This window comes from Aphelocoma coerulescens, chromosome 1, assembly GCF_041296385.1.
Source record: "Aphelocoma coerulescens isolate FSJ_1873_10779 chromosome 1, UR_Acoe_1.0, whole genome shotgun sequence".
NCBI lineage: Eukaryota > Metazoa > Chordata > Aves > Passeriformes > Corvidae > Aphelocoma > Aphelocoma coerulescens.
This window is the reverse complement of record NC_091013.1, coordinates 5,914,227-5,969,009: the sequence shown is the minus strand read 5'-3', so window position 1 is coordinate 5,969,009 and position 54,783 is coordinate 5,914,227. Positions and strand designations below refer to the sequence as shown.

The 54,783-nt window shown below is 42.3% G+C and overlaps 1 protein-coding gene and 2 long non-coding RNA genes across 4 annotated transcripts; 2 read left to right on the top strand and 1 right to left on the bottom strand.

Moving 5' to 3' along the window:
• Positions 1-1,328: 1,328 nt before the first annotated feature.
• Positions 1,329-11,701, bottom strand: LOC138114332 (uncharacterized). The gene is made up of 3 exons (XR_011152596.1): positions 11,486-11,701; positions 6,783-6,857; positions 1,329-2,539 (listed from the first exon to the last, which is right to left on the bottom strand). It is a non-coding gene; the product is annotated as an uncharacterized lncRNA (long non-coding RNA).
• Positions 11,702-12,983: 1,282 nt separating this feature from the next.
• Positions 12,984-22,344, top strand: LOC138117734 (uncharacterized). Of its 2 annotated transcripts, none has more exons than XR_011154834.1 (3): positions 12,984-13,053; positions 18,198-18,352; positions 18,782-22,344. It is a non-coding gene; the product is annotated as an uncharacterized lncRNA (long non-coding RNA). The 2 variants fall into 2 exon arrangements; XR_011154833.1 differs by lacking the exon at positions 12,984-13,053 and adding an exon at positions 13,067-13,203.
• Positions 22,345-34,954: 12,610 nt separating this feature from the next.
• On the top strand, positions 34,955-49,093 carry ICOSLG (inducible T cell costimulator ligand). The gene is made up of 7 exons (XM_069023368.1): positions 34,955-35,007; positions 38,211-38,251; positions 40,201-40,566; positions 41,052-41,336; positions 42,753-42,929; positions 43,978-44,013; positions 46,276-49,093. Coding segments are annotated over exons 1-7 (921 nt in total). The 5' UTR covers positions 34,955-34,993; the 3' UTR covers positions 46,278-49,093.
• Positions 49,094-54,783: the final 5,690 nt, after the last annotated feature.

Below are 54,783 nucleotides of genomic sequence, written 5' to 3'. Positions count from 1 at the left end.
CTGGCCTTCAAAACACTGTCAGTTCTCAGGGGAAAGCAGAGCCCTCAGGCTGCTGAAAGTGCAGCCAGTGGTCAGGTCTCTGTCACCTGGTACCAAAAACTCATGTTAAATCCAGAGAAGACACCCAATTCCTTAAGTCTTCCAGCTATTGGCACCATGGGATCAAGCTCACAATCAGAACATTGTTTTAAAAGAATAAACTCCCCAGGGAAATGCACAGGACCCACAGCTATCCCATTGAATATGCAGAGTTGAAGAGGGTACAAATATTCTCACCATATCTGGCTTTGGCTTCTTTTGCTTTCTCTGGTGTCTCATTTCCACAAGCCTTTCCCTGCAAGGTAGAAGATTATCCCAATAGTCCGCTCATTCCACTGCTGGCTTTAGGTGGACAGATAGCAATACAAAAATCCTTAAGGAGAATTTTAGGTCATCCATAGGCCCCATTTTAGAGGTCTGGTACAGCTGCCTAACTGTGTGTTAGATTGTCATACATTTACATACATTTACAAAGTACATGTGGCTTTCTCACCAATGCAGCTAGAAAAGCACTAATCTCCAATTTTAACTCAGCAAAACCTTTTCTTTTTTTCCATAGGAAAATGCCAGTTCCCAAAAAATATGCATATATATTCTGCAGGAACAGATTGATTGAATCAAATCTTCTAACAGTGAGCAAACACACTTCCTAGGGAAACCTGGCTGGTTTCCTGCTAGCTCCTGGACTCCCTGGGAGCCTCCCTGGTGAGCAGCATGTCTGGGCTCACAGGCTCCCTGCTGCAATCATCATGGGGACCTCTGTCCTTTCCTGTTTAAAAATAAAAATCTTTCTTTTATTAATTAAATGAAATTTCATATTCCTGTTCTGTGGGAAGTGAAAAATTCCGAGATACTTAGTTTTAATACAGAAAGGATGTGAGGGTGGTGATAAACTTGCCCATTTCTCCCTCTACAGGAATTTGAGGTTCTGATAAGCCCTTCTTACACATCATTGCTTATTCCACTGCCCACCTCTGGCTGGGTAAAGACAACTGGTAGAAATCCAAACCTGACAAATTAAAATTTGAAAAAAAATTAAACTAACCAACTGCTATGAGTTTAACAACAGGAGCCTACATTCCCCAGAGACCCGACCATGGCGAGCAGCTGGCAATAAAACCTGATTGCATGTGGAAGTGGTTAGGAAAAAAAACCAAAACAATAATACACATTTGGCACGTAAACTCAAACTTCTAATCTCACCCAGGCCTTGGGAAAGAAAAATAATCAAGTAGCAGAAAGAACAACTCATTTTTTAAGCAGCACTTTCTGAGTGTGATTCTCAAAAAGTTTAATGTAGTTAAAAGTTTTACAAATAGAAAAACACGCATAAAAAGTAAAAAATAAGGAAGATGAGCATGCCAGTGTTAGGTGAGCAGAGCATGTTTCACAGCCACAGCCCAGCACCCAACCTTCAAGAATTTATCAAGGTGAGTTAAAGTCTCAGTTTCTCAGTGCATAAACCTTGTGGTCTTCAAAATTGCTGCCAGTGAGTCCTGGACTGCTCTGCTCCCACTGCCAACAGGTGAAGGTGGCAGGATTTCCAAACAGCAAGTTTTTCAGCTGGGCTGATACCAATATGATCATCTTCTCCCTCCTAAAATCCACTTACATGAAGTCTTCTTCTTTAGGGACATCCTCTGTGGCTGGTATCTGCATCCCTCTGGGTGAAGGTACAACCAAGAAATATATTTTTGATCTTATGGTAGCCTGCGTTCCAACAACACATTTCCTCCATGAGGAAATGACAGAGCCTTGCCTTTGCCCATCCTAGAGAACAACCAAAAAGCCCAGAGACATCTGCCCAGGATCCTGAGGGAGCATTTTAGCTGCAAGCATTGTAACATCTAGGCCAGCATGAGATAATGTTTTGGCTATCTGCTTGAGGTAATTTGCACGACAAGCATATGATCCTTTTGTGGCTGGTGTTAACATTTCAGATTAGGGCTGTAAAGGGTGTTGAGAGAAATGAAGTAGACATCTGGTCATACTGTTGGAATTTATGTGGGAAGAAAGAGAAGTATCTGCAAACCACCAAAAAACAAGATTTAAACTTAGAAAAGGGGAAAAAAATCGTAGTTCAGCTGACCAGGATGGCAGGTAAGAGGAGGCTGCTCCTCTTGCTGCATTTTCCTCCATGCACTACACCATTGCTAGGCAGTGTAAGTGCAAGGAGCATTTCCATGTTGAAAGATACAGAGGGATTCTCTAAACCACTCGTGCAAAGAACAGTGTGATTAGATTTTCTGTGGCAGAAAACAGACTTCCAGAAGAGATTAAAACAGCTCTTAAAAAACCACAAAGCTCTGCCTTGACACAGCCTTGCTACAAGTATGACACATCCACCCCTCCTTGCAGCAAAGGCATTAGGGTAGGTGTTGAAGAAAAACTTGGTATCAAAGATGAGCAAATTAATTTCTATCCTGATTTTTTTCTGCATTTTGAGTCATCACTTTTTGGTGTTTTTGCTGCCATTTCTTTGATGCAATAGCTGGGAAACCTGTGGGAGGAGAACCCAGGTTATCTTGGAACCAAGTCAGCATTCAAGCCATCAGATCATGGCATCTTTCTGCACATAAAGGGCAGTTACAGGCACCAGAAATATCCCATATTTTAAAAAAATCAGAGAAGAAACTTAACATTTATTACCTCTTTTGATAGAATTTTTTTATTTGTTAGTAACAGATTTTTGAAGGGAGGAAAATTTAGCTGATTACAATGAAAGCATTCTCTCTTTTTTTAATAATCCTCAGTTTATTTAAAACCTTGGAATTCACACTGCTCAGAAAACTGGCAGCTCCAGCAACTAAGGCATTCTCCAAATCTAGATATTTATTATAAATGTTATTTGCTGTTTTAAAAGGAAAATATCTTCCAGTAGAGGACATGCTGCCTCTTAATGGGAAGGAGAAGTTTTCCCATAGTCTTAAAAAAAAAAAATCTTACTTTTTAAATTGGTAGTGCTACACATATTTGAGGCAGAGCAAATGTACTCACTCATTAAGACCTGTGTTTTGAATGATGCATTATTTTCATCTGTGAGGAAACATCTCCAAACTTTGGGAGTCACAGATCCAAATCCTTATTTTTAAAGTTAATACCTGATATAGCCACCTTTCTCACAAAATGGACTTGCAGATTAGATAGGCACTACTGATAATTCTCAATTAGAGAAAGGAACTGAACCTAAAATTTCTAGAACTTAGAGAGCTCTTAGAGTGTTTTCAGAATTGAATGATCAGCTCAAGCAGAAGCAGTCAGCACCCATGGACTCATAAAGCCCAGTCAAACTGAAGACCAAAACGAAAAAAAATAGGCTTGTCTTGCACTTTCAAGTGCAATTCCAATGTCCCCAATGCTGAAAGTGAGTGCTTGCAAAACTTAATATAGGAATCCTTTGCACCTTCATATTTTATGTTCCTGAGTTCGGAGCAGATGGGTTTTGCAGATTTAAATCTTTGGGGTTTGACTGCTTGAGGTGCACTTAAATACTTCTCATTGCTACTATTATAATGAACATATTTCACCAGTTAATAAGGTAGCAAACTTTGAAATGCAGGCATATGGGCAGCGTGGGAATTCAAGCGAACTCGTGTTTCTGTGGGATGGAACAGCCTTGTGCCATCAAAGGTGAAAATTGTTAATGGCTGGAAGTCCAACATCTGCTACACCACCTTTACACGGTTTCATGTGAAAACAAAATCCATATGAAACACTGGTAGGAAGCAGGGCCTCGTGAGCTCCCTTCAGGCTCACAGGATGCCCTGACCATCCTTGCCTGGCACATGCCCAGCCTCCAATTTCACCTGTCACATGAAGCAGGGCTGCATAGCACTTCAGTAAAATACCAACCTTATACTTTTTCTGCTTTTAAACTACATCATTATTTAATATTTTAGGGAGATAATATTTTTTAAATTAATATTGATTGCTATTTTACACTTTTTCCTGTAACACTAGAAAGCTTCAAAAATGAGACTGTCACGGAGACTGGTTTTGCCTTACCACCACTTGCTTTATCACCATTCTGCTTCATAAAAGACACTTCTTAAGAAAAAATTAGGCTGGTTTTAATTTTATCAGTGTTCACCCTGAAAACAATACTCAAAAACTTCAACAACAAGCAGAAACTGAAAATCCCTCCCACCCTGAAAAATTGGTATTTGATTTGCAACAATTTTTCTTCCAAGACTCCTAAACTTTTTAATACAAAAAGCAAACATTACAAACCCATTCTCCTTTGTTAGAAAGGACCCTGCCTCACATCCCTTCATATTTTAGGAATAGAAATTGTTGAAACTTGCACATTCTGGTGCCCTAATGAGGCTTAAGGCAGAGGTCATTCCTCCAGCTAAGGTTGATTAGGGTGTGTAGGTACTTGCACAGATGAGTTGTTTGAAAAACTTCTGTGATTTTTTAACAGCTATAATTAGAAACACTGGCACAGTTGAGTGAATCAGTGCAGCCACACCAGTGCTGGACAGTGGTACAAATGTGCCTCCCTCCCTTAAGGAAGAAGAAACCTCACATACGTTACTCTGCTGGTTAAAAAAAGAATTACCATATCCCTAGTTAATTAAAAAATATGCAAAGGCCAAGCCCTGGGAGAGAGTTGTGGTAACTGAGTTAACTGACATTTCCATGGATAAATTTCATCTTGAGAGTGTATTTAAGTGAATGTGGGTGTTGGTCACCTGACTCAGTACAGACTCTTCATGAGCTATTTTAGAAATTACTGAAACAGGTACCTCCAGGACACAACTTCTTCATCCTAAGGAGGAAAGACAAAGCATGTCACATGTGATTTACATATAAATCACACCCAGCAATGCCTGCTCCCTCCACTGACTGTAACTGGAGCCCAAGAGAGATCAGGTCTGATAAAGATACCTTCTTCAAATGTCTGTAGACATGAAGAGCATGCAAGATGATTCCTGCTCTAGCTAAGGCTCCAAGAGACCAAAACAACAAGTGTTGGTTTAGAACAGAAATATCCCACTTTAGGGCAAGAGCTGCACCAATAATCAATGGAAGCAGAGGTACCACTCACTACGTGCATGGGCTTCACAGCTCCAGCGGCTCCACAAGCAATTCCAAAGGCTTTTGGCTAGACTGCCTGTGTGGCAAAAGGTTGGATGACTCCTAGTGGATAAACCACATCCTGCCACTGGTCAGGAGGAAACCTGAGGGCTTCCAAGTCCCTTGAGGACAAATTACTCAGAGAAAGATCTATAAGGGTTTTAGTAGTAGCAGTAGTAGTATTAGTAGTAGTATTCAAAATACAAGTGCCTTAAATAGCATGACCAGGAAGGGTGGATTCAGGGAGTTGACATCTGACAGATGTTGGTAGTTAAGAAAAACTCTGGAACTCAGCCCAAAGACTCACTGACTGAAATAGACTTGACACCCAGATCTAACCAGGGAAACAAATGCCCAGATCCCTCCATCCTCTGGTGCCTGGGTGCCAGATGTGTCAGCGTCTAGTCCACACAGAGAGGCCACAAAGTACTTCCTCGCTGTTACAAACAAAACCCAGTCTTGGCATGTGCCATTTAATAAATGTGCCTTTCAGTGCTTAATGTTGTGGTTCCCAAACCAGCCCAAGCAGCAGGAAAGGAGGATTAGTGTCTTTCCAGAGAGGATGCAGCAGTGAGTCATGATCTCAGCACTGCTGTGAGTCACTTCGGCAGTGCTGCTGAATGGCTCCGCTATGAACATAAAGTGACAAAACATTCCCTTTGCGCTAGAGATCACGGGCAAATCCCCAGATCCAGACTGGGAGATGTCTGTGATCCAACCCTGTATCCGGATAAGAGCTTCCCCTCTGCTTCTGCTCATTTTCATGATTACAGGAAGCAGAGAGGAGCTGATACGTGAGGCAACTGGATTGTAGCTGTGTTTGCAACTCTGCCCCATCACCCACTGGAGAAATGAGCTGCACCAGAGTCCTGACTTTTCACTTACTGTGTAGGTGCTGCTTCCCAAGAGTCTGTGGCAGTCCTTGACAGTCATCCCTGCACCTCACTGGGAGGAGCACAGTGTCTGTGGCTTGGAGCAGGACAACTCCCCCAAGGCACAGGGTCACAGGGAACAGGCAGGGGATTTTCCTTGCCTTCCAGTGGGGAGAAAAAAGCATCCTCATTGGGACAAATCTCTAATAAATATCTCTTTTCCTAATCTAGGCCCAAACATTATGCCTGGATTTGAGTCAACATCTTTCCTGTAGACAAGTGACTTCCCTGATCAAGGCTGGACCTTCACTGGAAAGCCTTCACGTTTTCTGGTAGCAATGTCACATAATTTAAGCCCTCAGTTTAAGCTCAGCTCAGCTCATAAAATGATCCCAGAAAAAGGTGATTCTAAAGACATTGCCTGCTGAGCCAACGAGATTATTCACCCCCAGCCCTTCTTCTCATGTGCATCAGAGTGAAGGGAAACTAAGTAGATAAACCTAGAGGTTTCCAGGGAATGAATCCTGTAGGCAAATCTAAGCCCTTGCATCCTCTGTTGTTTCTGAGAGGATTTTGCATATAGACAAAGCAGCAGCTAACAGCTTAAAGAAATCACAGCAGTTCATGGCAGGATATAATAGAATACCTGGCATTTAGATGGAGACCAAAAAAACCTTTCATTATATAAAAACTCCAGGCCACAAATGCTACTTCACACTTTCAGATTACATATTTTAGTGAGTAAATAAAACTGAGCAGGCAACAAACCATTGTCATTAGTGAGAGACTTACCTGGATGCATTACCCAGTTACTTCTGGATGACTGCAATTTGAGAGTTGCTTCACTGCATCTCAAGTTTGAATTCTCTTGGAAAAGGAAGAAAAAGCTTGCATGAAAGAAAAAAAAAACATATCTAGAAAACAAAGGTTTGAATTCAGATTGTGCATGAGTTGCATTTTACAGCTGTTTCTGTCAGTATTTTGCTGCCAGAAAGCCATAACTCTTTGTCTCCACTTCTGAAAGTCTTATGTAATAGAGAGTTTATGGAAAAGACAAAGGAAAGCGCTGCTAAAACCTTGTCTTTACTATTTAATTTTCAGCAAGGTACATAATAGTTCAAAGAAAGTGGTATCCAAGCAACAGGTTTGAAAGGGGCAAAGACTGTTCAGTCAATTAACATAGCCTGAACATGCTGTTAACTGGCATAATTGCCTTTGATGAAAAACACACTTTTTATAGTTATATATAATCACAGAATATCCAAAAGATATATTAATAATGAAGAAAACCATCTCTTGGAGTATTCTTGTCACATCCAGCTCACAGTTGTATACATTTTCTCCTCTAGCCAGAACATCATATCTCACAGGAACTAAAAGCTGACACCTTAAAACAATATATTATTTTGATTTTCAGTTAACTATAGCCAGAAAAGTGAGATTTCTTCAAAACATACTTATATATATCTGCATTCAAAACATACTTAATGTCAAATCTCCCTCTCTGAAGGGACTAAAAATAATCTTCCACTGTTTTATTCCCTTAGCTCCATTGAACTATCATGGCTGAAAGATTATGGGTAGGATTCTATACAGGCATTTTTAAAGAAATAATAAATAACATAGCACCATAGAGAATCTTTTTGATCAGAAGAATATATGTCAACCATGGCCTAAGCGTTCCCCTGTGATAGCTGAGTCAAGGTCACAGGTGATGATTCACAAGCCAGAAAGAGCATAGCTTGACTTTCAGAGTTTCCGTGGCTGGCAGATAGATACTCTCTATTCCTGCAATGAACACAGCTGATGCAAAGACAGCAAATGGATAATCTTAGAATGCTGTATCTGCAGAACTGGGCAGCAGTCCTGGAAATATTCATATTTAACAAGTACAGTGCTGTTCAGACATGTAATATGGTGTGTATGTGCTTGGAACATTAGGCTTTGGTTCAAGAGCCAGAACTGCACCTTATGATGTGACAACGCTCCCTCAAAACTGCCACAGACCGGGCTGTTTCCTGCACAGATTTAAAAATGAAAAGAATTCTCCCAAAGCAATGTATCTGGTAGTGTAGAAATGAGAAGAAGACAGGTTACCAGGCAGCAAAAGAGCATCAGCAAGGAGATACAGCCATCAAGCTTCCCTCCCTGATCCAGAGCTGCTCTGGCAGAACCTAAGCCATCCCTGTGGCAAACCAACTACTTGGGCACAGTTGATGAAAGCACAGAAAGGAAGGAAGGCATATGGCATCTGTCTGGTTCTTAGCAGAACTTTTTGTCTCAAATCTCTTCCTGTTTGCACTCCCCTGTGCCAGAGAGATCCTGGGTACAAGGATGGGGAGACTCTTCTCCGTTGCTCCCAGCCTGCAGACCAGCCCCTCCCTCTCAATCCTCCTCCACTTGGTGCCAAGGGATCCTATACACCTCCACGCTGGTTTCACCAATCCCTTATGAAGGGGGCAGTTGAAAAATCGCCTTTTGTCTCAAATAGGAGACAAAACTTTGTCTTTTCTGTCATGCATCAATGTGCAAAGTATAAGGCATGAATTACACTTGGAGATGAATACAGAGACATTAACTGATTGTGGGCCAGCCTCACGGGTACCAGCTTTGGCTCCAAGGTGATGTCTGTTCTCCACTCAGCTGCTTCAAGTCAACCTAAGCCTTGGGATAATTCATGGTAATCAATTTGTGTGGCAAGCCACTTTTTTTTGGAAGAAGCTTTCCAGAAAAGGCTCTTTAATGTGGTATAAGGTCTTTCCAATAACTGTCAAATCTGGTACCACTTGATATAAAGAAGAAAACACCTTAAAATGTTCCCCATGTAAAAACTCTGTGACAGTTTTGATCATTGTTGGGTAAAGACGTTTCCAAAATGCAAATTCACAAACAGAAGATCCAGCAAATCTGGCATCACCTCAACTGCAAAAAAACAAAGCAAACTTCTTTTCTGGCAGGGAAGGTAGACAAGGAAATGTTGCATTACTTGTGGGATGTACATTAACACCAACCTCCCAAGGCATACCAAATACCCCTTAGACAGATGTATCAATAAGAAGAGGGATGATGGTTCTTGATAGGGATGAACACAATGTTCAAAACAAAGCTGGGAGCAATAGTGACTGTGCAGAAGGTGACTGCAAAGTGCACATCAGCAACAGAGTCTGAGGAGAGGGACCCGTTGGTCAGAACTCACATAAATAAAACTATAAAGGAATCATAAGCTAATTTCACATGTGGTACCAAAAGTGGCAAGAACGAGGAAAGTGTTATCAGCTAACAGATTCATTTTTGCAGCTATCAGCTAAGACACACTCTCTAAAAATGTCACAGAAAACCTATCATTATTGTAGGCTTCTGTGCTCATACCCCTTGAAGCATAAGGGGGTGAACACTCTGATGAGAGTTCAGGTCTCAACAATTACCTTGGGGGTACAACCCAAGTTGTTAAACCCTTCTTCTAAAAGCCAGTCTGAAAAATGTTAATATAACTCTTTAGTCACTCCTATACACTCAATGGCTGATACACTGCATATCTTAAATATAGTCTTGCCACCAAGATGTGCATTGGTAACTGATTTCAGACCAATTTTCCTTTGTTTATTACAAAGTGGTTTTAAATTAGAACTCCTGCTTTGAGACTGTGTACTTTGTTGAATCTAAAATTTGATGATTTAAAGTACAATTCTGAAAGCAGATACAAAGTAGTACACAAATGGAAGCCTCAAAACTAAATGTAAACCAAGCCAATACCAATAAGTAGTTGGCAGGTGCTGCTTGAGCTTGCCACCTACGCACAAAATTTGACAAAGCATGAAAGACAAGTACTGTACTTGTGTTCCACCTCAAGCCCTCTGAATTAACTGTTGGGACTGACATTTGGGAACATATTTCTGCAAAAATACAGTACAATGAAGTATTTGAACTTCACTCAGCTGAAGTGGCGCACCAAACTCTCTGTACTAAGACATGGAGGTTGTAGCAAAGGATTTCTTGTGCAGCTGGGATGTAGATGATACCAATTCCATTCTCTTCTGCATTTTAGATATCCTACTTGAATGCAGAAGCACCTCTGTCCTTGAAACAGAGAGATCCCATCCTTAAAACAGTACCACCACCTCACAGCAGTGTTGTAAAATAAAGATATACAATGTAACGTGCAGCTGTGAAAACTGCGGCACCTGACTCAGTAACAGGATTTTATGTGGATTCCCAACCTGACCTTCCATAGTCATCTTCCCAACAGATTCTCTGTTTAAACTTTCAGATTTCTTCTTCTTCTTTCTCGTTTTAGGTGCCTGCAGCTGGTAAAGCTTCCTGGAGGTGCAAGATCCCACATCTTTCTGTTTAGGCCTAATTCTCCTAGGACTCCTGGCCTGTGAGAACCATCCAGCCCCACAGGATGGGCCTTTGTACCAGGCCAAACCTCTGTACAAAGATGATGAGTTTAAGTCCATTCTTGCCGCTCTGCTGGAACAGCAGCAAGGCTGAGTTAGGGAAGGAGTGCCATGGGAAATGGGACCTATAGGATTTACCAATCCCTTTTGGGGCTCTTTGGGCAGAGATTCAGAGGAGCAAGTGAACCAGGGCATGGGGCTCCAATGCACCACTGGCTTAGAGACTTCACTGGTTCAGACAGCATTCACACCATCTTCTTCCAGAGAGAATTAACATTTTGCTTACAAAATGGTTATTTCAAAAGCCTCTTTTACTTCATAGCTCTACATAATCCTACACTCTTAATTGTACTTCATTTCTTTAATGCAGTGTTAAGTCTTCAGGCACATTTAAATGCTAGAAAGAACATTAACTGCTTTATAGGTATTTTTAGGAGACATTTTGATGACTTTGTATCACAGAGTTCAGTTAGAGTTTTCTTTCTAAAAACAACTAAGTCATGAACATGATTAAAATATGAGTATTAAATCCTTTAAAGCATTTAAATAAGCTTGTGGTTAGAAATAGTAGAGTTCTTCAGTTTTTTGGAGACACAGGGCATCCAAAACTGTGCTATGGTTTAAAAGCTAAAGATAACTTTGACTGAGACAAGGTCACTGGACCTTCATAAACCCATCTACAGGTTCAAGGCTAGAACCCACATAAATATTCTTTGACAATCTCAACACAATTCAGACCTAAAATTATCTCATATATACGAATTCTTAAAATTTCATCAGTCATCACTGATTTCCCTCAAATGTGGCAAATTCATTCACATTTATGAAAGAAATAAATTGTATTTGAGCAGGGAGGAGAGGCAGTAAAGCATTAAACAAAAGACATAATCGAAAATCTGACAAGTTCGACACAGAGCCTGTTTAACACATTTGCTCCCATTTGGTAAAGCACAGCCTCTTTCCCTGCAGAGCCACAGAGCTATGGATTTACACAAAACTTAACGAGGCTGAGCCCACAAATCATCACTCAAGCATTATCCCCATAATGCAAACATGCCTGCTCCTTTTAAAGGTTTTCATAACGTGAACAAGAATTACCTTCAGAAAGCAGACTCTGGCAGGACGAATGGATACCGAACAGAAGTTTAGCTACAGAAATATTGCTATGGTTCACAACACAACCGAGCTGCAGTGAACATCACCAGGCCCTTCCACTCCTCTGGAGAATGAAGAGGAATACAGCTCTCCAGCAGCAGCCACGGGACCCAGGAAGCACCAGCAGATGGTGCTGTGAAAGAAGGCAGGTTTCTAAGAAAAACCAGCTTTTATGAATCAAAATTTGACAAGCACTGACGAGAAAATATCTTCAGTAAAGATACCACAGTAATATAATAATTATTCCTTCCTTCAGAGAAAAATACAGCAAAAAAGAGCAATTTCCCCCTTAACACATCTGCTTTCAGGTGATTCTGCTTTCATTATAATAGCACTGCTTTGTTTCCAGAGCACAAGTGCCAGTCATCATGCAGCAATATCCTCCTTACCCATCAGTGTATCTTCAAGGCATCATTCCTTCTTGATACTTCACAGATTTGCCTTGGAGGCAAGAACAGTTCAAGTCATTCATTTATGAAACCAAAGACATTCTCAGTGTTGTCAGAAATTGTGAAAAATTTGGGTACATGATTCCAGTGCTTTCTTTTTTCCTTTTGCTTGGCAGCATAAAGTAGCGCTGATTAAATAGATCTCACACTTGAATTTTTATTTCATATATTCTCTATTTAACAGCTTCCAGAGTAGGACTGGCTTTCAGCACATACAGGTGCAGTCACACAGCTGCAGAGGGATGGAGCACCACCTAAAATGGACTGCAACACTGGAGAGCCAGAGTGGGATCACTGAAGGAAGAAACTGGTGATAAACCAAATCAAGATATTTAATTTCAGTTTTAGAAAGTGATCACGGATCCAAACCTGACAGAAGTCAAGAAGTGTTTGGACAACACTCTCAGGCATGTGGTGGGATTCTTGGGGTGTCCTTGATGACCCTGATGGGTCCCTTCCAACTCAGCATGTTCTGTAATTCTATGAAAAAGGACCATGAGAAATGTGACCTGAAGTGCCCAAACAGGCAAATGTCCTCACTGGGAGCAGGGAAGGGATCCCCACCATGTGAGCTGTGCATAAATGCACAACAGGAACATGCCAGAGCCAACCAATGTGCTCTGGTCAGCCTGGGCAAGACTTACTGATGTAATGCAGGAAAAAAAACAACCAACCAAAAAACCCTCCAAACCCCATGTATAGTTAAAGTGTAGGTATTTGATATACATTTCTACATTTATTTATTTGTAGAAGTTCATTTTATGTTCGCTAAACCAGGAGCCAAATCTTTCTAACAACATAAAGTAAGGGATGAGGTATGTGCTTCTCTCTTTGGCTTAGGAATCATGTTATCTTTATTTAAATATTTAATCATTAGGTGCCTCTCTGGGGACTCAGAAGACCTGAGTTTCCTGGCCCAACTCAGGATTTTGGTCTGTGATTAAGACATCCCAGCTGCCAGTGGGGAGACAAATCAGCAGCAGAGGGGAGGGAAGGGCAGCACTGAGTCCTGGAAGGAGCAGAAGCAGCTTTGCTGGGCTGGAGCAGCAGGGACAAACAGGGGTGAGCTGAAAGAGGAGTGGGGCAGGTCTCAGGTGCTGACACCCAAGGCAGAGCTGCTGGGAAGAGGTGTGGAGGAAGGGGAGAAGGGTGGGAAAGAGAAGGGGAATGCAGTATCCTGGATGGATGCAGTCTGGGAACAGCTGTAAACAGGTAACTTACTATACCACACCACTAATCCTAATTAACAGCCTTGGATATCAAGGACCTAATTTGTGTAGAGTCTGAGCTTGAGACTTTTGGCTGGTTTGGGTAAGCTCAGCCCACCACTGCCTGCACACAGGAGTGGGATTTCAGCCTCAAGGACTGCCAACCCATGGAGTTCATCAGAACCAGGTCTTTTTAAGGTGGTCTGTGTACATATGGGGGGGAGTGGGCAACATTTTTCCTCTCTAATTGAAGAGTCCATTCTTTTCCTGTCCATTTTGCAACACAGGTTACGATAGCTTTGATGACATATTTTACAAAGCTGTTCACCTGCAGGGACGGATTTCCCCTGCACATTTCTATGTCAGTTGCTAGCCAGCTATTTTACATCAAGGTTTGTCTTTGGCAACCAGTTTCACAATGAGAATATTCACACCTGGCTTCTCCCACCACAGCATTTAGCTCCAGGCAGAGAAAGAACAGTGGCAAAGTGGGCACTCTTCACTAGGGATGCACCACTTGCCTCCCACACTGGGTCACACTAAACACTTACAAATTCTCTTTTTATTTACTTATGTTTAATACAAGAAAAGCAGAGAACACACCTCACTCACTGCACCAGAACACACATTAATTTGCTGTATCAGTAGAACAATTCATGTGTTGATTTAGTACTCATTAGTTCCTGTGGTCTCTCCCTCATCATTAAACTTCTCTCTGATGCCCTGCTTGATTTTAATGGGAGCTTAAATTAGTGAAGGACTGGGCACTCTGAGCCACACCTGTTTCCCCTAAGATTTTTTTATGCTATTGCCTGTAAAATATTTCTATATGTTTCAAAGTGAAAGGTCAAAAATTATCATGAGGTTGCTTCCTCCAACTGAAGCACTGTTTTCCCACCAAGTCATTGATTTGCATGCAATCAGAAAGTTCCCCTTGCTTAATATCTTTGTCAACCCTAAATCTTTCATTACCTTGATGGAGAAAACACATGATCTATTATTTTTCACTCTTCCTGGATTAATATATATATCATCTCCACTGGAGTTAATTGTCTACATTTTTTTCTCTTGGAGTAGTGGTAGAGATAACAGGTCATGTTGTAATGTTGCATATATTAGATCTTAACTTTAACTGATGCAAGGAATTGACATTTGCTGTCTGCCTCAGTTTCTTGGACGAGGGCATGCATTTGGATCATAGATCAGCCTTAGGGTCCCAACATGTACCTTTACCCCTCATGAACAATCTTTCAGCTCTTCATCTACAGCAGAAAAGTATTCCTTCATTCCAGTGGAACATTCTACCTTTAGCCTTATTTTATTTTCAGTCCTTCCTGACATCATTGTTATCAACTTCTACTGGTACAACAGATCCCTCCAGCACAAAACCCAGCACTTTCCCCAGGACATGACACAGAATATGATGGGTTTAATTTCACTTTTTACCACACCAAAAAAAAAACAACCCTGAAGTGTGAGCAGCAGGCAGTGGATATAGAGTTTGCCCAATAGACAAGAGGAGCATTTTGCAGCTGCAGAGCACATTTCAGCTGAGGGCCTCAAAAAATAAAATAAATTTCACAAGAGCCTTGCTGAGATAGGGTTTTGTGAGGTTCATTTAATTAAGGTTTAGTTGATGAATGAGGGTAATATTTGGGTTTTTGCAGAGGAAATCACGACAGTGACAAACAACTATATTTCTCATTCATTATGTGAAATTTGTGATGTTTCTGGAGCAGAATTTTATAATAAGCTGTGAAGACAGCCCTGGATAATCTTTTTCTAACCAGAAAATTTTTAAAAACCTGCAACTCTACTTAGTAAAACCATAATTGATTTCATATCGACCAGTGGTATTACTGAGGAGCAAAACACACCACAAAAGCAGAAGAGAGCAATTGTGTGGAAAATAAGTGACAGGATTATTGAACCATGTTTATCTGATATTGCATGGGAAGATGACTTGCCATTCAGGCAGAAATTATATGCAAAAAAAATCCTCAAACTAGGAAAACAGTTAATTAATACACTCAGGTTCACAGATGTTTTAATCAAGTGCACTCTAGATGATTGAAACTGTAACTGTTTGCTATCCTGAGTAAAAGACATCAAAATAAATCTTCACCATTAAATTCTGACATGAATATGGACCTTCTAATAAGGCAAAAATTTACAATAAAATTAGCTCAGGCGTTTCTTGACAATTCAATTAGCTTAAAGAAATGTATGGTTTTACACAAATCACCAAGAATCTATCACTTCTAGGAGCTAAAAATCCTTTTGCATTTACCACTAAAAAATTAAATAGTATATACCTCAGGCAATACAGAGATTCCAAGAATATTAGCCATATTCTTATGGTTGTATTATCTTATGAAATAATATGTCACATCTTTTGGGGGAATGGAAGGAGGAGAGCCTTTGGGAGAGTGAAAACAGAAGGATAGGTCGGGTCCTACTGCATGGTGCAGGCAGAGTGAGTCTGCCTTGGGTCTGTCTTAGTGGCTGGAATAGTCCTGGGAGATTCATGCCACCACCCCTTAAAATGGAAGCATAGGTTGAGTAAAATACCCTGCAAATGGATTGAAACTGTTGCACTCAGGTGGTGGAAATACAAAGTTTTCTGTTTACTGCAGAGAAAAACACCCCTGAAATTCAGCAGACTACAGCAGGGGTTAAAAACCGGGGTAATGATAGTAGGGAAAGTTAAATCATAGCATCATAGAATGCCCTGGGACATTGGAAGGGAAAATTAAAGATCATTTAGTTCTAACCCCCTGTCATGGGCAGGGACACCTTCCACTATCCCAGGTTGCTCAGAGCCCCATCCAACCTGACCTTGAACACTTCCAGGGATGGGGCAGCCACAGCTTCTCTGGGCAACCTGTGCCAGGGCCTTACCACCCTCACAGGGAAGAATTTCTTCTGAATATCCAATTTAAACCCACTCTCTTTCAGTGTGAGGCCATTCCCCCTTGTCTTGTCGCAGGGCTGTGTCAGTGCTGTCCAGTCAGTCAAGGGCTCCCACTAGTGTTGTTCTTTATTTCAGTTCCATCCCTTGAATAAGGAACTAAAAATACGGGATTATTAAAGAGAGGAAAAAGTACAGTAAGAGAAAAAAGCTGTCATAAGGGTTAGGCTCACAGATTCTTTCACACTCAATTCATCTGTTTTAAACCTGATCCATGCTGTCGATTCTCCAAAGCTTTTAAATTCTGGAAACTGTATCATCTGGAAATCTTGTTGAAAATATTCAGATGCCGTTGTCAGCACCTAATGAAGAATTGCAAGCCTTTGTGAAAAACAGTTTTAGCTGGAGCTCTGGAGAAGGATGGAGATCGGGGTGATCTGTCACTGCTGCCTGTGGCTCCTTTTAGGGGCATCCATGGGCATTTTACACCTGGTCCTCCAAATATGTAGTGTTGGGACACAGAAGGTGTCTAAGACCAAGGGGAAATTGATCTGGTTAAAACATTTAGTGTGGAGGGGTTTTTGGTTGTTTGGTTCAGTTTTTTTTCTTTAAATCAAAGCTGCAAGCTGAGCATCCTTCTCTTTAAAAAAAAAATTATGCAGTACTGGCTGTTGGATTGGACAATAGCAGGTAACACTGGAAAATGAAGGTCTTGGGAGCAGAGTTACAGCTGGCACATCTGGAAGCAAACCAGCAAGTTAGGCTGGTTTGTATGAGATAGCAATTTGCACATCTTAACAATAACAAGTACTTTTCACTGGATTATTTTTGTGTAGAACTGAGAATTTCTGATGTTGGAACCTTTGTAATATTCCAGCCAAGTTCACATCCTTTGAAATATATCTTCTAACACACTGAAGTGCATCCCTGACTTGGATTTTCTTTTCTAGCAAACGTGATGAATTTGCATTAATAAGAGCTACTTACTGGAGAACTATGAGCTTTTCAGTCTATGTGGACAAGAACTGAATATCTAAACAGGAAGGGGCCACAGGAAAATATTTTTACTTTTGAATAGATAAACACATAGGACACAAATAACATCTTTGTATTTTCATTGAAATTTGCATCTAGTCTGGCAATTTCCAGGCTCATATCCTGCATCCCTTATTAAATAGATACTTTATATTTGTTTTCTGTGTATCATGATTTGGCTGGTATGACTCAGGGAAGCAAACAGACTTTCTGCTGGTACTCAGGAGTCTACTGAGAATATTGTAAAATGTCAACTATTTTACACGTTAAAAGTCTGGAAAAACAGCCATGAGGTAATTCCACTAGAGCATCTGATAGAGATATTTCTGACCCTTCATATCTCTTGACACAAGAGCTCAACAAAATCCGCAGCTCAGAAAAAGAAAGCCACACAAATCCAAATGAGAGACAAACCTTTTGTGTGGAAACATGCTGCAATGACCCACTTAATACATGGTCAATTTCTGATTTTTTTTTATTAAGCCTCTAATTCATGTTTGTCCAAATACATATTTTTAAGTACCTGCTATTCACCAAATATATTAGGACAAATTACCTGTGGGACAGCAGTTTGGTAAGAAGTAAGGAAGAAGCTGTGTCTTTAAAACCCCAATTCCCTTTCTCAGTAAAAAATTGAATTCCTCAAATAAGTGTCACAAATTCCACAAATAAGTGATAATCTTACTTTTCTGGAAGCTCTCTTAGAAAATAAAATAAAACATATAAGTAGATTTGTGAACATATGTTGCATTGCTGCCACTAATGAAAATACAAACTTCCTTGTGCCTCCAGGACTACCATACACCAAGTTTTGCATAAAGAAACAGTAGTTTCTTTCTTAATCTTCCCGAGATTTTGGTCATTTAAATGTATCCACTTTATCAAAGGTGGGATATGTACGAGCTTCTTTAAAAAAACAAGAAAAACCGAGATAAAAAATTCATACCCTTGGGTTTGATTTTAAAAGGAGGAATAAAAACTTAAGCTGAGCCTTCATGAAAATGGACCTGTACAACTTTGAAGCCTGAAACTTTGCTGTTTCATATGAACAGGTGCTACTGCCTTAAGTGATTGGATGCCCTTGACACTTCCATGAGTGTTAAAGCCACGAGTAACCAGCTGCGTTTTGTGTCTGCGCTTGAGCACTCACAGGCTACTGAAAAGAAATCAGAAATAACCTGCACAGCTGATGTGCTGCTCCGTTCAGGTATAAATCTTCATTGTTTTTTGATTGATTAACTGAAAGGCTTGATGTTATTACTGAACCTGATCAATGCTACACTGTCTTCCTTTGTCCATATTGCTACAATAACACATGCCTTTGTTTTCGAAACAGATCCTGCACTCTTTCTTCTTAACAGGAAATCATCGTCAATTAGCCTCAAACATTCAAATCACTGTTTTGCAACCTTTAAGGGGATTTTTCAAGTTAAAGAAGGCAAAGGGATTTTCTTGTGACCCAGAATACAGCTTCTCTATTAGGTGTAGACAGGGTTTCTATTTACAGCACCAAAACAATGCAGATTATCACCACTGATCATTTCAAAACAGCAACTGTGGGCTTTGATGACTAGACACTAAATATTTTTTAAGAGACAAAAACATTGCCATAGCAGATTTCCTCCTATTTCAACAGGCTGGATTTCCAAATCACCTTGCCCTTCACAAGCCCCTTAAGAGTACAAAGCCACATGTATCCAGAGCCAGCAGTTAAAAAACAATTCCACAGTGGAGCAACGGGAGAAGGAAAATCCTCTGCCTGCTCCTGACCATCCATCCTGTCCCCAGGAGAGGGAAGCCGAGCTCCGCCAGTTGCAGAATAAAGTTGCAGTGGATTAAAGTGAAGCGTGGGAAGGATCTTTTATTCCTTAACATCAACTATTCTTACACTTGTTCCCAGGAATGAAGTTAATACTCTCCAACTGTCTCCTCCCAGGGCCCCCCCGCCGTGGACGAGAATCTTTCTATCCTCACTGAGAATGCTCTAAGTTTTGGGTCAAAGAGGAATTTTTTATTTTTTTTCCTAGGCAATTTTGCTCTTGAGCGATAGGAGGGTGAAGCTGACACGAACCACACTGCCTTTCTGGCTCTGCTCTCACCCACATAAATGTGCTGCTCAGAGCTTTAACAAGGAGTCCCGAGCTCATACATCAGTTTCAATTAACATGAAATGCAACTGTTCTGTTATCCAGGGCCAGCAGCCTGTCTGGAGGGTTCCTCTCCATAATGAGGAGGATCGTGCTACTTTCACAGAAGGCCATTTTCACTGCTGGAAATTGAGGAGGGTGATTCAATTGCCAGAACACTTTCATATCATTGGAGACACCTTGGTCTCCAGGTGCATCCAAGCTTCCTCTAGGTCCACATTGCCCCCCAGATGCCCAGGGTCGTCTGTCCTGGCACCACTGCCCACCTTTGGGCACCAAATCCTCCGCTTGGATGTGCTGCTGCCCACCCTAAAGGGCAGGGTTTGGTCTGTGGGCAGGTGTGAGGTGTGAGCAGCATGTAGCACAGGCTGAAGTGTGGGACTCCGAAAATGAAACCTTCTCGTGAAGCACCGTGATGTAAAACCATTAACTCTGGAGTCGTTACCTACAGTTTCAGCTGCTCCAAGGATACAAAGCCCACAGAACTGTTTTATGAGCTTCCCAGGCCGCGAGGAGCTGGGGTGACAAAGGAGCATATGTATTTGGTGGATCATTTATTTAAGAGAGGGCAGGCTGCCTGCAGGCAGGGAGTGATCTCCCCCAGAAGAGGAGCTGCCAAGCAATGATGCAACAGCCACAGCAACACCGCTCCAGACCTGTCCTCCTGGGAAATCAAAAGCAAAAGCTCCCGACAAATGAGTACATTTTATTATCCTCAGCGGACAACTTCAAGCACTCAGACAATTATGCAAAGCAATCCTTTAATTCAGAGCAGAATCATCCTGAGAGGTATCTGCCTTCATCTGCCTGAGGGCCCAAACCAGTGTCCTTTCCCTTTTGATAATGCTGTGCAAGGTGAGCACACCTGACAAGCCTTAAGGTCAGCAAACAAACACGGTATGAAATCAGGGATTAACCAAGCAAATTCCGCCCCACTGGTTTTAATGAGGAAACAGCACATGCATTACAAGTAGGTGTTGCTTGTGCCACCTTATGGTAAGCACACAGAGCTGTCTCCCTTCTGATGCCTTACAGTTAGCCTAAAAAAAAGTTGACAAGAAATCAAAAAGATTTCTTTTAGCACAGAACTACTTAGCAAAAGATATCTAGGTTCTCCTGCAATATAGTATTTCTAATAGGGTGTATTAGCCCTGAACTTTTAAATCATCTTTCCAGCCTTCCTCTAAATGACCACAACCAAGCAAATAAAATTTTTTTTTTAATTGAAAGACATGTAGAATATTTTTTTTTTATCTTAGTTCTCTGTTGTGCCTTTCTGTGCATTTGTATAATGCACAGACATTGTTTCTTATGGGAAAAGCAAGTACACAAGCAATATATAGCATTGTTGGCCCAGAATTTTTGGAGTTTCTTACTAGAAAAAAAAAGCCTCCTTATTGAGTATGCATCCTTAGGGAGCAGAAAACTGACTCTGTGCATGTCAATTTTTGGCATAGAAATAAATAAAATTTGGCACTGTGATTTATATCTCCAGAATAGAAGCAGTTGCTTGAATAAAAGGGTTTCTAAGAGTATACATGATTTAATGAAACTCACTGCCACTGCCTCCATTCCAGGAGCTTATATTTCCCATCAGGAACTGCTGAATATTTTCTTCCACATTCATGCAAATCAGTACAACATAAATTATTCTGTTAGACTATTTTTTAATTATGCCTGTTGGAAAAATCCTTATCTAAATGGAAGCTGTGTTAACATTGTGCAGTTTGGTGTCTGACTGCATCCATGCTCATTTCCCTGCCAGTGCCAATAGCAGCTCTGTGGTGTAAACCCTGTCCATTTCTGTGGCACAGCAATTCAAAATCTGGGGCTCTAGGTAATGGGATTTTTTTATGCTAGACATTCTACCAGTCCTCTTTTCTTTTTTAAATTACAAGAGGGTCAATTTAGATTGAGATAAAAGGAATAAGTGCTTTACAAGTGTTTTATAAGTGGTTTTGTGTTCAAGAAATGACTGGACATGGCTCTCGGGCACAGACAACCTGGTTTGGGATTGGCAACAGTGGGAACAACTCCAGAGCCACACCACACAATCCTCTCTCTCCCTTACTTTATTTTCAGGGTCTCTCTGGAGCAACTAATGTACAGACTTGATTAACCCCAAGCAAATTATAGCTGGTGCATTCTTTTTGGGTTTTTTGGCGTTCCTGTAGACACCACCAGAGTCCAAGAGAGGGTGTGTTGTCTGACACAAGGGCCTCACCTCAAGGGCCCTGTGTCACTTACAAGTACAGAACACATCCCAAAATCCATTTCAGCCTGTTCCTGGATCTCATCCAAACCCAGTGTCTGAAGAAACCTGGTGGAAGTGACTGCTCCATGTGGTCTGTGGCCTTGTGCTGACCCTGAGCATCCTCCAGCATGCTCTCCCCAATACACATAATTAAGCCAAACCTTTATATACCTTGTATAAAAATCTTTATACATGTTAGAAGTGGCATATTTGCTCTCAAACAGCTTGCACTGCCACATCTTTCTATACTCAAAAGAGAGAATTTGGGAGCCTCTTCTAATGAGCTTGAGTCAGTGAGGCCTTGTGTGCCCCATGCCCTTTCTGCCTCTCCCACCTCCTCCCCATGGCCTGGAGTGTCCACCAGCTCCTGGCAATGTTGGGGGGTCATTTCTGTGGTTGTATGTGGATAATCTTGATTTAATGGGCAACAACAACCAGTTTCTTTCCTCTTTAAAGTCCTTGAAAGTTCTCAGAAAACCCAGTTTCTCCTTACTACTCACGCTCATACTTTGGACTCTAGGTCCTTCCCGACTGAAGCACCTTTTGTTCTTCAGAGTAACAATGTTTTCTTTTTTTTAAAGGCTGCCCCAGTTTTTTTCCTGCTCTTTAGGCTCTTTCAGCTCCCGGTCTAGGTGGGGGCAGCAGCCTCTGTGGTGTCTCTTAAGCCAAAACATCAACCACTCATCAGATTAAAAATGAAGGGAGGGTCTCAGCTTGAACCTACCCAGAGTTTGAAGTAGAGGACCTACAAGGATGAGAGAGAAAGTAAATGGCTGATGTTGGAAGCCTGGAATCCATCTTGCACAAATTAATCTCATATTACACTGGGATTCATATCTGAACTTCCTTGGCTGTGGGAAGTTTTAGACAAAGTTCTCAGCCTAAGTCTGTTATAGATTAATACTAAGTGACTTTAAAACAGCACAAAAGCAACCACAGAGTCTGTGCATGCCACAGGCATCTGACTGTGTTTCTAGTTTTGATGCACTAATATGAGCTAATAAAGTGAAAACATTCCGATTTTAGTATGCCTTTATCACTTTCCAGCACCTATTTCTTCAAGAATTTCAATGCTTTTGTGAGAAATAGATGTTCCTAATTATAGTTCTTCACACCAGAAATAGCTCTGTATCTGATATTAAAAGAACTGTAAACCACCCACACAAGCTAAAGCATTATAAATTTATTACCAGTATTAGAGTATTATTTGTTGGAAAAGCCCATCCCTGTGGAATTGGGATGCTGATTCTTAGAAAGCATGAGAGCCATCTGCTCGTGTTGGCCTCAGCAAAAGTCTCTTCACCAGAGAAGGGAACTCCTATCCAACCCACAATACAAAGATGATGTCTAGTGGCACCACTGCCCCTGACAGTACTAAAACCTGGCTGACACTGTAGCCTGAGAGTTGCACACAACTGTGCATTTTTCTCTTTTGAAAGACAAAGGCCTTGACCCTACAGAGATATCACACAGAGAACATCCAGAACTGGATAATCACAGAAACAACACATCCTCTGCTCAGAGGTGACCAGCCAGGGGGTTTATGTGAGTTCAAGAATTCTCATTTCTGGGCCTACTTTTTCTGGTGAAACAGCCAGCTATTCCTGTCATTCTCAGGTTACGACTGAAGAATAAATCTTACCCTGTTACCTGTAGGTACTTTAGCACCATATTAGGATCTGATCCTCTGATTGTCCAGTGGACTTGGCTTAGGACTTTTAAAATTTTTCTCACCTTGTCTGAAACTTATACTATTGTCCTCAGGCTGAAAGAACCAAAGATATCTCTTGAGACAGCAGAGATATTAATTATATTCTAGACAAGTCTGCCTCACTTTTCCTGCATTCCCAGAATCTATGGGGGGTTTTTTTGAGACCAATTCTCTTCCCTGAACCACATCTCAGAATGAATGTAATTGTCACATAAACTGCAAAGAGGTTTCTCACAACTGCCCTAAACTTGGTATACAATGAAAATCTTATTAATACGTTTTGAACTCTTCCCTTGATAAACAAAATATGTTTATTTTAATTCTTCAAGGCTGACAGAAGACAATAAGGTCACATTTTTCTTTAGCTAAATCACACACAGATAGTGCTCATTTAGGCATAATCATGACTAAGTTTCACAATCTACTTCTACCACAGTCACTATGAAAACATTCTTTTTAAATATTTTTAAAAGGATAGTAAACATTCTCAATACAATAGAGTTTTGATAACACTTTCTGCTGCCATACTTAAAATATGGACCTAACAAATTCTTCCCTGGCTTGGACTAATAATCCCCCCCATGCTACAAGAACAGCTCAATTAACAGTTGCAAATATATAGTAGATAAGCAAACTGGCTAAAACAGGTTGTCTCTCAGGTCAGGGACTATCCAAAATTTATGAGATTTCTGTGTCATTTCACTCTTAAATCTTGGTTTAGATTTCACTTATGTAAATAAGATCTTGTTGACTCTTAATGATCTTGATTCAGATCTAGACTGCAGCTTTCCTTATTCATATTTCTTCCATGGTGCTGTAAAAAACCACACCTTTTTTTTTCCCCTCCACAACCACATTATTGTCTTTATTTGACATGAGATTGAGATTGGTTTTATGTTATTTCATTAGCTACCCAGAGACTGTTTATGCTGACCTTTGTGGTGATTTTGTAGACCACTGAGGTCTTCAATCTGTAAATCCCTTATTGAGGCAGTCCCACTGAACCCTGTATGTACTCAGTTACAAAGCCTACTTGCCTGAAGGGTGGAAACCTCCATCAGTATCCATCAGGTCTTTTACATAAACACTAGCATACAAAAATATTCTTTCTCTTTAACCTCTTCAAACACTTACCAAAACAATGATTATTTATAGGTAAGAATAGCAAAATGTGTCTCATTTTGAGAAAACTATACAGAATTGTGAATCCAAGAAAGGAACAGGATTTTGTAGTCCACTAGTTTAAAAATCATCCTGTAAACATATTTGAAAGTGTTTTATCTTGCTTCTAATGGTGTAATTGCAAGGTTTTCCACATCTAAATAGAAACAGGATAATAATCAGAAAATATAATCTCCTGAGAGCTGACAGGAAAACAATATAAAGTCAATGTAACCAGGACAATTCCATCTGTATATTACTGTTTTGTTCTGGGCAACCTCAATTCACATCCAGTCTGGCAACAGATGAGAAGCAGACACAGAACCAAAGCAATCACATTAAATTATAGCTACACTATTATTTTACTGCATAATTATTAGAGATAATTGCTTTCAGCACTTGAGGAAAGGCCATTCAAAACACTCTCAAAGCAAGCACCACTGCCAGCTGGGAGGAGACCAAGCTCTGCTGTTGCTTCTTGATGTTGGCTCCACACAAATTCACCTCCTGGCCTTGTCCCTGGCTCAAAGTCCATCACCTTTTGGCAAAGCCTGTTGCTGAGGCGTGAGTGCAGGCAGTGACCAGCCTCACAGCCCTCTCACTTCCCAGCTACACCCCATCAGCAGAGTAAAAACCCTGCCTATCTCTGAATGCAGCCTCAAAGGCAGCCCAGCCACGCAGCCAACCCTGAGTTCAACAGCTGGACCTCAGCACAAACCCAGTGAAACACCACCAATCACTATAGCAACCTCAGGATACGCTTTTTAGACACTTTCTCAGGCCACCACTGATCAGCAGAAGGTTAACATTTTCTACAAAATATGACTCAGACAGAAAATGCTCAGGGCTGTGGTTCTAGAGCAGGGGATGTTCTCCCCTGAAAGACTCGCTTTCCTTTTAATGGCTTTCCAAATATTTTGATCCTTCCATTGGGAGCAAGAGGAATGCCAAATGGATGCCTTCTGCTTGGGCAAGACCATACTGGGCTGGCTCCACACAAAGCCATAGTCATGAACCAAAAGATAAGATTCTCAGAAGCAATTAAAACACATTGTTGGGGAGTAATAAGGGAACAAATATATTTAGGAGCCATGAGAACACAAACAGTCCAGACAACTTACTGGAGTCTGATATTGGCTGGGAAAAAAATTTACTGGCATGGAATCTCATTTAGAAATTAAGAGACTTGTTTACTCCCAAGGAGATAGTAAAGTTAAAAACATTTGTAATACATGTCAGATGTATATCTGGTATTGTGGTCTCAATAGCAGAACTTTCAGGGACAGAATTATCCCAATTCTTAAATTATTTCCATTGCTAGCAACATTCCCATCAGGAAGGGATGCCCTTCATCACTCTCACCACAGATGATGTAGGCACTCACACACTTTCACAGATTCCTGCAACTACTGGCTGTGTTTATTTAGGAGTGCTCCATACTCCGTACAACATTTTCCCTTGTGTCACTGAGTAGCTGGTACACCATTTTCTGCCTGTTTTCACAGCTTGTTCTGCTTTTGTGGCTGTGTGGGTGGACAGGCCTGGGCAGCCTGTGTGAGGAGCACAGGCACAGGAAGCGGCTCTGCGTGCATGCTCCACTGAGACCCTTCCAGCTGTGATTCCAGGAAAGCCTTGCATGGCCCTGCATGGGAAAACAGGTGTTGGGTGGGGAAATTAGCACGAATAGGGAAACTGATCACTCTTACCTCATGTGTGCTCACATTTTTTATTCCAGCAAATAGGAATCTGGGTGAAAATCTCTGTATGGAATGCAGAGAACAAAGTAAAAGATAAATGTACGCTGAATTTTGAGTTGCCTCAGTGATGTGTGTTCTGTTGCCAGTGTATTCATGTGCTTTTCATTCCTGCTGCTTTCTTTTCTAACCTCCTGTGCTCATGGGTGGAAGTTCTCATGAAGAAAATGGTCAAGGGAAAGATAGAGCTTCTCAACAATGTCATATTTCTTGTGGATCCATGCACATGTGAATACATACATGCATTTCCCTTGCCATAGTCCTGATATTCTGAAATCAGAACAAAGTATGGATTGCATACATCTGCTGTGTAGATATATGAGCAGCATGCAAGAGAACAGGGATTCCTTCCCTCCCCTAAAATTAAATTAATGCCCAATCTGGTCCATTTAAAAGCAAAAAAAGAACCAAAACCACAAACCTCACAAAACTTAAAAAACCCCAATACTTTCTCTAGAGCACTCTTATGAGCTGTAAGGGCAATGCTCCTTTCTATCAAGGCTGATAAATTATACACTGAGTGGGAGTGAAAACCACTAGGGCAAGAAAAATAATCTCAAACTTTCTTTTGATTCATAGATAAGTTGCCTTGCAAATTCACCCCTGAAATTCCTAAATCATCTGTTGTTTTCTCTCCCACAGCCAAAATACAGCAAATCCTAACAACAGACATTAAACAAACACAACTCTTCAGGCAGATGTGTGACAGCACAAACTCTGAAATGTCCTACTTTGGGAAAGAAAATAGAACTGATTGGAACAAGGGAAACGACCACTGCTGAGATGCATCAATCCCTAAAACAGTCACTCAGAGAAGGTCCAAACATTGCTTAGCTTTTGCTCCTAAGAAATCCCCCGAGAACCTGAGAGGGAGGACAGAGGAGGGACACAGCTGCTCATACATCAGCAGTCCTTCACTCGTGGTCTTGCTGCGTGCCAAACACACACAAACGTGCTCATGAGGGAAAGAGGAATGCACATTTCTGCACCCCATCTGAGGTACAGCAGGAGCAGACAGTCTGTTAATCCTATTTGTTGCAGAATAACAGACTTAGACAGATCCTGCTAATATAAACACACTCGAAGAGGAGAATGAAAGGGATTACAACTTATTCACACTACAGAGAAACTACTCTTAACAAGTGCTCTAGAAAAATAAGCCTGTAATCTCTTAAAACATTTGGAATAGGATCTTAAAACATCTCTCAACAATCTCAGACCTCAAAGGCTGAATGACTGCACTACACTTTCAATAATGAGATAAATATTTGTCTTTACAAGGGTAACATTTCCTTGTTTCCACTTAGAGCATGAATTACCACACTTTAAAAAAAATCTTCCTGTACAACCAAGAATATTTCAAATGTATGTACTTAAGACTCTTTTAAAAAAATTATCTACTGATCTCGAGAGTAAATTATTTGCATTTTTTTTAATAACAAAACTGGGGATCACCACAGGAACAAGGATTTTTTTTTTTCCTGAGGCACAGTAATATTATAAAGATGATGGAGGAAAGACGAACTCTGGTCTGTCCTTCTCACAGAATCAGTTTCAACAACATTTAAGTCAGAGCTTAATTTGGCCTTATTTATGCAAGTCATCTGCTCTTAAAAATGGGTTTACCAGGGTTCTGTATATCTGCCTGCCTTTCTGTTCTTCTTTTTCAATTTTCCACTGAACATTTTGGGAAGAGCCAGTCTGTTAACAGTGCAATAAAGACAGCACTTTCAGTACCCTGCTAAGAATAGACAGAAGTGTTTATAGACTTACAATTTGTCTGATATGTTGCTCCTCTGATGGAGCAGAGGCAAAGGATCTGATTCTGCACCTTTAAAGCCCATCAGTCCTTTTGTACTGACTCATTCATTGCTGCCTTTGAATTTGTGTTCTATTCCACCTTTAGCTGCACTGCTGTACTGGTGAAGAACAGTAGGCCATATCAACAATTTCTCAAGCTGCAGAAAAGCAAGAAATGCAATGAAAGGTCAATGTTCACAACAAACAGAAATGTATTTCAGTGCAATGCTGTGGCACAAAGCCCATTAAATGGCTGGCTGAGGGAGAGGAGAGAGGAGGTAGCCACTCTAGCAAGGCTCTTCACTCCAGCACAGAAACGAGAAGGAAAACCAAAGACTGGAAGCAAATCCAGGCCACTGCCATGGGAGGGTGAGGAAGAAGTTGTTAAGAGTAAGAACAATAAGGTTTGGAAATGAACCACTGACTGACATAACAGATCCATGTGGATCTGTTTGTCTTGGAGTTGCAGGTTAAACCTGGAGGTCTTTCTGGAGGCGGTGCTCTAGACAAGCATTTGCTGAAGAGCTCAGGGCCCTTTGACTCTGGTGGCTTAGAGGAGCCAAAATAACAGATTCAATGGTCCTTTGGCCTCTGCAAAGTCACCAGAACAAACACAGATCCCAAACAAGACAGGAGGTGAGTGAGGGACCCGTGGGAGCAAATATGCCGGAGTCTCCAGTCGCTCTTTCCTCTGCTACTGCCTTGGGGTTCAGAAGGATGAGGTCTGATGAAAGCCTGGTGGAGGCACCAGAGAAGTCTGCCAGCCTTGGGGGCCAGCCAGCTTTCTTATCATTCCAGTGCAGCACATTCAGAAAGCAAATCTGGCGGTTTTTATTTGTTCTTTGCAGCAAAGGGAGTGTTGTGGCTGAAACCAACTGCCCCAGGAGCTGTGGGTACGTCAGTTCCCAGAAATGCCTGGTGAAGCTGAAGGGCTGGAGCCAGATGGCAGAGCAGGGGTGTCCAGCATTCTCTTGAGCAAGGTCCCCTCAGCTGTCACAAATTCAGGGGTCAGTGTTTGCTTCACAGTGCTGGCTGTGCAGCATGACCACCCAAGGGTCAGTGTGACAGCTCCTTGCCTCTTGCTGCTGAGAGCTTGTACCCCATGTTCCTGAATTGCCCAAAACAGTGGGATCCCAGTCTTCTCTGGGATCAGGCTCTGCATTGGGCAGAGTCCCCAGACTCAGAGCTGCACATTACTGGAGGTGGCCACAATGTGCTGATGAGGGCTCTGAGAGATTTTGGAGAGTGCAGCCCCCTGCAGAAGTCCTTGTTCCCTTGCCTGTCCATGCTCAGTGTGTGGCCCTGGGTACCAGAGCAACTGCCCCACTCTGGTCTGGGCAAATGAGAAAGTTGCTCTGGGGAAAGCTGGTGTACAGACCTTTGGGGTGACAGCTGCATGGCAAGAATTACCTGTGAGTGTGTAGATGTGTGGCAAAGTTGATCTCCTTTTCACTGCTTTCTGGAGTATTTCGGGGAAGTAACATCAGAATGAGCAGAGTTCACTGAGCAGCTGACACCCTGCCAGATCACATCCTTCTTTACCCCAGGAAAAATTATCTCTGCATCATTAAAGGCAAAAACTCATCTCAAATATCATCAAGTTCTGGCAGATCATGACTTCTTCTCTTACAAAAGAGCAGAGTCTTCAAAATTTCTCCTTCAGAAATGAAAGTCAGAGTGCATTTTCTCTGGAATGTGTCTAGATAGACAAAGATCACATTATTGCCTTCACCTGTCACAGGAGCACCTACAGCTCTGTGAGGTAGATCCTTCCTTCCTTCCTTCCTTCCTCTCTCTTTCTCTCTCTCAAAGGGGGCAAAATAAAGTGGTAATCAATAATCAGACAAACAAAGCTGAGAAATAAAAACCACTTCTCTCTCTGAGCTGTAACTGGTACAAGCAGTGTTCACTGCTCCACCGAAGCTCGCTTGCATTACATCACACCAACATCAGTAATGGAAAAAGAACAAAGAGGCCATATTGCAATATTAGCTGCAGACAAGTGCCAGGAAAAAAAGAAGAGGTTGGGAAAGTCAGAACTAAAACATTACAAAACATTACATCTATGCAGTCAGTGGTGCAAGAATTTCAGCACCAGGGGCTGGAGGAAGATGCTGGACAGCTGATCACCAGCTGATAAGCCATGCAATATTGCTCATTTTTTTACTTTCTGGGGCGTGCCCTGTCCTGCTGTGAACAGAGGAAAGAGGTGGCACATCCATGGCTGTGTTTCATGGCATGGCACACGCACACCCAGGCAGCATTCACAGCCCCACCTGTACTCATTGTACTGACAGCTACCGACCTGCCTAACCCATTATGGAATCAATGTCAACGTCCTTACCACTACACCTCCTGAAAGGGGTTAGGGCTGTTAGGGGAATTCAGCCCAACCACTCATCTGTCCTGCAACCACATTTTCAAAAGCCCAAATGCCACACTACCCTACAGCTACTGCAAGTGGTATCAGAGGGAACTTTTTTAGTTATTTAAGGGCCAAACCAGCTTTTTACAATAAGATGAAACTACAGTTCTCATCAAATCCTAGTAGTAGTACTATTTTTTATCAAATAATTCAATAAACAGCATTAAGTCATACAGATTTCAGTTCCCATTTCTCACTATTTGGCACCCGTATCATATCCTGTTGCATTACATGGTTTCCTATTTGACTGTGCTATGAGGAGAAATAAACACTTTTCTAAATTTTTTATTTCTAAAGCCAATATTAAAACATAATTTTTGGTATGTGATGGGCACTGTTTTGCTCTGATACTAATGTATCCAGGAATACAACTGTGTTTTTCTTCAAAAGGGAATACTTTCATATCAGAGATTGGTTTCCAAAATTTGCTAGATTCTTTCTTTCATGGCAATGGCTTATAGCAGGACAGATACATCTTTGCTTTCTAACATAGTATTATTTTTTAATATACCTGTTCTTAAAATAGCTTTCTAAAAGGCCCATTTAGACTTGAAACAAAATATCAGTTTCCAAACCCATGCTTAATGTTTTATGATTTCAAATCAGAGCTCATTTACTTTAACAATGTAATGTTGACATAATGATGATGATAAGCAAGTTACAATTATATCTATAAAATGACAGAGAATATTTTTCTTTTAATCTGCATCTTAAAGCTCTCGACGTTCAGTGAGATATGAAACAAAAGTCTTTGATTTGCACACCAAATACCTATGGTGCATTTTATGTCCTTAGAGTAAATATTAGTCTTGAGACTTTACATAATTGTGTTTGCATTTGAAAAATGTTACACCTGTTCAGATATTGCCACAATGGCTCTTAAGCATTTTCTCTGAACATTTCATTAGCTCTCCTCACAGAAGATCACCATGATCAGAAACAAAAAGAGAACTTAATTGTATGGCATTTTATGGACTTAATCTTACCACAGTTTGGGAAGGCTGAGGTTTGAAATTAGTTTTGGTAGATTCTAAATACCTTTATGCTTTAGTTCTAACCAGAGGGCAGCCAGTGTGTGCACCATGAACTCCCTCTCCATGCTCTCTGTAGAGAGTTTGGCAGTCACTGGGATCCAGGCTTAGCTGTTGTGGGTTTTTTTTTTAATTTCTCAGAGGATTTCCAATGCCCTGTGTGTTATGTGGGATCAGAAATGCCATGCTGAAGAAGTTGTCCTAAAAACTAACAACTTCCTTTTGGAGAAGGAAAACTTCTGCTGGATGGTTTCAGACAATTTGCTCCTCGTCTTCCTCAGCTGAAGGCACCTGCCTCTGGCTTGAGGTTGAGTTTATTCAGCTGTGCTCCCTCTCTTGTCATTCTTACAGTTAATGTAGTGAACCTAGGCAAAAGAAAGTAATCCTTCTCCAGAAGGCATTTCACACTCTAAAACCTGTGAACCCTGAAACCTGTGAACTCTCTGCCCGAAGAGATTCTTTGATATATTATCAAGTGTCCTTAGCAAAAGATCAGAGCACAGGATATCCAGTAAAAATGAAAGTGAGCGAAGGAGCAGAGGGCAATTCAGAGAGCAAGAGCACTCTTCTCTTTGGAATCATTCCACACAGGATAATATGGCCTGAATACAAGAGGCTCAAGAGACATTTTCAGCAATGACATACTGTGGTCAATCCTTTTTTTTTTTTTTTTTTTTTTTTTTTTTAACATGCCCACACACAGTGAGCAGGGAAAAGTATTGACAAGTTAGTTATTCCCTTGCTATTCCTAAAACAACAGGAAATCTCAACATGCACAACTAATAAAGAACTGTGAATACCAGCGCTCCTTTCTAAAAATGTAACTAAGTACAATACAGTACTTTCCTTCTCTGGGTATAAATAAATGGATTGCCATTGCTACCACACACGCAGAGCACGTTTTTCTCAAAACATGTGTTTTACAGGGCTACAGGCTTCTTCTTTTGCATGGAACAGTCTAGGAATTTGGGTGTTAAAAGTGATATTTTTGGCCAATGCCCTGAGTGCCTGGTGTGACAACAAAATGTGAGCTGGAGAGCAAACAGACAGACAATTATTTCCTCCTAGTTCATCCACTTCTGTCAAATTATTTTCTCAGAATCATAAAGTACTGCAACTGCATCTTTTCCCTCATCACCAGACTGTTCTTAGCAGTCAGCTTTGCTGTTTTATTCCACTGGCTCCATTAGTTAAGGAAACAATTTGTGTTTGTACACTGTTCTCCCCTCACCCTCTATTAAGATGCAATGTCCTCCTTCCATTTGCTGCTTCTGTTAGCTTCTGTGGAGGCAGAGAAAAAGGGTTGAAAAAGTGTTGCACACAAAAGAGAGGACAAATAAGCTGTCAACAATATTTTTTTTAAAATCACTCTAGGAACTCAGCTGTCTCTGAATCTTTCTATAAGCATATGGTGGTAGGGATGAGGAGCCACATGTGATGAAAACTTTTCACATAGGCTTTTCCAACATCCCTGTCTGTTATTGTCCACCTTATCTTTGATGGGATACTTGTAGGGCAAAGATCATGTCACTCAGGTCTCTGTTTTGACTCTGAGTCAAATACCCTGACTTATCGGTAGCAAATGCCATATTAACAAATCTGTGTCCAAAAGAATAAAAATACATTTTTATTGTATGCTATTCAGTGTAAATACAAGGAACCATATCAGCTGCTTCTCCTTTTTTGCTTGTGCAGGAAGAAAAAGGGAAGCACTCCCCAAAAAACATCCTATATGTAATGGCAATGATCTGTCACTGAGAACCTGCTTTTATTAACCACAGGGTTAATAAAAGTCATAGGAATGGAGCCACTGGCAGAAGAATACCCTTATATTTCAAGTCTTCTGAGGAATTGTGCAGGTAGGGGCAACTTAGGACCTGTCTAAGGCTGGGCCTTCATGAACATCATATAGAAGGGAAATAGAAGACAAGGTTGCTTTACAGATTAAAAATTCATCAGGCAATGCACATTCAAAACCCTGATGCAGGCAGCAAAGAGGTTTGCAATCTGACCTTTCCAAATCCTAAAGAGATTCTTGGCTATGGAGACATATTCGCCTTTCTTGCTTATTGGGAAATTTCTTTCCACCAAAATTGGGACATATGTGTAGTAATAGGCTGCTCTTACCATGTATGAAAAAAGCAGGATAGAAACCATTGCAAAGAACAGCAGAAAACTTCACTCAAACTATGCATCTTAGTAAGAACAATTTTATATCCAGAACTGTAAAAATCCACGTATAAAGTCACAAGCATTTAAAGTCACAAGCATTTAAAGTCAAGAAGTTTTTTAGCCACGAAGAACTGATTCCATGTTCATCCCCATTCACCAAATGCCTGCTATTAAAACAACACCTAAAATATCAAGAGTAGTTCCCAAACTAAGATATCCCATCAGAAAATATTTCAGTGAAAGATATGAATTTGCTGTTGCAAATATGTTCTGATTCAGGCATAATTCCATAGGAATGTTTATCTTTCTTTAAATTTAGCACAGATTTAAGCCTGCCTTTCCAAACTGATCACTGATGTGCAGGTATCAGTGAAACAGAGAGGCTGAAGTAGTGTCAGCTTTAAGACCCAAACCTGAAATCCCCCTTCTTGCTGCTGGCTGGCAGCGGAAATGGCGCTGAGACCTGTGGGTCTTGCACAACCCCAGAGTTTCATGTTCATTGTGCACAAATTGCATTCCCAGGGTGACTAAAATCAAGAAAAAAATAAAATATGAGCGTGGCAGACTTTAACCATTGATGCTGTGGCAGCTTTGTGCTGTGTGTCACAAACGCTCCCCTTGGCAAAGGGGTCCCAGCTGGGTTGAAGCTCCTGACAACAAGCAAGGCAAACACAGCCACCGATGTGGAGCCAAAAACGAAACTGCTGAGCCTGAGAACCGCAGCTCGCAAGCAGCCGGGTGGTGCTAAAACACCCCCTCACCAACACACCTACGACAGCTCCAGGTGCGGTTGTGCTCTCTGTCAAATCCCATTTAGTTATTTACAAAATATAAATATAGAATACATATGCTATTTATGCAAACATACACCTAATGTACTTTGAAACACAACTTTCCCGGTTCCCAGGCAGGATTCTTCGAGATCCCGTAGCACACCGGGTGCAGTCCCTGCCGTTCCCCGGGGCTGCGGGACCGATTCCAGCGCCTCGCAGGGCCAAGAGGACTCCGCTGTCTCCGTGCTAGGGCAAAAGCAGCCCCGGCCTGGCTCCCCAGTGCTTCCCAGCAGCGGTGAGGGGCGTCCCGCTTGACGGGGACCGGCGTCCTCCCCGCGGGGGAGATGGATTTCCGGGGAGGATGGATTTGCGGGAGCCGGGATCCCCATCCAGCGGCACCAGCGAGGCTCTGGGAAGCGGTCAGTGGGGATGGGCGAGTGCCTGAGCCCCGGCACCGCCAGGACGGGCTGTGCCGGGCCCCTCTTTGCGCAGCGCGCCAGGCGCTCGGAAAGCGGAAATCCCCGGGGGCGGAGGCGTGGGAGGGAAAAGGGAACGGCCCGAGGCGGGCAGCTGGTGCTCGGCTCGGCTCAGCGCGGCTGGTTCCGCACGGCTCGGGCACGATGAAGCCGCGAGGGTGAGTGGTGGCCGCGGGGGAAGGGTCGGTGGTCCCGCTCCGTGGGCGCGGGGGGACACGGCGGCCGCTTCCCGGGCAGGGATGCGCATCCCCCTTGGGGAAAGGCGAGCTTTGCCGCAGCAGCGGGCAGGGAAAGCGCGGGCAGGGGCTGGGCTGCTTCGCTGGAGTCAGGGGCGGCCCCCGGACCCCGGACAGGCTGCGGAGCAGGTCCCGGCCGCCGGCAGCGCTCCCGGAGCCGCGGGAGCGGGCGGGGACCCGGGGCGGGGGGAGCCGGGTGTTGCCAGAGCCCCCCATCAAGCCCGGGCAGGGGTCCCCTGTCCGTCCGCGGCCATCGAGGGCTCCAGGCAATTAGCGGGCCTTTTATGGATATATTCAGCTGAAGGGTTGCGATGGGACGTGGCTCGCCTGGGCTGTACTGCCCCGGGTAGCGCTGCTTTACAGCAGGTGTTAGGAAAGCTCCGCAGGTGACCTGTTATGGGCACCTGCTGGGAAGGGAAGAGCCGTGTCGCCACAAGGTTAGGGGACAAAGTGGAGCAAAGACCCCGAAGTTGCTATTGCAAGCATCAGGATATCTCCTTGCCTGGGTAGAATGTGCCACATCAGCAACATCCCGTGGCTCTAAGATGAGTAGCGATGAAAGAGTTGAGGTGCTGGTAGGAAGAATCATCTCAGCCAGCAAGAATGTATATGTAAGGGGAAGTGCAACTTTCTCCCGTTTCACATGGCATTTAAAAAAACTTGCAGAAGAGGAAGGTGTGGGAAAGAATTGAAAAAGTAAAAAAAATTAAAATGTTTTTTAAAAATTAGGAAAGCAAGAACCTAAGAAGGTAGTGCAGCTATGCCAGCACTTAATTAAGCTCACTGCTAGTGTGATGGACACAGGAGCTGAGTGAAAGTAGTGGGCAAAAAGGAGGTTTCTCTGCCGGCAGAACATTTCTACCCTTTTCCAATAGAAGCCTGGAATTAAAGCTATTCCAGGGGAACGTTGTGGGTTGATATTGCCCCCACAAAACCACAGCTGCAACCTCCTCCAGATAGGAGGATGAGGTGTCTCTGGACCTGTCCAACCTTGGCTGTGGCATCACTTATTAAAAATAAGAAATCAAAATCCACTTTGTATAAATACATATGAGAATCAGTTCTGGTTGAAAATCTAAGTGTTTGTTGGCATTAAGAAATGCCTACCATGAGAAATTCCCTAGGGAGTCCCATAAAGATCAGTCAGATACTGTTTTTGTTCAATTCAAATGAGTTGCTATATCCATGGCTTCTAATTTGTGTGGGGAATAATAAAGCAAACACAGACATGGGATTAAGAAAGATTGAGGACTACATGAGCTGACCTTGCCAAAACAAATGTCTACAAGGCTGGCACAAAAGTGATGACTCCTGCACAGTATAAAAAAATACAGCAGGAATAAAATACAAATCCATGTGTAAAAGCCACTGTCAGAGACAGAACAGAATGTTTAGGTGTGCTTCCTTGGGAGACTTCCTTTGAGACTGGCTGCAGATTTTCTGAAGTAATAGAGCAGAAATTTTCCACTCTGGGCATCCACTTAAATTTTTCAAGCCTCATCTATCAAATCATTTCAAAGGATACATAAAAAGAAAATAAAGTGTTTTCTTTATACAAAAAGTAATACAATTCAGACTGGTTCACCCCTAAAGTCTCTCTAGCTCAGTCTCTGGAAATGGGGCTTCAAGCAGAGGTAGACTTTGTGTCAGGAGTGTCTTCTGCTTTCTGCATGAGAAGCTGAATATGTTTGGGAAGATGATAATTTTCTTGGGGGTCAGGTGGGAATTAGAGACACTCCGCAGCAGCAGAGGAGCCCCAGGTTGTGCCCAGGCAGGAGGTAGGAGTAAAGCTGGGCAGAATCAAAGCTGTGTCTGGGAAGTGATGTATGAATTTCTATGCTTGGCCAGATAAAGGAGCTGAAGCTGTGGGGAAGGGGCAGGAAGCCTGGAAAAGAGGGGGTTTTGTAAAGCACAGCAAGGTGAGAAATGGCTGCTGGGGAGTGAGCTTAGGTTAGGGCGTAGAGGGAAGAGGGCCAGGCAGGGCAGGGTTGGTCTGAAGGGAAGGCAGCTCCCAATGTGGGTGGGAGACCCTGGAGCTCCATCCTGGTGGACATGGCCTGCTGGGAGCAGCTGTCCGCTTTGCCCCAGCCCTGGGCTCAGTGCTGGGCCTGGCTGAGGGCTGAGAACACCAGGGGAAGGGAGCCAGCTGTACCCAGGCAGTGTAGCCTCACAATCCTGCCTGCTTGCCAAAGGCGAGCTGGGTATGCTGGTAACAGAGCAGTGCTCTTGTCACTCCGCCCACCAGCTCAGCTTTGCAACCTTATTGCACCTGGGGCAATATCAAGGTGAGCAACTGCAGCCACACAGTTCACATTCCAAAACCTTTCCATCATTCTTTCCTTTCCCTTCCTACAGCAGTCTGGAGGAAGGAGAGCACAATGTGTAACTAGATGTGGTGGCTGAAGGCTATTTTAAAGTAACTCACATGGAAGTGCTGTCCATTTATGTCCCTTAAACCCCTATGGGATGAAAGTTAAATCACTTGGCCTTTATAGATGGGTTAAACTGGGTTTTCCTATGGCATCCTTTCCTTTGGGGTAACTCCTGCACAGATTTGCCCCTCCTGAGTAATCAAACACACCAAATTCTTTCCAGCAAAAACCTTTGCACAGCTCTCCACTATCAGCAGGTTTCCTGTTTACACGTTTTTACTGAGTGCATAAGCTGGTGGGCAGCATGGCCAGCTGCTATTTGTCCTTTAACCAGATAAAACCATAACTCCTGGAGTTTCAGCAAAAGATTGGAGAACCTGGGTTTTGACCTGTGCAGCCACTGTCCTTCCCAGTGACCCAGATAGGCTCCAGAGCCTGTTTGTCCAGCAAGCCAATTGATTCTTTCACAAGAGAAGACAGGCACAACACCAGCTTCATGCCCTCTGCCCTGATTCCAATATTAGTGCATTTTGCTGCTATTTGTGGCCTTGGCCACCAAACCACTGCTGACTTGTATAAACAGAAGTTTTGCAGCTGTCAAAAATGCAAATACTTAATGGGGCATTACACAGGAGCAGTACCTAATTTACCTACTTCTGCCACTATATTAAAACATTCAATATTGGGTTTATTGCTTATTTAAACAACAGAGATGCAAAGTCACTTGTAACACTTGTTTGCTTTCCATCTTAGGTATGGATTTCTGTTACTACTCCTTCATATCCTGAAAGCTGGTAAGTTCAGAAAAACTCAGTTAAAAATTAAACTGCCCTCCCTTTAATATGTTTGGCCAAACGAACAAAGTAGTTGTAAAATGAACAATACAAACATCTGTGTGTTTTCTACAAGATACTGAAGAATTCCTCAGTGTGAAATGTTTCTCTGACATGCATCAGGGAAAGAAGAAACAATCAATTTCTATCAGTTTCATTGCAGAGAACAGCAAGGGACCGTATGGATGCTCAGGTTGCTTTGCTTGTTTCAGAGACCTCCCTGTGTTCTTATCTCTGTCAACAAGAGGCCTTAGAAGTGGAGTAATAAGAGCTGCTGATAAGCAGATCTAACATGCATGTATACTCAAGGCTAGAATTATACATCACGGTATCAAGTAGCCAATATTAGTAATTTTACTACTACTTACTACTAGTAGTAGTAAATTTACTACTACTATTAATAATTTTACTACAGTTCTAAAATACCCCTTGTAAAACAAAGGTAGATTTAAATCACATCACCTGATGATATATAAATGTTTTTAGAGTTCTCTCCTCTGTTATTGCTTAATCAGTGAGAAGGACCTCAATAAAGTCACCAAGGAAACTCCCTGGCCCCAATATCATGACAAACTGTACCAGATTGAGTCTCAATAGATGCTGGCTGGCCTGTTTCTGGCCAGTGATGGAGGTGCACCCATTGTGCCAGGGCATTACTTTTCCTGCTGTTCCAAGTGGTTTCCCAAAGTCTGAGCCAAGAAATTGTGTTGCAGTTCAAGCCTGTTACTTCCAGTCCCACTGCACAGGGTTCACATGCCTGGTAAACATCCTGCCTTTCTCCCTGCAAGTGCTGTGTCTGCCTCAGTGGTGCTTTTAGACCAGGGTGCCCAACTCAGCTGTGTAGACGAGCTATTTCTGAGTCCAGTGCACCCTCACACCCTCACAAAGACAGGTCCCCCTTTAACATTGTCACCTCCCTCCACATGCTGTTTCTACATTTCCAAACCTTCACTCCTTCATCTCCCTTTCCCTAAATCATCCACCCACGTAATCCCTTCCCCCAGCTGTAATCTCTCCCATCCAGCCCCATCCCTGGCCCCCTCTTGCCCCCCAGCCTGACACTTACAACACATACACTGCTTTGGTGCCACCAACCAGTTGCACCAGTGAGGTTTTGGCTGCTGGGCTGGAGGTGATGGATCCTCAGCAGGGAGGCTGTGGCCAGAGCTGCCCAGCCCTGTGGGACTCACTGACCTGTGCTGTCTGCATCACTTGTCAGCCACCTCACGCCTTTGCCTTGCTCACCTGGAGCTGAGGATGCCTTTGTCACATCTAGAAGGCAGGAAATGTGTTCTGAAAGCCACATACGATCCTGACTTTAGCTCAAGTGACCCTCAAGGTGTAAATGTCTAATGAATGTGTCACTGGAGGTATCTGGGCAAGCTGATTTGTCAGCTGAGTGCATTTGTTGAGAAGGTGCCACCAACAGTAGCAGTAAAATGTGGTTGCTTTGTCATGCCAGCTTTGAGAAACACTGCTTCTACTCCCCTTCTTAATTATGTGGGTCTCAAAATAATGGCAGCACTCTTTCTTATCAATGTTTCCACTTGTGATTTAAGTGGAGTTATTTGGCATTTTTCTTAATAAAAAAAAAAAAAAAAGAAGTGATTATTAAAGCATGTGTCTGCAGTCAGTGGGCAAAGTGAAATGTGGGTATCCATGGGGCTGGGAATGATTAAGATTGGTTGGCCTTCAGGGAAAAGGTCCCTTTGGACAATGTACAGACAAATGGACATGAAGAGAATTAGCCACTGGCAATTTGGGGGGTAGGAATGACTATGAAGCGAGCACACTCACCCACCTGCTATAAAACTAGTACTAGAGTCTATATGTGGTAGAATGTACTTGAAAATAGTTACTTTTTTCCCTACATAACCTCCCTTTTTTCTCTCTCTCTTTTAATCTTGTAGTTATTGCACTAGAGAAGAAGAACATCATCAGTAAACTTGGAGACAACGCCACACTAAGTTGCATTTATAACAAAACCAGCTTGCAATTAGAAAATCTACGGGTATATTGGCAATTAGCTGATGATGATCAAGGAAAGTGTTCAGTTGTACATGCACTGATCTCTGGCCAAGACAATAACAGTAATCAGTGCATTCACTTTAAAGACAGGACTCAATTATTCTGGGATAGGTTGAAAAACGGTGATTTTTCTCTGCTATTACTAAATGTCAGCCAGAGAGATGAACATACATACAAATGTGTGGTACAGGAGAAAACTGAATATACCCAAGTGATTCACCAGGCAGAAGTGGTTCTCAGTTTAGCAGGTAAGAACTTGTGTCACTTTGCCCAAATTCTCATTTCCGCTTTTCAAAGTCGCGCTATTTCAATGTCGTATTTAAGCACACCTTTAACTTTGAAACAGACTTCTGCCCTTTCCTGAGATGAAGTCTGCTTAATTTAAATGTTACAGACAGAAAATGTAAACATTGGAGAATACATGTAACAAGTGTTTACTCAGTGTCTGTTTCTTTTCTTCTTGTTTTTCATGGATATGAGGGCTCTTGCACGTGACTGGGTGACAGCAGCTTAAGTTGGTCCTTTCTTCCTTTGGGTTTGGCTTTAAGCTTCTGCCCTCCCAGTGATCCTCACAGCTCTCTGGCATACAGACCAAATCTGCAGGTGTTTCCCTTTCAAGTCATGAGGGTGTTGAGAAATCCAGCAATTCTCCTTCAGAAGCCATGTCAAAATTCTGTCTTGTCAGTACGTTTCAAAATGTCAACAACTATTTCTTTTTTTTCTTGCTCTGCAGCGAGTTACAGCCAACCAATACTCAGTGGACCAATAAGAAACAGTAGCAGCACTGGAGAGGAGGTGACCTTCAGCTGCAGGTCTGGCAATGGATACCCAAGGCCCAAAGTTTACTGGATCAATAAAGTGAACAACAGTCGCCTGAATCCATCAGAGCTACAGATCACGCCCCACAGCGATGGCACTTTCAGCGTTTTTAGCACACTGAAGGTGAAAGCCACTTCTAACATGCAAATAGAGTGCTCCATAGAAAATGAGATGCTGCAGGAAAATCTATCAGCCAACTGTAAGTCCCTTCATGCAGCCTCACGTTTTCTAGGTGGCAGGAACATCAACTAGTGTGTCTCTGTCTGTAGATGGGCATTAGCGAGGGCTGTGCATTAATTCAGTAGTTCCAAAAAGTGCTGAGAAGATCCCAGGCTTTGTTTCAAGCTCTAGTTATGCTTAGCCATGGACTTGATGTTTAATTCTTCCACATTGAAGTGAATACCCCACCAAGTGTATTATGACAACAGCACTGAGAAGCTCTTGCATCTGAGGCAGTCTCTGGGCTTTACCCTTTAGTTCCTCGGGAACATGATGGTTTGGGGAATCAGGTTGTTTTTTAGGGGCCACCATAGAGCAGATCCATGATTTCTGACCCCCTACCCAATGGCCTTGGAACACTCAGGTTTGCTTTTTACTCTGCCTAGTTTCCTAGTTCAATTTTCAGTCTCCAAAACTCAATTTAATACAGTGCACAACTTAAACTAGGTCTGCAGCAAATGAGCAGTACGAGCTCAATAGAACAATGTACCTAATAGCACAAGTATAATATGCTAGTTATTGCTGATGTGATGATTAATAGTAAAAGCAAGTATTTAGTCACTCAACTGTTCACAAAACCAGAAAGTTACTTAAAAAAAAAAAAGCTATTAAGACCTTATAGTTACAGTACCACTGATGCAGTTCATTATTTCCAGAAAGCTGTGTAGAGAATCTGTCTGGAGTGGGAAGGCTGATCTGGAGGTGGCTGTTTGATCTCGTTGCTGTTCCTGGTCCTGCCTCCAGCCACACCTTTCTCTCACAGGTCTCTGCACCCTGGTGCAAATTAAAGAAAAATTAAAGGAAATAAAATTAAAATTCCTTCCCAAATTAAAGGAAAATTAAGTAACCTCATCGTTAGTTTCCTAATGGCATTCTGTCATATTGTCTTCTGAGGGAAAAGACCTTCTTATTACTATTTTTTGGGGCTTTTTTTAAAGTCTCACCATCACACTTGAAAGAGTAAGAGATGTAATCTGAATCCTTCAGTTTGCAGCAATGAATGAAGAAGATTCTTCACTAACTTCAGGGAAACAGGTTTTCACCCATCTTTCTGAATACCATCAGATTTACATTACAGATTCTGTATAGATTTATTTTCAGCTGAGTCTAGATACAAGCCCAAACATACAGTCTCTCAAAGCTGTAAGGAAAGAAGAAAAAGGAAGAAAGAAGGATGGATGCAATATGATGACAGGGAAGAGTAAACTGGTATTTAGACATAATTAGTTGGAGATGTGTCTTGCTCAGAAGGAATCACCAGAATCACAGTTATATGAATAGCACAAATCTTTAGTCCTTCTGAATTTCCTTATGGATGCAAAATGTGGTGAAATATTTGCCTGGTATAAAATGTGAAAAATTACACCTTATTACATTCTTTTCTATTTTATTCTAGACACGCAGCAGAAGAGAAGCAATGGTTCTGGCACAGAAAGTGACAAAAACCTAGAAAAAAAAGGACGAGGTGCTCAAGCAGCTGGCATCATTGCCATTGTCATTCTGATAGGTCTTCTAACTGTTTTAATCTGCTGGCTGTGGAGAAGGAGGTCCTCTAATCTAGTGTCGTACACAGGTAATGAGACTTCATTTGCATGACCAAATTTTAAGAATTCTTTTTCACTTGCCAAAATACTTAATGTTATCCAACAGGAAGAGATAAAGTATGACTAAGCTGCCTGCACATGGCAGCAGGAAATCACGCCATTATTAAAAACTTGGGGTGCACTGGGGAGGAAATGTAGTGCCCAGGATATGTTATTCTTTATGGTTTTTTCCTCCCGTGCCTGAGCCTCACAGGAAGTAATTTCTGGATGTGAGAGTAACTCAGACTTTGTGCCTGCTCAGGCCATGGTGTGTCAGCTGTGATCCCTGCAGGCTCTTTCTGGACAGATGGCATGAAACAGGACTGGGGTCAGTAGCTCACTCAGCTGAGCACAGCTTGAAGCAGAAACCAGAGCATAATTCAGTCCTGAGAGCTCTAGAGTCACTGGCTGGATGATGAAGGGTCAGGATCCCACTGGGATCAAGCAGAAATGTAGCTTGTCTCACTGTCACGTGTGTACTCTTGTGTAGCTGGATTTGCCCACGTGTGACTCTAAAAAGCTCTAAAAGACATCTTGTGAACCAGACTGAGTCTGCCAATGTACCTGAGTACTTGCTCTAAGCCCCTTTGCAGCTATCCAGGAGCTAACATCTAAGGGAGCCAGGACAACCACACTTTTCATGGACAAGGACAATCCATGTTTTCAGTCCATGACCTCTTCCTCAATGCCAGCAAGCCTGGGTGCCTCAGAAAAGATCAGGGGAAAGAAGGGTAGAGATCTTGTCCAGGATCTGCAGCAGCTCTTGTAGAAGTCATGTCCTTCCTTGGAGACAATCCAAGAGTGAGGCAGGACTTTGTCCCGAGATAGGGAGGAAGGCAATCACTTCAATCCCAAAATCTCTCCTTCCTGAAATGGTAGCCTGGGTTGTAAGCAAATAGAATATTGGACTGCATTTTACAGAACACTTAGCACACTGAACCTTCAGATTTAGTGGATGTTGCTTAATATTAATCTCATTTGTCTGAAGACTGTGGTTATCTATCCTGCATGCTGAAACCCATGCATTTGTTTCAACAGATGTCCAACCAAAAGAAGACCAAGGAGGACTCAGCTGTAAGTATTAATAATATGTTATTTTATTTGTCTCAAGAGCAACTTAACTTCATAGCTTCAGGACTCAAGTTCAGCACAAGCCTTTAGATTAGACTTGCTGGATGATACAAACTGAAACATTTTTTGGGCACTACATCCTAGAAGATCTTGCTTCATGTGTGTGAACCTGAGCCTATACACACCCAATTTAAAAAAAAAAACCCTTTCCTTTCCTAGAAAAAAAAGTGCTGTTCAGACCTTCACCATGTTCATATTTTTATAAGCAAGACTGCAATATTGCAGGCCAGCTGGTTTACTAATTCATTTATTATTTATAGTAGGGGAAAAATAAAAATTGGGTAAAAAAAGGAGAGATTTGGAAAAACAAACTATCACAGAGGACTTGCAAGAGTACAGAGAGAGTGAAATACCTTCCTATTTTATATCTCATTTGGTAATTTCTACTGGAGCAAACAAGTCAGCAGAAAAGGCAGAAAATACTGTGGTTTCACCAAAACTGTAATAGTTAAAGCATAGTTTGCTGTAGCAGATGCTGTGAATGTACCCAATTCATAGTATCATGCAGAAGCAAAATGACCCTCAAATTAAAAAAATCTTTTCTGGAACTTCTTTGGCAGTCATGGAAACTGGGTTAATGGTCAGTTATTTTCCAGACCGCAGCCAACATTTGTGTTTGCTAAACATCAACAGGCATTGCACTCTCTCCTGCAGAGCATAATCTGTGGAGGAGGATGGATTTTTCTCCTTAAAACAGAGACATTTTCTCCTTTTGTTCCTGTGAACTGCATTAACGTAACAAAAGCAGTCAATTTAAGGTCAACTTTTTCTTCTCCAGACTTACTTATACCCTTCTTGATTAGATCCCTGGACTGAGCCCATAAGTAAAAAAACCTCTGTGACATAAATAAGAGTAAATATTTATCTTGTATTGAAGGCTGCTGTAGCATGATTTGTTCACAAAGAACAAAGCAAAGACTTCCACATGCTGTCTTTTCCTTGACATGTCTCCACACCACTTGTGGATGTGGGACAGCAGCTTTGGTGGCTCACTGATGACAAAAGCTGTCCCACTTCTGAGGGCCATCTTTTGGGCATCCCAGTTTAAGGGCAACTTGGACCAATACCAGAGAAATGAGAATGATCCAGGGAATGTGATCTCTGGTGAGAGATTGGTTATGTCTGTTTAGGCTGAGAAGGCCAGGCTGATTGAGGACACAATAACAACTCTGTTCAGAGTGTTTTTATAGAGGATGGGACAAGTTATTTATTGTGCTAACCCAGCTGACACTGCACTTATGGAACAACAGACTTAACAAAGGAGATTTAAGCTAGATGTTAGAAGAATATGTCTGAGGGTAATGGTAGCTGAGCACTGAGGCAGAGAGTTTGTCCAGCTATCAAGTCTCCATCAGTTCCGTTTTTTTGCTTTGTTTTTTCCTAACAGAAAATCTGGCAGAAATTACTTAGAAATAAAGCTGGTACTACTTTGGTACAAAAGATGGGCTCTAGGAGAAATTCTAGCCTAATTCAGTCATCATTTGGTATTTTCAAGCCAGTTATATGTGGTAGATGGGGGTAAGGCACTAGGGAGGTGCACCCAGGGGGGTGGTGTGCCACAGCATCTTGCTTTTCAATACTGCTGTAAATGCACTTCTGTTTCTGGCACCTTATGAAGGAGGTCAGATTGTTTCATGGGCAGTGAGAATCCTGAATACTGCAAACCCGAATGAGACTACTGAAACTAACTTTGCTGTTAAAAAGGAAAAAAACGAGTCTGGAAACTGTGAGGAAGGCAGATTGTAAAGAAGAGTAACTCCATCCTGGTGGGGTTAGTCTCTGCAGACACTCATTCCAGCCAGTGGGGCAGGATGCTCTGGTGAAGAGAGAAGCCTGGGGAAGCTGTTTTCCCTTGGCCACAGCTGGGCTTTGTGCACCTCATTCTCTGAAATAGTTTAAAATGAACCCAAGGTGACACTGACATCCCTTCCCAAGGGAGGGGGATGTTAACAAGAGACCACTTTTTCCATTTGCACAGAGAGGCACTTCCAGACTGTGGTATGAGGACAGAAAGCCCTCAGTGTCTTGGGTATCCAGGCAGGACTTTGCCCCAGTCAGTTATCTCTCAGCAGCATGAATATGTCTTTTCCATAGCTTTGCAGCTTGTTCCACTGGTTACGTAGGAAAAACAATACTAGGAATGATTATTTCTGGGGAAGCTTTTTGTCTGGTTTTTTTTATAAAAAGAAGTTATTTTGTTTTTAGAGCACCTGCCTAAATGGAAGGTCTGCCAACAGTTTGGGCAGCTGGAGATGTGTCAAGAGAAGCATCACTCCCTCAGTGGCAGCATTGTTTGTAATACAAGTGACAGATTTCTGCCAAGAGAGATGGCAAAAAAAAACAAACAAAAAAGCTTCTAGAACACAAGAGACAAGAAAATCTGCTGGATTTTCATTCCAGCCACTGACTGTGTCCACAGAAGAGTGGACAGTTGTGTCACCACTCCAGCTCAGCACTTTGAACAGTCCTCTGTGATTGTCGGTGATCTGGGCACCTCTAACTGGGGAAAGCAGAAAGCCTGAGACTCAGCTGCTCTGTGCCAGACCACTGGAAACTGGTGACTGTCCAGTCTCTCATCATCATCCTTGAGGACTTTGTCAGGAGCAGAAGCAGCCGCGTTTCAGGAGCGTGGGAAGTTCTTGCTGTCACCTTACCCTGAGGATGACTGCTGCATGTGGAGAAAGGCAGCTAAAAACAAAGAAAGAAAACTGAAGGACTCTGCAAAGTGAGATTTGTGACCTTTTCCATGTTTCTTTCTCTTTAGAGTACAATTCTTCCATTGTCTGTTTTCACCAGGTTCATGTTGCTGTGTACAGAATCAGGCAGAACACTTTGATCCAGTCCTCCAAAAATGGGAGTTGCTCTAATGGGGTTAAGTACTGAATGTGTTAACATAAGGGAAGGTGCCTTCTTTAAATGCACTTGATAGCAACATTTTGGTTTTTACCAAATATTCCACCAAAAAGGGGACTTCCACTTTCGACAGGAGCCAGCTGTGAGAAAAAACAGGCTGTGGAAATCTGACCAATTAAAAATAGTGATCTCTGCTATGTTAATGTCAGGTTACCTGGACTTACCCTTTTCAGGATGGAACAAAAACTGTGGTTGACCTCTGCTTGATTCAACTGAATCTTTGAGCACTTTCCCGTGGCTTCTGGGGAAGATTTTAAACTGAAGGTTTTAAACTGAACTTGTGCTTGTTTCTCATCCTTACACTCACCCAACAAAACAACAAAAAAAAGTGCAAATTCTGTCAGTGTGTTGTCCATGAATATCCAGAAAGCCAAGAACTGCAGTTTCCTTGTGCCAGTGCATGTGCCTTGCTGTTTCAGCCCCAAGTCAGCCAAACTGACTGGTTGAAAATAGCAAAACAGTAAACTTTGCTGATTATATGAAATTTTGAAGGAAGAGGAATTTTTACTAGCTCTCTTGGCCAGATGTGACACTGTACCGTGCCATAAATCAAGTCCCTCCTGATGGGAGAGAATTTTCTAAAAGTCCTTGCAAGGAGTTTCAAAGATAAACCGAGACTTTTCCTTGATTTTCAATGCTTCCAGATAGTTGTTTATTAAGTCTTATCAGAGGAACAGAGCCACTAGTGTGACCCAGGTACAGCATAGAGCACAGAAAGCAGGAGTGAAGTCTCTCTATCAAGATTTACACAGCCTTTTAAAGATATTTTAACCAATAGTTACTAAAAACATACATTATTTTCACTTTCCTACCAACTATTCAGTAACACGGGCAGGAACTGCGGAATTCTCTATCCAATCATTCCAAACTACTTTTACTGCAGAACATGGAGTAGTAGAAGAAGGAGAAGAAGGTTTAGAGAACAAGAATCCTCCATTTTTATATTTTTTACTCTTACCTATTGACTACAAAGAGAAGCCCAAAACCTCTAAATTTTTCACCCTGTGACAATCTTACATAGTAGTCTATCACCTAATTCACACCACTGTATTTTCTAGTTCTTGTCTGATCGTTGGTAATTTTTTCCAAGGTTGGAGGTAAAAGCAGTGTTGTGCAGGGGGGTAAGAACCCTTAAAAACAGGCAGAGAAATTCTCTCGGCACTCTGGGTTCCTACACAGATGGAACTGTTTCCCCATCTTGTCATGGGGGGATGGAGATTATTATTTTAAACTGAGCTCTTGAAAAACTTGACCTCTCCTGCACCAGTGGTAGACTAAAATTAATGATTTTTTGTGAATAAGTCATAGCCTTGTTTGTTCTTGCTCTGCACTTGAGGTGCTCCAGTATCAATTCTGAGCTCAGACACTGATTTTTCATATCAAGATCAGCTTTCAAGTCCCAGCCAAATGAAAATTTTGTTATCCTCACATCATGTGGAATCCAGAACCATTTGGTAATAGCGTAGCAGTTCTCTCTTGTCAAAGCAATAACCCCCCCAGGGAGGCTCCCAGCTGAGCAGCTGTGCTTCTCTCATGTCCATGAATCCAGATATTAGATATTTTCTGAGTCCAGATCGAGTCTTCAGTAAACCCTAAAGTGAACTTGCTTGAGGAAAGCTTACAGACACCTCAAAAATGTGAACAACATCTGTGTAGATGTGCAGGGTAACAATTTCCTAGTGGTTCAGTAAAAAGTCCTGCAGCCATTTCCTCCTTATCTGTCACATGAAGTTGTTTTGTGCAGCCTCTGGTGCTGCTGTACCAAACAGAAGCCTTTTCTATAAGGAGTTTCCACTTTTATATTCTGCAACTGTAATGGTTCAGAGATGTAAGAAGTGACCAGGCAGTCACTCTGCAATATGTTATTAAAAACTAATCTGGACTGGTTGGAGTTTCTTAACTTCTGGGCTACTTTATGGATACACCTAAATATAAAAGCCTTTTCTTGCAAACTCTGTGCTTTCATTTAGTTTAGGGTTCCAGCTATTCTTGAAGGTAAGTAAATCCTAGATGATGGTTGTTACCATCCAAAGGACTTGGGAATTCTGTAATAAGAGTTTTTGTCATCACGTGCCATGTTTATATCTTAAATAAAATCTATTCAGTCTTCTGGATGTGTGAGTAAACCTATTAACACACAGACAGATCAATCCAAGCCATTGCCCCCACCCAAAGTGAGTTTTCAGCCACATCCTTCAGTGTTCCTTTTCAAAGCCCTCAGATAAGGGGAGACAAACACAACACAGAGCTGACCTCCTCTGCTTTATTTTGGCTCACACAACAAAACCCCTTGAACGACACAACAAGCTCCACAAAAGCCACACAGTAGCCTGAAGACAGCACTAAGCCTGGGCTAATTCATCCATTTCTCACCCAACTTTACAACCCCAAGAAGAGCAAAGGTACAACACACACTCCTGCTTCCAGAACTGAAACCAGCTCATTGCGCTCCCTCAGATCAGTCTTGCACCTGAGCACCAGCATCCCTCTGTTTGCCTTCATTAAAGACAGCAGCTCACATGAACCACATCTCCCAAGCAACAAACACATGCACAGGAAAGCAACACTTGATGCAGCTTTGGAGGAAAACTAAAAAATGGATTCACTTTCACAGAAAAGCGAAAGACTTTTGTTGTGGCGTGGCTGGTAAACCACAAATGGAAAGCCCCAAGAGAAAACATGTGTTGCTACTTAGTGATCTGAATCCATCTGTCCTGTTGTCAAATTCACTATTTAAATCTTCTTACCTGTGAGAGCTGAAATATCTCTTTTGCTGAAAAAAGCATTTCCTTTTTCCACTTAACAACCCTGACTCCAATAATTTTTCTCAGCAGCCATTGTGCTATGTCAAAGAAACCTTATTAGTTGCTTTCCCAGCCTTCAAAGTGAATCTTTCTCAGATTTGTAGCAAACATGCACAGAAGTTCACATTACCCCCTAAGTGTACTTTCTGGAACCTCTCTCTTTTCCAGAGGAAGAGAAACAGCTCTAAAGAATAATTGAGTACAGCCTAATTCCACAGGGAGAGAACACCCCCACCCCCGTGAGTGTTAGGCTCTTAGGACTTTTCCTCTCAATATGTGGTGGGCATTAGGGCCTTCACCACCTTCATGATATATGGGATGAAATAATTGTAATCTGGTCTCCATTTGAGGATTATTGTGCAGCTCCTGGAGCAAGTCTGGAACAAGGGTACAAAGGTGCTTAGAGGTCTGGAGCACCTCAGTGATGAGGAAAGGCTGAGGGAGCTGGGCCTGTTCAGCCTCAAGAAGAGACAGCTGAGAGGGGACTTCAGCCATGTCCCTTATTATCTGCAGGGAGGGGTCAGAGCGTGGACCAGGCTCTGCTCCGTGGTGCTGAGAAGCAGGACAAGAGGAATGGGCAGAAACTGATAGACAGAAAGTTCCACCTGAACATGAGGAAGAACTTTTTGTTGAGGGTGGCTGAGCACTGGAACAGGTGGCCCAGAGTGACTGTGGAGATCTTCCCCAGAGATACTCAAAAGCTGTCTGGACACAATCCTGAGTAACGTGTTCCAGGGGATCCAGCATGAGCAGGGAGGTTGGACTGGATGACCAACTGTGGTCCCTTCCCAACTTACCCATTCTGTGTTTATAAAAGGCACCCCACATGTTTTTTGAGGTGATCTCCTCTGCATCTTGCATCCCAGGGAATTACAGAGCAGTAGCTTCTATCTCATTCATCTTTCAGGACGCACTGACGTGACAACAGGTCAGTTTGTACAATTACCTTCCAACACAGGAAAATGCTTCCAATATTTCCTGTGTTATCAGCACCACTTAGCATAATTGCTGTATCTGAGCCATGCTCCATGCTGTAAAATGTGAGTCCTTGGCAACTACTCATGTGACATTATCATTAATCACAAACTCTCTGTTTGCATATTGTTAGGAAAGGGCCTGTCTCCCATTTTAGTCTGGCACAGAAAACTGCTGTGGAGAGGTAGATGCTCATATATCAAGGACACTTAGGCTGACCTTTGAACTTGCCCAAAATAGGTGCCAACAATTTACTAATAAAACGATTTACTAATAAATTACTTATTTGTTTTTCTGTAATTCCAAGAAGCGCTGCTTAGGACAATTGTATAACTGACAAACTTGGACACAGAATTGTGCTCAAGAGTCACACAAGGCTGTCTGTAGCTGACTTGGTGCTTGTATCTCCAGTGCAGAGACCTTCTTCCTCTTGCTGGACTGGAAAGTCTGCTCCTTTGTAGCGTTCACTCCAGTAGACATCATAAGTCAACTGAAGCTGTTTGCTAATTTTGAATGGGATTACACTGCACAAAAAAAGTCCACCTCTGAAAAAAGATTCAGAGGGAGGAAAAGATACCTCTCATTCAGACTGGAAATCTTTTAAGAATCTGTCAGTAAGAGGCTACAGTAACACACAGCCATAACGTGGACAGGGAGTGACTGCAAACATTTTCTTCTTCATTTCTTCTGCCAGATCTGTGCTGGCACATGTCATCCCTCTTACAAAGCTGAGAGTGCATTTTCGAAAGAAGATCAGATTTGCTTGCAAGAACTACTTTTTCACAGCCTCATGCTGGACTAGAAGCAACTCTATACCTCTCAATTAATTCCTTTATCAGTCAGACTTACCATTATTGTGTTACCTGACTTCTAAAATGCATCACCACTGCAGTTACTGCAGTTACTGTAACTAAAAATCGGTCAAGGAACAAAGGTGCAAAATGCCTGAGCTGTAGCTAATTTTATAACAGTAGGCAAACATTAAATATCTTTATCACCTTATTGGAAGTCTTATTAACCAGCTCAGATCAGTGATTAAACTCTGCATCAGCAAAGTACTACAGGTCCCATCATAAACCTTTCAAAGCCTTTTCTTTAGTTTTCCATGCCCTCATGACTTAAGTCTGGGCATGCTCATATTTCTACCTGGCTCTATCTGCAGCACAGAGGGCAGCTATCTTATTTGAGGAATATTATTGAATTTTCTTATCAAAACCATGAGAAAAATCCAGCCCTGTGTTGGTTTCTGACCGACTGAACAAGGCAGGAGGACAGGCCAGAAAGTGACTGTGCTTACCAGGAGAATTCATTGACTGTTTCTACACAGGGTGGGGCAGGGAGACACCAGCCCAGGAAGGTCTCTTGCACTCCTGGCACCAGCTGACACAGAAACTGCATGCCCAGAAACTGAAGGTCTGGGGAAAGGTGAAGGAGTGGCTTTGGAGACAGGCACGTCTCCAGGAATCCCTGGCAGGGTGAGCCTTGGTGCCAGGTCTCTTCTCAGCAGGTGGGGATCCTATACGGAGTCCTGGGCACACCCCAGTGCCGAGGGGTAAGTGCCTTTGAGCAGGAAAAATTAAAAGAATACATAATTAAATACATAAATAAATAACCCCCAAACTTTTCACAACTGTTCTGCTTAACTTCAGATTATCTGTTTATTTATTTGGAGCTGCATTTTTCACGCCTACCATGAGGCAGACAGCTGCCTGCCCATGGTATTTTGCATGGGACAGTTTGATCCAGCTGAGAGGAGGAAGAAAAAAGAAAAGGGGGGGAAAAAATAATTAAAATCATTTAATCTGCTCCAGCCCAGTGACAATTTGCCAGTCCTCAGGAGATAAAGCTCTGTGGGAAAAATTGATTGGTTTTAAATTTATTTTTATTTAAAGTAGTCCTTAAAGAAGAGCTCCCAATAATAAACACATAGTCCAGCCAGCTGGAATGATTAACCACAAAACCACCAGGCATGCACAGAGTGAGCCAGTGCCTTTCATCGGCATTTTTGGCAATCTGGCAACTGCTGACCAGCTTCATACAATGTGCCTTAGGTTCATTTTTGAGCAATTCCTACTGCATCACAACATAATCTGGATAGAAAAGTATTTCTAAACAAACATTCAAACAATGATTCCTCAGAAACAGAAAACTTGGCCAAAGGAATCCATCAGTTTCTGTGGCTGTATTTATTGCATCAATAGACCTTCAAGTCTTGGGAAACAGTAGTAGATATTCCACATGTCGAATACCTCCACTAGTACTTTATACTACACCAGTTTTTGCATTCAAACTGGTTTTAGAGTTCCCAGGTCACAGGTTGCTCAGGCTTGAGCGCGCCACAGCCATGGGGGATACCAGGCACAAGAGGTGTGCCCCTGCCTGCATATTTTTCAGAAGTTTTGGGGTGGGGTTGAAGGGCAGGAAAGGAATTGTTTGGTTTAGTCTCCAGGCAATGCTGCTGCAAACAGCAAGGAGGGAACCACTGAGCTTTTGCACCTAGGCAGAAGCCAGGTAAGAAGTAGGCTGTGAAGCCAGAAATGGGCCCTAAACCCCTCCTACACAGGTCTGGCTCTACAGCCCAGCAATCTTATTCATCTCTCACTACCCGTTTTACAAAGCAAACTATAATCTTAATCTCTGCACTCTCAGGTGATGGGATAGAGCACCCAGACTGGCAATAAATAATTGCATAACATATCCCTGATATATCTCAGCTGGAAGCTCCATGCAAGCAGTCAGCACAGTTGCAGAGGTGAGCACAAAGCAGCCGCACACAAAAGTGTATTTGAACAGAGATAAAGTGTAATTTAGCAGGGTGCAAAATGCTGGTCAAATTTTGCAGGGAGATAAGCAAGAAATCATGTGGCTCCCTCAACATCCTTGTCTGAGTGGCAGAACTTCCACAGACTGGATGCAAGCACAACAGGAACGTCACTGCTTTCATTCAGACTACTTATTTTTTGGGGAGGGTAGATTGATATTCTTTTCTTATCTCCCCCACACCCCAACATGTCAAAGCTCGTGTCCTTGCTCACTGCCAAGAGAGCACAGACTGTTTTTTGCCCTCTTGAGGTGCTGCACCCCACAGGTTGGCAGAACACCAGCAACTTAACTATGCAGACAGTGATTAGAGCCTGCCTGAACTTTTGCACTAGGAAAAATTGTGCTTCCTCTCATGAAATTTAGAAATAAATGATTTTTAGCTAAGGTGAAGTCCAAGATCTGAAAAGCTGCTGCTATATACTTTGCCCATCACAAAGTTCCTGCTGACCCTGGTGTCTCTGTGGGTCACAGCCACAGGGAAGGTGTTGGGCCTTAAGGATACTCACAGCACAGCAGGTGCTGCTGAACTAAACAACTTTCCCACTATTTGACCAACTTCTGATAGGTCAGGGGTAAAGGACTGCAGATAACAACTGCAGAATGGGCACTTTAATTGCTGCTAACATTTACACTAACACATAACCCTTCCGAGGCAGAAAACCCTCTGCAAAATATAGCAAGAGTGGCTGGATCTGCAGTTGTGTTTAGAAATGAATGCATTAGGCTTGACAAAACTCACACAGGATACCAGAGAGCATAGGTGGTGAGAGCATAAACCAAGGTGCAGGGTGTTTTTGCTCTTGGACTTCACAGTATCCCTGCCATGCCTAAATGGAAGAACTGTCCCTATAATTAGCCTTAGCTTGAGCAGTTGCATCAGTGAAGGACTACAGATGGCTGGGATGGCTGGGACTGTGCTGAACCTCCCCCCCAGGTACCTCTGCTCAGTGCTTGGCTTATACAATTCACAGGCCCACAGAGGAACCCAGCTGCACCCCCAAATGCTATTATAGTTGTAAATAAGCTGGTTGGAATGTTAAATACCTTTTGAAAGATGGGTGTGCTCCCCACACATTTCTAGGCAAAGCAGAGCCCTCTCCCTACCTGATTGAAGCAGCCACATGCACAATACCAGACTCCCCCTCCCCAGCTCAGGTTTCCACCCTGAGCACATTTGAGAGCCCTGTTTTGGTCAGCC

Excerpts from the sequence above, each read along its gene's own strand:
- ICOSLG (XM_069023368.1), top strand. Across the intron at positions 40,567-41,051 it reads AGTGGTTCTCAGTTTAGCAG|CGAGTTACAGCCAACCAATA; the intron begins GTAAGAACTTGT and ends CTTGCTCTGCAG. Across the intron at positions 41,337-42,752 it reads GGAAAATCTATCAGCCAACT|ACACGCAGCAGAAGAGAAGC; the intron begins GTAAGTCCCTTC and ends ATTTTATTCTAG.